The sequence below is a fragment of the Arachis stenosperma genome, chromosome 6, assembly GCF_014773155.1.
Source record: "Arachis stenosperma cultivar V10309 chromosome 6, arast.V10309.gnm1.PFL2, whole genome shotgun sequence".
NCBI classification, from domain to species: Eukaryota; Viridiplantae; Streptophyta; class Magnoliopsida; order Fabales; family Fabaceae; genus Arachis; species Arachis stenosperma.
Window position 1 is genome coordinate 139672951 of NC_080382.1, and position 72089 is coordinate 139745039.

Consider the following 72089-nt stretch of genomic DNA (forward strand, 5'->3'; position numbering starts at 1 on the left):
TAATTGGATTTAAAATAAATTAAGGTTTTTATCCAAACTTTATACTTATGGATTATTTTCCTATTCATGGTTAAAGTTCTAGAAATTTGAGAAATAATGAGGTTTGGCTATTTAAATTAGAATTTTGTCTAATTTTATATCTCAGAATTCGCTATTGATACGACATGCGGCTTTTTCCATTCATTCCTTTCTGGATCAGTCGTGGTCTTACAAACCCTACCGAGGTTATGGACGAAACAATTGCTTCATAAAAATGTGTAAAAAATGGAGTCGCACTTAAAAGCCGAGTACTCTACCATTGAGTTAACAACCCCCTCCCCCCTTCAAAAAAAAAATAGGAAAAATAGGATGCGTAAATAAAAAAAAAGATGGACCAACCTTTTCTTTGTCAAGAGTGGTATCCTTTATTCAAATTAAATTAATTCTTTTTTTATTTATTTACCCTTGAATAAAAATAAAATAAAAAAGGAACTTCATGTTTGTATCACAGAAAGTTTAACGAACTCACTATTTGCTAAAAATTGCCTCTGTAACGTGAAGAAATCGATCGATTTCTTCACGATCGGATTATATTTGTTTTCAATACTGTTGTCAATATTAGTGTTGAAAACATAGAATCGCGAAAAACAAATGAATTCAAATTCGAAAAAAAAAATGAAATATTAATATAAATCGAATTTGATTATATTTTTAGTAATTTGTTTTTATTATTATTATATAAATAAATATATTCTAGTTGATATTTGTCAATATTCTTTCTAATTTTTTAGAAAAATTATTAAATTATTAATTCAATTTTTTCTATTTCTCTTTATTGAAATACTCCAATTTAACTATTCCATATCCATTTATTTATATACTCTACATTTCTAGACTCTAATATATATCTAATAGATAAGATATATCTAATCGATTAGAATATAGAACTTTATGGATATAATAAAAAAGAAAAATAAGATAGATATATTATGTTTATGCAATAAATTAAGTATCTTTGTCTTCGGCTCAATCCTTTTTTGAAGATTGAGCCGAGTTTAATTGCAATTATCTAGAACGAACAGTAACCACCGGATTACAAAGTATCCATTGCTGGGAATTCAAATTTGATCGCCTTCCATACTTCACAAGCAGCAGCTAATTCAGGACTCCATTTGCTCGCCTCACGGATGATTTCATTACCCTCACGAGCAAGATCACGACCCTCATTCCGAGCCTGTACACATGCTTCGAGAGCTACTCGATTAGCTACGGCACCTGGTGCATTTCCCCAAGGATGCCCTAAGGTTCCACCACCGAATTGGAGTACGGAATCATCTCCAAAGATCTCGGTCAGAGCAGGCATATGCCAAACGTGAATACCCCCTGAAGCAACGGGAAGAACACCTGGTAGAGAAACCCAATCCTGAGTGAAATAAATCCCACGGCTTCGATCTTTTTCAATAAAATCATCACGTAATAAATCAACAAAACCTAAAGTAATATCTCTTTCCCCTTCAAGTTTACCTACTACGGTACCAGCGTTATTGAATTATTTTCTATTTTTAAATTATAAAATTGGTAGTTATAAAATAATAAGAATTTTATAGGATTTGATTTTAGATAATTTAATTTATATTACCATGAATTTTCAATTAGAATAATTTATTGAGAATCAATTAGTATTTTTATACAACAAATAATATTTTAAAATAATTTTAGAAATTTAATTAGATTTCAAAATTTATACTTCATGCACTAATTTTATTAAAATTACTCTACTATAATTAAATCCAAAATCTTAATTTTATACACAAACCCTAATCCTAATCACAATTAAATTACAATTTTTTCCTTACTCCTAATGAAACCCTAGCCACCATTAGCTCTCACCAACACCTACAGCAGCTGAAACCCCCTTTGTCCAACCAAATACACACACCCATTAGGAAAAGAAAAAAAAGGAAGAGAGGAGAGGTATCTGCGGAAAAAGGGGAAAGAATAGTGAGGGCGGCACCGGCGGGCATCACTACCGCCGCGCCGTCAGGTCGCACAGAGAAGAGAGAGTGGGAGACCTGAGGAAGAAAAAAAGAGGAAGACAGCGCCGGTGGACATCACTGCCATCGTCGTTGTCGCTGTGCCGTCAGGAAGGAGATCCAAGAGAGAGGAAGAGAGTGCTAGGGAGGAGCTATTGCCGCCGACCTGGAGCTCGCTGCACGCGTCGTCATCAGGCCTGCCGTTGTCGCTGAAGGGTTGTCGTCGCCGATGCCTGGTAACCATCATCGAGCTGCATGTTGTCATCGCCGTTGAGGGAGTTGCCGCCGCTTTGAGTTGCATCGTCGCAATTGTGGTCGCCAGAAACGGTGTTATGGCCGTCAGAACTGCTTGGAGATCGCTGCTGCTTCTTCTGTCTCTGTTCAGACTCCGCTGCTGCCACTGCCACCAAAAATCGCCACTGAGGCCTAAGTCAGTTTGGTAAGCTCTAATCTTGCCTCGAATCTTCTTTTCTGCTAAGTTGCTTCTACCGTGAGTTGTTACTGAGGTTGTTCGCATCATATTATATAGTCACCGCTACTGCAGAACCATCAGAGCTTCCGACCGTTATTAGAGCTGTCGTCCGGTCAATTTAGAAGCTGCTACTGTGTCGTTCTATTCTGTTTATCATGGTAAGATTTTTTGGTTTCGTTCTTGTTTATCGGAATGCTCTATTATCAATTATGTTCTAATATCGCTCAATATCCATCCCGCGTTAATTCTAAATTATATCAGATATGTGGTTGTTGCTGTGATCCCTGCGGTTTCTTGGGAATTTCTGCGGTTGCTGCCAATTAACATGAGAATAAGGATTTAATGGGTTTAGTTATGCAACTTACGACTAATCGAGGTAGGGTTTTTCTTAAAATCTATTTTACATTACAGAGTTATGATAAGTAGATATTGATGCAAAAAGTCTGTGATTATATTTGTCTTATGGATGTGATGATTTGTTGGATTGGATTATTGGGTGCTTGATTGCATGAGTGGTGTATGGTTGTTGGTAAAAACCGGTTTGATATGTTATTTACTTGATTATTATAAAAGGTGGATTTTTCTTGGTTTTAGAGTTTACTTAATAATTTAAACGAATTGATTTTGGAAATAATTTGAGATATAAAAATAAATTGATTCTGGGAGCAATTTGATTTTGAGTTGATCTGATTTTATAAAAGATTTAATATTTGAGCCGATTTGATTTTAAAAAGAGTTTTATTGTTGGAATTGGTTTGATTTGAAAATAAATTGATATTGGAACTGGTTCAACTCTGGAAAATGTTTGAGATTTGGAACTGGTTGAGAAAAGGTTTGAGAAACGTTTGGATGGGACTCGAAAAGGGTGGCAGTATCTGAGTTTTAGAGAATATGCTGTCAAAATTTTATAAAATTGGAAGTTTTATTTGAAGTAATTAAGTAAAAAGATTTGTTCTTCAACATTATATGTTTTAAGATTAATTTATTTATCAGAGATAGAATTATGTTTTGAACTGGGATTTGTTAATGGATGGAATGGAAAGAAGGATAATGAAGATTTTCTTTTAAATATGGTTTTGAAATGAATTTGGAAATGAGATTTGGATTGATGAATGATTATGATGTTGAGAATATTGAGAATATTGAGATATGAACTTTGAATTATTCACATGGTTTATGAATTTGAATTATCTGAGATATGAGGTTCCCTGGATAAAGTACCATGGCTTGCCACCACGTGTACCAGGCTAAAAACTTGATACTCTGTTGACCCTACGACGTAAGTGTGACCGGGCACTATATAAATTCCCGGGAATGTTACCCCCATTGAGCAATATTGATTATTTGAGAAAAAAACTATGCATAGACTCTTGGGAATACACATCGGGGGACAGTCTAAGGACAATTCAGACTTGTCGGGTTGGCTGGATAACTGACAGATGAGCCTCATCAGTTATAGGACAGGCATGCATCATATGCATTTGTATGCTTTACTTGGGTTTGAACTTGTTTTGGTTTGCCTAATTACTAAACTGTTCTTAACTGCTACTTGAACTATTTGCTGTAACTACTACCTAAACTTGTGCTTTCCTTGTCTGTCTTGCCTGTGTTTGTCCTGGCGTGCTACATTTGAGAATGAACTTTGGTGCTGAATTAATGATTGTGTTGTTTGATTGCGTGGTTGGTTTCTGATTGAGATTTTCTTATAAGAAAGAAAAGGTTTCGGATTTCTGAAAGATTAAATATTGTTTCTTTGAAAAGGTTTTGAATGATTACCTACTGGTTTTAAAAAGATTCATAAGGCAATGATAATCACTGAGCTTGAAAACAGTTTTCTTATTAAATATCTTCTTATGACAATTTTGAAACTGCGTGGTGAGACCGTGTGGTTAGGTTCTCACCCCCTACAGCTTTACCTTTTCAGGAACCGGATGAAGAAGCATTAAGAAGAGTTATACTGCGTTTGGTTTATATGTTGTTGTATTAATTAGATTATTTTCTTTCCTCGTCCTTGTTTTTATAAATTTTGTAAGAGAGATAGGAGTTGTATGTTTTATATATATTATATTATAAGATATTATGTAAGAAGTCTTGTATATGAATCTATGCCTGCTTGTTTTTTTTTTTAGGATAAAGTATTTATTTTCGGATATCAAAGCAATCAGCGATACGGTGTTGAGTCACAGGCTCCTATTTTAATATTAAGTATATGAAGTAGTCGTAATACTTCTTGTTATCAGAGTGGCGCAGCCGAAAGCGTGACATTCTGGTAGTGAGAGTGTTACATTTCTCTTCCTCCATTCCTCTGAGCGCCCAAATATCCCTGCTGTCCTCATTAGATTTTAAAGCCTTGCCTTTGTTTTGTTGTATCGTTCCTCCTGCTGTATTTGTTATGTTTTTAGCACCAAAACTGGCCTTCAGAATCTCCCTTATTGTTTTTGGGCCCAATTCATCCTCCGTATTGTTATGCTGCCTTCTACATCCCTCTTCTTTTCTGCCAGTGACGGATCCAGAAAATTTATGTTACGGGGGCAAAATAATATACATTACTATAAAAAGATATATTAATCCAAATTTAAAAACATAAAATTAAAGTGCATATTAATTATTCGAATACAAAAAAATAAAAGTACATATAATTAAATAAGACGAAAAATATTTTTCCATTGCTATTTCTAAAAATAAAAAAATATATATTCTAAATGAGTAAATTGATCAATTGACTTTAGAAATTTATATGCAACATAATTACATATAATCAAATAGAACGAAAGATAAACAAATAAATAATAAGGATCACTAAATTGAGAATAAAATAAAATATATAAATTTATGAAAAGAAAAAAATTAGATTAATACCTAAACTATAATTATTTGAATTAAAATTTACAATTGAAAATATCAAAAAGAAAAATAATAAAATTAAAAGATACATAGAGTCATAGAGAGTTATATGAAAAAATATTTAAAATTTATCTTTTGATAAAGAGAAGATGACCACTAAAAAAATAAAAAAAGAAGGTTGAAAATATCAAATTAAGAAGACGGTTTAAGAGAATAAAAGAGTAGTGACGGCTGAAATTTGAGAATAAAAAATACTAAATTTAATTAGGTTAATTAATAGTCAAAATAATAGAAAGATAAAATGGATTTGGGACTTTAAATAACTAGACTTAATTTATTTGTAATGAAGTCATTTAAAATTTAAAATATATATATATATAAAATTGAAATAGGAGTGGGGGGCAAGTGCCCCCCTACTCTAACACTTAGGTCCGAGCCTGTTTCCTACCCTTTTTTGTGTCTTGCTGGTCCGCTTCCATTAGGCTTGTATGGTCCAAATTGTTTGGGCTTCCTACTTTTTGGTTAATACTTTTCTGTTCTCTTTGTTGTTTCCCGGTCCAGTACCCAGCTTCTATTTCCTCTTTTATTGGGCCTGGCCCATTAGTATTCATTCCTCTTCTGGTCCTGATCTCATTTAAGTCTGTCATAATTTTCTCTAGTATCTTCTTGGCTCTTCTATTGTAATTTCCTTGATTTTCTGCCATCCTCAACTGATTAAGAGGGATTTCTTCTACCTGTTTTGCAACTCTGAGATCCATTTGCCCTAATTGCTCCTGATTTTCTGATGCTACTATCTTTCCTTTTTTCTTCCTTCCCTCTTCTAGATTTCTACCTACTCCACTGGCTGCAGATTCCTGTAGTTCCTCCACTCTCTCATAGTTGTTGTCTTGGATGTCACGTGCCTCCGTCTCTTCATCTCCTTCTTGTAATTTGCTCTGCTTCCGTCTTCTTCCCTCTCCCCTATTCAGAGATTTGGCTTGGTCTACCCTTAGCCCATGGATATATCTGGGTACGTCTGGATTCCACGCTGCCATGGCCATCTCTTTATAGCATTCTTTTTTACTGTGCCCTATTACCCCACAGTTCATGCAGTAACAATCTTGAAGGCGCTCATATTTAAAGTGAACCCAGATATTGGGGAGGTTTTCCCTTACCATATAGAAACCTGTGGATAAAGGCTTGAGAATATCCACGGCTACCCTTACCCTTAGAAAAGTTCTCATGAGTACATGGTTCTTCATCGGATCTTCCACATCAATAACAATCCCCATCATGTCTCTAATGATTCTGCCTGTTTCATTGTTCATGTTCTCCAGGGGTAGCCCATGTATCTGAACCCAAAACTCCATATATTGGTGGATGACCTCCGATATTGATTCATATTGTGACCATAGTTGGAGATTTAAGAGATGACCTTTTATACTCCATGGCCCCCTTTCAATGTCTGCAGACCTCTCCACATATCCTTGAAGCTTATCAGGACTTTTTTGATTCCCACTTTAGAAATGGAAACTCCTTCTGGGTTTCCCCGAATTCCCATAATGGCATTTTCGCTGTTTCTAAATAGGACTTCTTTGCTTGATATGATTTGTCCTACTAAATTGATGTTGTCCACTTTATGTTCCTTTTGGCGGTTTGGTTTGATAGTGATTATTTTTTCTTCTATCGGCTCCCTTCCAAAGTTTGGCATGTTTTGTGACATCTTGTGTATCTTCTTTTGGTGCAGTGCCACTGGTGGATGTATGTGGTTGTTGGTTTATTGGCTAGGGTAGTAAAATAGTTTGAAAGGAAAAGTGAAGGTGAGATCAAAGGTGTTGGGTTGTGAGATGGAGGTGACAGAAGGTTAAGATTTGTATGGTGTTTATTGTAAGTGTTTATGTTTTGGTTGAATTTGAAGCATCTCCCAAATTGGAGTAACCCTGTAGTGGTGTGCTCCTGTAGAGAGGAAAGGTGCTCCCCTGTAGAGAGGAAAGGTGCTCTCCTATAGAAAGAAGTGTCTTAAGGACAAAATAGGTATTATTTTTTTTGTCTTTGGCCCAATGCCAAACCAATCAGGAGACCAGGTCAGGTTAGAAGCCAACACGACCCTACGCTACTGGTGGAGCACCCGCGCCCCCTGTTTATCTCTCTCGCTCTTCAACACTTGGTTTCTGTCAGCTGCGCAGCCATAATCGCCGTCGATCCCAAAGGTTGCGCTGGCACCGTTTCTTGCCGCGCTGCCTCAGACCGTCAGTTGTGCCTTGGCCTAGTCCTTCTCGCTTGCTACAACAGCCAATTTCCACCGTCGACGTCTGATGCGTTTTTCCGCGGGTGAAGCCCTTTTTCGTCGCATGTCTGCCATGATTCTTTGTCGCCAACGAAGCTCCAGTAATTGGCTCCGCTGCCGCGCCGAATTTCTCCTTCCCTAGTTGATTGTCATGCCCAGGTGTGTTAGCATTATTCACGAAGATGTTTCTCCTTTCCAGCGAAGTCGCATCAGCATCGTTGACAACTGAGAAAGGGTTTAGAGTCCCGGAATTTGACATCAGGTCTCTCCGCTACATTGAATCCCCGAAATTCAGATTCCCTTGCCTCTGAATTCTTGACTGCAATGTGTTTTGAGTCCTGCCCATTGAATGGCTTCGATTGGAGCATCCGTTCTGGATTGAAGCTTCCCTCGTCAATTGTTCTACTATTTCTCGTGGGGGCTTCTGTCTCCAGTTTTCCTCCAATTGGTCTGCCAGGAAACATTTCGCCACTCTATCTGTGACTTTATTTCCCTCTATAGGGAACCATGTGAAGTCACAATTGGACAGACTCTCAGCCAGAAGAAAAATATCTCAAAGAATCGATTCCACCTCTCCTGTATAAGTTTTTTATTTTACTGCTTGCACAAGAGGTAAATTTTCCGATTCTATTAAAATTTGCTCCATATTAAGATTTGTAGCTAGAATTAGTGCCCTTCTCATTGCTTCTGCTGCCAGGCTGAAATGAACTCTAATTCTCATTAATTCTCCTGTTAACAATATTCTAGAATTATCTTGAATCACAACTGCAATTGCTCATTCTGCCATCGATCTACTATACGCAGGTATTCTTGTTGATGACGAGCTTTGTGGGAAGGAACTAAGCCCTTTATATGGGCTTAATATGAGTGTGGACTTTTCTCAATTGACCAAAAAGAGATAAACAAAAAGGCCTATCACCAAGAGTATTGTTCTATGATGCACGGACAATGACATGACACGACACGAAACACGCCGACATGCGAATTTTAAAATCTTACATGACACGGGACACATATACATATAAAATATAAAGTATTTTTTAGATAAATCGTAATTATATTTTGATATTTTATTAATATTAAAATATAAATTAAATTTTTAATTATTTTTAATGTCTTATTTTAATTATATCAAGTATTTAAAATATTTTTTGTTTTAATAAAATTATATATACTATACCTAAATTTATTTTAATAATATATGTTAAGAATAAGACTGGACACGCTGACACTTGATGGTATTTAGGTGTGTCCTGGCGTGTCCAGAGAAAATTTTTTTATTTTTTATTAAGACACAGTTGGACATAGCAGACACACGTGTCAGACGAGTGTCGATGAATGTTGTATCCAAAATGTGTCCGACACACGAACACAGCAACTCAGCGAAATGTCCGTACTTCATAGGTATTGTTGAATGTCTTGCAACAATACACATATAACAATTATTAAATATTTTCTTATATATTATATATTGTCTAATACCAAAAAAAGTTCATATATTGTAGTCTATTTTTTTTTTTGGTGTCATATATTGTAGTCTATTTCTTAATATGAAATGAGAAACAAATATTAAAAAAAAAGGAAAAAAACTACAAATTAACTCCATATGAAAGATACACGATGCCTCAAGCATCAGACGATTGCAGCTTCAAGCCTTCAACAATACAAATCGACCAATTTTGTTACAAAACTAACATGCATGTATCTAGAAAAGTTTAGGATATTTAAAATTGCATACGAAGAAAAATATATACGCAGGTGATTTACAAATTATACAAAAGTTCAAAAAGATATAATATATTTAGAGAAAATGATAAATAGGTCTTTGACCTTTTGTTCCGCAGACATTTTTGTTTTTGACCATTGAAAAATACTTTTAAGTATTTGACCTTCATAAAATTTGGACGGATCAGTCCCTGACGGAGACATTTGAACGGAGGGACTGATCTGTCCAAGTTTTGTAAAGGTCAGAAACTTAAAAGTATTTTTTAATAGGCAGGGACAAAAATATTCGCAGGACAAAAAGTCAGAAACTTATTTATCCTTTTCAATATATTTATTTAGGCTGCAATGCATATTTAGAGTCATTTCACATGATTAAAATTAGAGAGGGTTTTTTAATACTAAAGATTTAAAGTTTAAACACTTAAAATGCAAATAGAATAACATTAAGAAAAATACAATCATATCAGTATGCTTTAATTTTTTTAATTGATTGCATTAGGGTAAAGTGACCCATGCCCATCCTTGGTTATTGCATTTCTCATTTTCTCAGACTAATATATATGCACAACCATTTGGTGCCAACTACCAACAACTGGTACAACTCTACAAGTATGGTGAGTTTTAGACTTTTAGTCTCGAGTTAGGACTAACAATAGATATAGTAGGATTTAGATTCATTCTACTTTTATTTTTATTTTTTTTTTAAATTTAATTCTATTTTATTTGTAAATTAAAAATCTCTCACTCCTAATTTTATTCGCATTCTAAAATTTCATATCTAATTATATTTCAAAAAATCAATTTTTTTCTAATTAAATATAATATTTAATTATTTTATATTTCATAAATATACTAATAAAATAAAAAATATAAAATTAAGTTTATTTTAAAATTTAAAATAATAAAATTATAATATAATCTATATTAAAATTATAAAATAAAAATGATGGAAGTTTGATCTCCATAATTTTATTATACATATGTAATAATTTTTAATTACATATTATAATATATCAAAAAATGTAGATAAATAGATACGATTATAACTAAATTCGCACCCGACACTGTATGCAACTCAACGAGCATATTGGATTGTGAATCCTATACGAACAAATCGGATCGAATTGGATACCAGCTAACTGGGGCTCAGCTGAAAAGGATCCCCATGAGCCTGTTATGTCCTTTCACACTTAATTTGACATGCGTCTTGGAGGGAATTTCGATGTACTTTGTAACTTTTTTTTGGTATTTGACCTGCTAAAAGTGAACTTTTTTTGTTATAAAAGTAAAAGTGGTAATATATCTAGACATTATAATTTTTTGTGTTTTTTAAAATTATAAAAAATACAGAAATTAAAGGTTTTTTATTATTTTTTAACACAAATCGGATGGTCCGATTTGTTTACTTCTCACAAATCGGACGGTCCGATTTGTGTATTTCTATAAATTAGACCGTCTGGTTTTTTTATTTCTAGAAATTAGACAGTCCGATTTCTATACCTCTATTAAATCGGACAGTCTAATTTCTACTTCTCTAGTTAAACAATTCTATATTTAAAAATAATATTCCAACAATTCACATTTAAAAAAAAGGGCAATTTACTTAAATAAATAAAGTGGGAGAGTTATTTACGTAAATGTGCAAATCTGTTTGTTGTTACGTTTATGTGCAAAACCGGATTTATATGTAAACCGTGGCAACCCACCACGGTTTCTAAACATGCATAAACCGTGGCAGGTCCCAGCGGATTAGGAACAAAATTTTGTGAGGGTAAACCGTGGTAGGTCACCACGGTTTACTAAGGAGAGATGGCGTGCATAAACCGTGGAGAGTCACCACGGTTTATGAAGAAACTTGTTTGCACATAAAACCTTGTGGGTCACCACGGTTTATACGTGGTAAATAATGGCCAGAAAACCTTGTTAATTTTATGTCCACTAGAAAATGAATTTATTAGCACAATAAATTTATTAGCAGAATCTTAAATTATGTCTTATCAACAACAGCTTTTTATAATAGAAAGAGTACAATAAAAAAAATCAGATAATACTAAGAAAATGATTTTTATAGTGCTTAAAAAATTGATGTCTATTTACTAAAAAATAAAAAATTATAATTTAATTTAAAATGATGAAATTTAATAAATTTAAAATATTTAAAATTTGTTATGTAAAATAAATTAGAAAAAAATTAGACTCCAATAATAAACACCATGAAATTTTTGGATTTTTTACTATTATAAAATAAAAAAATATTTTTAAAAATAAATTACACTAACATTAATGTTTGGAATCTGTGTTTTTATTTTTTATTTTGAGTTTTTATGAAGTTTTCAAAATCTTAGGCGAACTTATAAAAACTACACAAAAGTTCGTTTAAGCTTAAGGTGACATCTCTCATTATATTCATCTTTATTTTTTCATTTATAAAATAAAGATTTATTACACTATAACATATTAACGAGTACAATAAAATAATTACTTGTTAATATTGGTATATTAATATTCATTAACATGCTTATTGATTAAATCTTTTATATAGATTTAATAAATTCACATATAAGTGTATATTGATACATTAGTATTTGTTAAATTTAAAATAAAAAATATTTATTATATTATAAGAATATTAATGAGTACTCTAAAAAATATTAATAAGTAATTATTTTATTATGTTCATTAATATTTTTTATAGTATAATAAATATTTAAATATAGTGTAAAATGAAAAATAGGGATAAACATAATGGAAAACTAATTGATAATACATGTAAAAATTTTATAGTATATATTAGTCAATAATACATAAAGAGAACCAAAAAAATTTATTATAAATATTCAATAGAAATAGATGATTTTTTTTTATAAAATGTACTATATATATAGTGTGTATTTATTAGGCTACCTTTGTTTTCAACAACAAAATAGGATAAGACACTGAAAATAGGACAGGACAAGACACTGATGGATAGAGACATAAAATTTTGTGTTCTTGTAATTCTGCTTGGTGATAAACTAGAACAAATTATGAAAATCTAATTTATTCTCATTTTTTTCATTAAAAAAATTTGAGATGAAAAATATAATAATAAAAAATATAATTATAAAAAATTAACAAGAATAATAAAAAAATAAATAAAAAATAAGTTGTGTCTCTTGGACATAAAATTAACAAGGTTTTTTGGCCATTATTTACCACATATAAACCGTGGTGACCCACAAGGTTTTATGTGCAAACAAGTTTCTTCATAAACCGTGGTGACTCTCCACGGTTTATGCACGCCATCTCTCCTTAGTAAACCGTGGTGACCTACCACGGTTTACATGTAAAACCATTTGTTCCAAATCCGTGGTGACCTCCCACGGTTTATGAATGTTTAGAAACCGTGGTGGGTTGCCACGGTTTACATATAAATCCAGTTTTGCACATAAACGTAACAACAAACAGATTTGCACATTTACGTAAATAACTCTCCCACTTTATTTATTTAAGTAAATTACCCTAAAAAAAACATCACTGTCATTTCAATATTAAAAATAAAAAATTCGCTAAAAGCTATCAAATAGACAAATAAGTTAAATGTTGAAATAGATAAAAAAAATTGGGAGTATAGGACAAATTGGACAAAAGTGTTGCGTTTTCTTTTGGGCCAGTCATATGTCTTGCTGTCCGAAAGGAGTCCAAAACTAAAACGAAGAAAAATGTGGCTTTAAATTCTCGCTCTGTTCCTTGATCTGTAACACCTCAAGTTCTGGTTTCTCCTTTATGCTGCTGTTGTGCTTATTGTCGGTATTCTCCTTTTTCTTTCTTCTCATTTTGCTACTCGTCTTATTCTCATTTTTTTATTTTTTTCATCTGAGATCGTTGTTCATTATCATGTTTTTGTTTTGCAAGGTGCTCGGTATAATATTAACTGTGTTTTTTTTTTTTCGTTAGACTTGGGTGCTTCATTATACAGTTGGATTCGTTGAAGTAGATCCTTACAAATCTGGATAGATTTATAGTTAGCAAGATCTAGTTTGATTGTTTTGTTGGTATTAACTTTTTTCACTTTCAAACATTGAGTTATATCAATAAAAATGTTTGATTTAATTATTTACTCATTTTTATTTGACTACAACTTGTTTGAGACTTTGCTGTCGTTAATTTTTTTTTTTAAAAAAAGAGATTTTTTTTAACTGGGTTTGACAAATTTTTTAACAGAAAAAAAAAACTAAAAAATTAATTTTTTTTTAGAAGTTATAATTTATATCTTTTTAAAAAAAATTAAATTAAAATATTTTAACATAATAAATAAACAAAAAATATTTTTATATCATTTTACTCAAATATAATTAATTAATAAATAATATTTGTATATAAAACATTCAAATATTAAATTACTTTTTTTATTCTTTTAAAATAAAATTACTTAAAAAAAGAGATTTTTTTTAAGAAGTTTATCCAAAAAACTTTTTAAAAAATGCTCATTTATTAAAAAAATTAGATTCAGAGATTAGAGATTAGAGATTAAAATTTATAATTTAAAAGTTATTATTTAGATATTAAAATTTATAATTTAAAATTTAAATTTTAAAATTACCACTCTTTATTTTTCTGGAGAGTACCTTAATATACTCATAAATAAAGTAAGATGAACTATTTATTTGTTGAAAGATTTAACATCCCAATAAGTCTTTTTTTTTAATTAAAATTAGAATTTTCACAAATGTAATTAATTTTTAGTTTTATTAGTAGAAATTATATTCCAATTACTTCGACTAAATTCCTTCATATTTATCGTTTTTATTATTTTAGTTCTTTAAATTTAAATTTATGATATTAATTTTTGAGATCCAATTTTAGACACAATATTAGTCTTTAAATTTTTTCTGAGTCAGCAAATAAAGTGTTAAGTCAACTCTAATTTATTATGCTGGAATAGAAGACTAAGAAATAAATGGTGTTGTTTTATTAAACAAGATAAAAATAAAAAGACGAAAAAGAGTATATATGTGCAAATTATTTATCTTTTTTTATTATCTAAGACGATTTTATTTTTATCTTGTTTAAATGTCAAAATAAAAAAATATCATTTTATCTTGTATTTAGTGTGATAAGTTAAAACTAGCTTAATATTTTCTTTGTCGACTCAACAGTGAAAAAGATTCAGAAACTAACATGATATTTAAAACTAGATCTCAAATATTAATATAATAAATTTTAAATTTAAAGAATTAAAATGATAAAAATTGTGAATTTTAAAGATCACTGCAAAGAATTAGTTGATTATTTTATTTAAAAAACAAAATGAAGCACGACATATTAGACGTCCTAAGAAATTTATCTTTTTTTTTTTAAGGTGGAGACTCACAAAGAGTTTAAAACATCTTTAAATAAAAATATTTAATTTTGTCTATTAAATAAATTGTTATGTATTAAATTTTTGACATGTCACATAAATTAAAAATATTATCTTTTTAATTAAAAAATGTTGCTATATTCTTAAAATGTTACTTTGACTTTAAACCAAGTTTTTAATTTGTTTAAAATTTAAATTTTTAACAAAAAATTATTAGAAGATTATTTTATTTTTTATTTTTTTATAAATTTTATAATATTATTCTTCTGCTTTCATTTTATTATTATTTTGATACGTTTCTTATTTTTCGAACTCAATATTTTTGTACGAGTTGCGTTTTTATAATTCTTTTAATATTTTTTATTTTTAAAGATTTGTATTTTAATTTATTAATTTTTATTACTAATTATTTTATTTTAGTCTAATAATTCTTATTTATTTTTGAATTCTTTAAATAAAATTTATTGTAAAATTGAGATTTTAAAAAAATATTTTATATAAATTAAAAATTCAGTATCGTTTGAATTAATATTAATTAAATTATTAATATAATTATTTTTTTCTTAGATTTTTAATTTTATTAATAATTTATACTTTTTAACTGTGGTTAAATAAATAATTTAAAAAAAAAGTTTTTGCCATCTTTATATGAGACTATGAGTAATGTCTTTTTTGAATATATAAAAAAGAAGGAGAAAGTGTTTGACATAGAATTCTAGTATTCTACACCAAAGTAATTCATCTAAGCCGTTGAAAAACTAATCTGATGGTGCCGTGGTCCCATGAGTCCATGACAATTATTATAAAGAAAAGTACGAGAAGATAATCTATGTTTTATATTATGTGTATAATGGGATTAAATTAAAATTAAAATTAAATTAGAGATAATTAATTTTGAGTAGTTTTTAATTTAAAATTTGAATCAAATCATAATTTTCGTTAGTTATGGCAATTAATTAATTTTGAGTAGTTATGGCAATTAATTAATTTTGAATAGTTTCTCATTTAAAATTTGAATCAAATCATGATTCTTATCAAATTAGGATTATCTCCCTCTCAATACGGTGTAAACTCTTCTTTCACTCTCTTCTCGAAGCAAAAGCCAGTACAGTGCTGCCACAGTTATCAGTCGCTGTTGGGCATCGCGCCGACATTTTTCCGACTGGTGCCGTCGTCCGCACAGGCCACTGTATATAGGGAGGACGCGTATATTGTGTGAGTCGAGCTTACAGCACTGCAGCAATCCGGACGTCCAAAGCCTCTTTTGCAGCCGGTTTGTGTCTTCTTTCTATCGTCGGATGTTCATTTTTTCTATAAACGTGAATGTTATTCTTAGGTGCTTAGTTGTAGATTAGTTTTGTTTGAGACACATCCAAATCCAACACTTCAAAAAAACCCCTCTTTACAGCAAACAATAACCTCTCTGTCTGTCTCTGATCCTTCTTTTGATATATATAGATCTAATTTGAGTGTTTTGTTAGTATTATTTGTTTTCTTTAAAAAATGAAGTAATGTCAATAAAAATGTCTGATATAATTATATACTAATTTTTGTTTGTCTTAATTATTTAATTGAATAATAATAGTAAATTTATTTGACACCAATGAATACATATTACCAAACACATCCGGATTTACTGAAACTCGAATAATTTGATATATAGACTAGAGCACTAGGCTGTTAATCTGCTGAAATTGTCAACTTAAGTGTGATTAAATTGCTTGAAAACTAGCCAACAATTTATAACTTAAATGACATAATCTCTTTATCCTCACTTAGAGATCTCAGGTTTCGATTCTCCATCCTAACTTTGGAAAAACAATTGCTTGAAAAGTATATTCATGGCCAATGTACTGGGTGTTACTTTATCTAAACTGCATGTAAAAAATATTGAAATATTGACAGGAATTGTGGGAGGTTCGTTAACCCGTTTGATCTTTGCTTGGTGCTGTTGCAATGATGGAGATGGAAATGGTATAAAACCCTTTTTCCCACAATTTGGTTGCTATCCTCCCTTTAGTTTTGGTCATGATGGAGTAACTTTGGTGTCAACTTTGTTGTAGGATCCAGAATGTGAAGAACTTTCAGGAGACCTATCTTGTAATCAGATTGAGAAGCAAGGAAGAGTTTTGGGTGGTGATGCCATGTCTTGCCTTAATCTTCTTGAATCCATGGCGGATGAAAATCCTAGAATGTTTGTGCGGTATTTGGCTGACAAAGAGGGTGGGTTGGTAAACTTATTCTGGTCAGATACTTGTAGTCAATTGGATTATGAGATATTCGGAGATGTACTCGCAGTTGATGCGACCTACAGAAAGAACAAACACATGGGTCCGTTGGTTGTATTTTCAGGGTTTAATCATCATAACCAGATGATAGTCTTTGCAGCTGCTCTTGTTTCTAACGAGAAGGAGGAGACATATGTATGGTTACTCCAACAACTGTTGGATGCAATGAAGGGAAAAGCACCGGGATCTGTGATCACTAATGGACATAGAGCCATGAAGAATGCCATTGAGGTTGTCTTTCCTCTTGCCTATCATCGACTCTGTGCATGGCATCTAATTGAGAATGCTACCAGCAATTTGGGTAACCCCACTTTTACATCTGAATTTAAGAAATGCATGTTATTTGATTATGAGATATCACAGTTTGAAGATCGTTGGAACAAAATGGTTACAGAACTAGGCCTTGGTGATAACCAATGGGTCTGTGATCTCTATGCATGTAAGAAAATGTGGGCAACTGCGCATATTCGCAGGAATTTCTTTGGTGGGTTCAAAGCAACATCTAGATGTGAAGACCTGCACTCTATGCTTGGAAAGTTTGTTCATTGTAGGCACAATCTAAGAGACTTTGTGGAGCTATTCTTCCAATGCCTAACCCAAATGAGGGATAGGGAAGTTCAATCTGATTTATGTTCTGTGGTTGGTGAGGTTGTGTTGCAAAGTCCACTCCTTTCTTTGGAGAACTCTGCTGCTAGTTTATTCACACGAGAGATATTTTACTTGTTTAGACCTATGCTGTCACGAGCTTGTACTTTGGAGGTGCAGGCATGTACTTACACACCCACTTCAGAGATTTATACAGTTTCCAAATCTGGAATTTCTTCGAAAGAGTGGCGAGTCTCCCACTATCCGGATGAGTCAGTGTTTAAGTGCTCTTGTTTCAGAATGGAGTTCCTGGGCGTACCATGTAACCATATTGTTGCTGTTTTGGATCATCTTGAATTTTCAGAGCTCCCCAGGAGTCTTGTGCTGGATAGATGGACAAAGGAGGCTAGAATGAAATTCATGGGGTTCATGGATGAGGGTCCTTTCAGCTGGGATTCGGTGGTTACATGTAGAAATTTGATGCTTAATGATCTATGTAGGGAGATGTGTGTCCTTGCTTCTGCTACGACCCGCGACTTTGTTGATGTAAGTGAGAAAGTATGGGCCGAAATAAATCGTTTGAAGCGAAAGAGGGAAGCTCCTGAAAATGACTATAGTGACCAAAACTATGAAGCTGCACTATCTGATGTAAGTGTCTCTTCAAGTGCTAGTTTTAATGAATATAATGTATGTTTGGTCAATTGCAGTGATTACATAACGATTAAAACAGGAATATGTCTAATTATGCTTTTTATTTTAGTTTTGGCAGGATAGTTCATTTGGAGATATCTGGGAGGAGTAGGAACATGAAGCAGACGATTATGACTTAGTAGTAGCATTATTTAGTATCGGGTTAGTACTTACATGGCAATATAGATGTAAGTAAGGAAACTCAATGTCAATGGATTCTATGCTGTTAACTAGTACTGCTTTCTAGCTACACTACCCTCCATTACATACCCTACTTCTTTCTTTTTATCATTTTTCGTTTTTAGAATACATTTATCCAACTTCATAATAATTGATTATCATTAAACTACTTGCCTTGGGAGATCGTATAAGAAACAAAGGTCAAAATAATGGGGATAAGAAGAAACAAGAAGAAACGCCTTCAACTAATAACTCAGATAATTAAGGTCATCCAAGGCCAGCAATTCTTTTTTTTTTTTCAGTATTTTTAGTTACCAGTCTAATTTTTTTAGTTTAGTAATTTAACAACATATTTTTAATTCATATTTTAAAACATTTTTTATTAACTATTAATTAAAAATAATAAATTTTGCTAGTATTCTAATATATATATATACACGCAAGAAAATAATACATTTCTTGGCCTACATATACGGTCAAATTAAACAGGGTTTTTTTAATTTTTAGCTGCACTAAAATGTTTATGTATATTTTCAATTCAACAATACATCAGTCTTCAATATTTATAGTTGAAGCCTTTTGCTTACAGTGTTATGCATGATTTGATTATTGTAATTTTGTAATGTACTCTTCAATGTATCATTTATTTCTATTTATTTACTAGTTCTTGTGTTTCTGTCATCGAATCAGTTGCAAGTACACTAAACTTTAGTGTTATATGCATCTTTGCAGTGGAAATGAGGGACTAATTTTTATGGACCAATTAAGTGGCTGAATTTTATACTAGTGGTTTGTTAATAATGTAGGTAGAAGTGAAGTAATTTTACTACTAATTGCCATAGGTATGTAACTATCAGTGGTAAGTGGTAACCACCATTTACTTCCTTAAAAGGGTTATGCTCAAATAAGCATGGCAATGAAATTGTGTGAATAAATATTTGACATAGATATCTCTTAATATACAGAATTCAGTGAAATTTTGTTACCATTCAAACATTTAATCCATTTTGGATAAACAACTTAATTAATTTTTTTTTAACAAAATAGTTTAAATAATAAATAATTATATTAGAAGTAGCTTGTAAATAAGTTATTTGTTTTTGAGTTTTTAGTTTTAAAAGTACTTATTTTATAGAAATGTAATAAAAAATAGTAGTATTATGAAAAAAGTTATTTTTTTAACTTCTCTATAACCTTTTAAATAGCTTCTTAAAAAATTATAATTTGATTTTAAAAATTGTACCAAATATTAATACTACTATTTTTCATAAATTAAAAACTCAAAAAAATTACTTTTAAAACTTTTCAAACAAACCTTAACAAGAGTAAAAATAATTCATAATCTCGCAAACATTCATCATTCATTTTCCCCTTCATTCTAAAATCACTATAGCAATCATGTCATGAGATTGTTATATATCATACCAAATGATACCCCAATTAATATCATACCCAACCGCTAGCAATGAAAATCACAATAGAAAGAACATCGATTTGATATCAAAGAAAAAGGAGAATACAACTAATTAGCACAAATTAGTAGAGAATGGAATAACATAAACACAAACGGGTGAGTATATGGCCAAAAGAAAAATCTGAATCCTTTCTTCATATTTTCATTTTGCCCTCAAACTGTAATCTAATTTGACATAGGTAGGGCAGAGGAAATTCTTGTATTTGCATTAGTGGCTCAAAGCAACACCAATTTATAAAACTTCCCAAACCTAATGAAAATGGGCAAAATTTCCAAACCAATGTCTTGTGTTAATGTTCAAAATAGTTCCTAAAATTTGACTTATAATTCAATTTGACTTTCTAATTTTCAATTAACTTAATTTGTACTCTAAAACTTTAAAGCGTCTCTCCTTTCTCTTTTAGAATAACGATTCTATTTCCTCTATTTTCAACATTTCGTCTTTTCCTCTTTCAACCCTTTACTCCTTCATTTAAGGATTTGCCATTAGTCAATAGATTACTGCATACATAAAGTGAGATTTGAAACCCCCCGACACTTGCTTAAAACTAACTAACTAACTAACTAACTCAATAAAACTAGTAAAAATTTGACTAGTCAAATTCTTTATTCAAATTTGTTTCAAACTCTTTAGGTTAATTTTAAAATTTTAATTCATATGTCTTCATTCTTCATGAATATTGTGTTGTCTTACACTAAAAAACAACTTACAATCTTGTAGTTTCTACTACCTTCTAATTGGGTGCAATATAATTTTCAATTCTAATTCAATTTTGATTTCTAATTTTTTCAATGTTTTAACATGTTATATTTGTAATCTTATACTATTTTTGAATGCTTTTTATTTAATTATCTAATAATTAGTGAATATTTCATTAGTGAATAATTATCTAATATTTGCAATACTATTTGTTTCTATTGTCATATCATGTTACAAGACTAATTATTGAAGTTAGACAATAAAAATATTAAATAATGTGAACAATTAATATATTGGATGCTCAATTTACTAGGTGTGTGGATGGTTATCCTAATATTAAAATTTAAGTGGGTAATTTGAATGTGTAGTGTATTTTTATTTTAGAGTAATGCTAAGAAGACAAAAAAAAAACAGCCAAAACTTGCCTTATTTAGCATTCATTAATTGTTAAAATAATGCAAGTTACAGTTGCTTTTGGCTAATTTTCTTCGGTTACCAAACATTTCCGTTTATTGGGCCAATTTTAAAGTCCATTATTCATATCGTTCACAAAAATTATTGTCTACCTAACAAAGTCCATTATTAAAACCAACGAGACACAGTTCACCCATTGGCCAACGACAAACTCTTAGATAGATTTCAGTACCACCGAGCTGGAGATTACTGTGGAAACCAAAAAAACTTCACCAAATGTGAAAATTAAAGGAAAGAACAAATCATTGATATGTAGTTGTTGAACCAAATAACAATAAACAGAAACCAGCTGAGAAATAAGTGTTAATGTACGTTTACTCTTTATATTCTGAATAATGTTCACTTATAAAGTTTTATTTATTCACAAATTAAGTGTTAATTTAAAAAAATTATACACCATTAATTATTTTTTCTCAAATATACTCATATTCAATAACATGATTGGAAAATGCCAAAGAGAGCTATATTAGTAGAATAATGGAAGAGATAGTAAATGAAAAAATTTAATTAATAATGATAATTTGATAAAATGCTTTTGTTTGATAATGGAAGGAATAGTTAAATTTTATTTTCACTATAATAATTATTTTGTAAATCATCATATAGTTTATCATATTTTTAATTAATTTTTAATATTATTGAATTATTTTTATAATAATAATAATAAATATCTAATTATGAATTTTTATCTAATAATATTTTTTAATTTAGTAAATCAAAGACTATTCTACCACAAATTTAAAATTCCAATATTTATTTAAATAGACGAATGAATTGATCACTCGACTAAATCAATTATAACTTTAAATTAAAAAATTTCATTAAAAGTTAGTAAAATTATAAAAATTAATTAATAAGATAGTTAAATCTAACAATTATCTATAAAAGTATCTACTCATATTATTTTAGGTTAAATATGAAGAATTTTTTAGAATGTGTAATAAGATGGTCTATAGGGCAGGCAATAGATAGGGTAAGGTTTGGTCGTTTGGACTCTATTCTAACCCTACTCACGGGTTGAAAATTTTTTTAAGATTTTACTCTATTCTATTTGTAGATTGAGAATTTTTCAATTATAATCCTACCTGCACCCTAAAATTTTAAACCCTACTCTATTTGATCCTACCTACAGAAAAATAAAAAATTCAAACAAATATAAAATTCAACTATTCTAAATTTCATACATATGAATAAAATAGAAAATAAAAACTTAAGTTCAAATTAAAATTAAAATTAATAAAATCTAAAAAAAATTAACCTAAAATTACAAATAATATAATTATCAATTAATTTAGTAGTTATTTTAAATTTTTGTAAGAAAAAAAATTATAAATTCAACACTTACTTTCTTTACTACATACATAACTTATATATATATATATATATATATATATAGGAGTGCGGATAGAATAAAGTAAAGTATATCCTAAATTCGTATCCTACTATTTTACCCGCAGGTAAACTCATACCGCATCCTATTCTACCCGCAAGCCGCAACGAATAGAATATATAATCCTATCCAAACGGATTAGTTCGAGTTGAATACTCGCGAATAGAGTATAGATTATCAAGCCTGATTTTTAGCTGTTTCTGTTTCCATATCGTATTTCCATCGGAAAATTTCATAATTTCTTCCCCGATAAGGTTCAATCAGTTTCAATCATGCACAATAAATTGAGGAAAAGAAAAAAAAAAAAAGAAAAGAAAAAAAGCAATATAAGTGGCTGTGTAAGAGCAAGACATTATATCTTATCTCATCACTGCCAAGTAATTTTCAGCACATGAAACACATTTTTTAGATTTAATTTCAGATATTAATCATATTATCCTCATTATATTGAATAATTAAGATCATGCACCGACCGTCAGTTTGATGACACCCATTATTATATTTCTAACGCGTCTTTTCTCGACCAAAAGTTTTTATTAAATTTACTTAAATTTGTATATAAATATTTTTCATTTATTTTATTTTTTTAAAAAATAATAAGGATCAAATCCAAACATTTTTATTATAAAAAATTTGATATTATATTATAAAATTATTTTTTTAAATTTAAACTGATAAAAAGTACATAAATTATTATATTTCTAATAATAATTAGATAACAAAAAATGAAAATTTTATCTCAAAAAATATCTCATGTATATAGAGAGAGAATGAAACTTAATGCTTTTTCTTTTATTTTTTATACATAATCGTTAACTATTTTTAGGTTTTAATTATGAATATAACCCATTTAAAATTCTTATTCTTCAAATAATAAAATTAGTATATATATAGAGAGAGAAAATGAATGAAACTTAATGCTTTTTGTTATATTTTTTATATAATCGTTAACTATTTTGAGCTTTTTATTATTAATAAAATCCTTTTTAATATTATATCTTGGATTAATATTTAAATTTATCTCTGAAAAATTATTTATTTTTTATATTAATCTTCAAAAAATTATATTAGTTATAAATTTATATTAGTCTCTCAAAGATAGAAGATGAATTAAATGGTCCTTTTACTAGCTAATCAAATGATAACGTGTCATTTTAAGTGTCACGTGCAGATTAATTAATATATCATATGTTATAATATAATTTGTTAACGTGTTATATGTTAGTGCATATGTCAGATGTCATCTGATCATAATTTTATCTACAATTAAATTAATCCCTGAATATATGTACATATATGGATTATTTTTATTCTAAAAATTTTAAAAATTAATTTTTTATAATATTAAATTTTTAATATTTTTTAATCATATTAAATTTAGTTTTAACTTTTACATCTTAATAAACAAAATTTTTTACATAAAATAGTAAACATAATCAAATTATTAAGAAGTTAATTTTTCATTTATATTTTTAGATTTTACATTTTAAAATTTTAGTTTTTTGTAGTGAATTTTTTTTATTTAAATAATTTTATCAACCTGCTATTAATTATATACTAATTGTTTTTGAATTTTTAAAAATTTAATATTTTAAATTTCACCCAAATTTTAGTATAATTATTATTATTTGTCTATTTTTATCGTTCTATATTTGTTTTGGTTCAAAATTCTTTTTAACAAAAATTAACTTTTAAAAAGAAAAAATTCTCACAATCGAAAAAAACAAAACAGAGAAATCGCACTAACTAAGTAATAATAATATTAAAAAATACATGAAGATATTAAGGTTTAACAAGTAATCACATATATTAATTTTTCAATCATTAAATTCTACCACATAAATTAAAAAATAACAAAATTTAAAATTTAAAAAAATATATATAAAAAATTAAAATTTTAAAATAACTAATATATTTATTTGTTGATATCAAAAAATTAAATCTGTTAGTATATGATTAATAATAGTTTGATAAAAAGATTTCAATAAAAAGTTTTATTACAAAAAATATTAAAATTTGAAAATATAAAATTTAAAAATACAAAAATGTTTATATTAATTTAATTATTTTTATTATTCTATAGGAAAAGAATTTTGTTTGTTATGGTGTAAAAATGAGATTAAAATTAGTAAGATTAAGAAATATTAAAAATGTAATATTATGAGAAAAAATAAGAGAAATTTATATAAGGATTAATTTGATTGATTTTTAAAATTTTAAGGGACAAAAATAATTTATATATGTATTTTTTGGGATTAATTTGACTCTAAATAAAACATAGTATATTGCATAATATGTGAAAATCATCTTGTGACATGTGATATTAATATGTTATATCATCATATCATGTGACACTTCATCAGTAATAAAAATATTAATTTAATTTACATTCTATTTTTTAAGAATTAATATGACTAATTTAATCTTTTAAAAAATAAATAATCTTTGCGGCAAATTTGAGTATTCACCCACTATATTTTTAACAATTTTCCTGGTTCTTTATTTGGACTAAGGGTGAACATAGATTGGATTGGATCGGATATGACTAAAATTTCGATTTGATCCGTATTAAAATCATCGGATTTAATATCCGCGTTTTTAAGCTTGGATCCGATCCGATTTCGAATAATAAAAATAAAATAATACAATATATATATAATAATTATTAGTTAAAATAAAATATAAAAAAATATTTATTTATTTATTTATTTTTGGAGATCCGCGAATACCTACATAAAATTTGAAATTCTATCCTATTAGTATACTGTGCAGATCAAATCGGATTTGATCTAATAATCTTATAGATCGGATCGATATCCATAATTTTCGAATCGGATTCGAATAAATGTACCACATATACAGATTGAATCCGATCCACAAATACCACTAATTTGGACATTACGTCAGTTAAGTCTTATATATAAGATATTGTAACAAAGATTTCATAGCACCGCGCTTTACACGCATAAACACATTTGCAAATTGTAATAATGTCACTTGCAGCTTCTGCTTCAGCTCTCAAAATCCACTATGAAGCACGTGACGATGATTTCAAGAGACCTTTTGTGAAATATAGTCCCAACATTTGGGGCAATATCTTCCTTCAATTTGATTCCGATCCCCTGGTATGTTCTTTGTCTAATTACATATATGCATTTTCTTTTTTTTTTTTTAAGGATTTAAATGCTCTAATTAAAAGGTGTTTGGTTTGAGAAAACATTTCTTTTTTACTTTTAGTATTTTCAGTTTTTATGAAACAAAAAAAAAAGTGAAAATAATATAACTTTATATTTTGTTTGTTTTCATTTTTTATTTTTCTTCTTTGGTAAATCTTAAAATAGAAAGCTTTATTTTTTATAAAAAAAAAAACCACAAACCATATAAAGTATCACTAATTCAATAGATTTATTAGTTTTCGACGACCGACTCTGATTTTTACTCAAATAGACATGTTTAGTATGATTTTTTTTTTCCCCTTAAATTGATTGATGAACATTGGATTCTCTGCCATCACTATTTGTAGGAAGTTTATGATAATACGAGGCAACAAGATCAAGTATATAAGGAAAAAGTGAGGATGTACCTATCTTCAAGTAATAACATCCTAGAAAAATTAAGTATTATCGACTCAATGCAGCAATTGGATATTTCTTATCATTTTGAGGATGAAATTGGTGAAGCATTAGAACAAATCTACAATGATCTTGCCAAAAATAGGTTTAACCTAAAAGAAGAAAACCTTCATTTTCATTCGTTACTTTTTCGTTTACTCAGACAAAAAGGATTTCATATTTTATCAGGTACGTAAATATTTTATTTTAAAATATGCATGTCAAAAATAAAATATATAAACAAAATTTATTTTTGTTATTGGTCTATCTAAACAATCTCTGACACATCAGCAAATACTATTTATAGGATCATTTAGATCAATTATTTGAATAATTAAACTTTTTTGTCGAGTAAAAATGCATTGTCTTTTAGACAAATACTCAGGCTACGTTTGTTTACAAACACAAGACTCTGAGACAGAGACACAAAAACATAAAATCATATTTGAAAGCTAAGAGATAGAGACATTGTGTCTAAAGACACTGAATTAGTGTATTTTATATTCATCTTGACAGAAAAGACATAAAAACACTAACAAAAGACATAACTTATTTTTTATTTTTCTTTTATTATTCTTATTAATTTTTTATAATTATATTATTTATTATTATATTTTTTTTCCAATTTTTTAAATAAAAAAAGAGAATAAATTGAACATTCATAATTTATTCTAGTTTATTACTAAACAAAATACAAAAACATTGATTTTTACTGTCTTTTATGTCTTGTTTTTAGAACTAAACGTAACCTTGAAGACTGAAAAAAATATTTACTCTTAAATAATAAATATAGTATATTCTCATGATGATAGTTAATATGAGTGAACAACAGATATATTTAACAAATTCAAGAACAACAAAGGCAAGTTCAATAATGAAATGATTGGCCAAGATGTTCAAGGAATGTGGAGTTTATATGAAGCTGCACAATTAAATATTCAGGGAGAAGATATATTAGAAGAAGCAATTGATTTCACATATGCTAATCTTAAGTCCAGGATCATGATGAATAATCATCAATTGAGCCCAACTCTTGCTACACACATTGATCAATGCTTAAGGCAACCTCTTCACAGGGCAATTCCAAGAGTAAAGTCAAGGTCTTACATATCTCTCTATGAAAAAGATCCTTCTCATAACAAAGATCTTTTAGCCTTTGCAAAATTAGATTTTAATATGCTACAGAAAATGCACCAAAACGAAGTTGGCAGTAACACCAAGTAAGTATACTACAACTCTAGAGCGTTAAATATATATATTGGTAATTTTTTATTATTAGTTGCTAACAAAAATAACACACATGGTTATTAAGAAAGTTTAGAGTATTTTCAAAAGCCAATAATTATATAAAAAAATTCAATATATTTTATGTAAATATTTTTTGACAATTAATGAAAGTAAAAGATATTGTATCAAAATAATTATTTTTAGTGACAGTAAAATTTAGTCACTTTTGTTGCAATGTGAATAATGTGTGCAGGTGGTGGAGAGAATTAGAGATGGCTAGAAAAGTTCCCTACACTAGAGATCGTGTGGTGGAGGCATACTTCTGGTCACTAATAATTCCTGAGCCCAAATATAGCATTCATAGAAGAATATTGGGCAAATTGATCACATGCATTGCTACTCTAGATGACACTTATGATAACTATGGCACAATTCAAGAACTTGAGCTCTTCACTCAGGCAATGCACAGGTTCATCATTTAGGTTATTAATAATAATTTATGCCATTGGAAAAATAACTAAAAAAATGTTTGTCATCATGATGAATGATTCTATTATTTATTATTTTAGATGGGATATGGGTCATATCGAATCTCTTCCAGAGTGCATGAAAGTGGCATTTAGTGTGGCTCTAAAACTATGTGATGAGATAGAGTTGGAGACTGCAAAGAATGGAAAATCCACCCTGGTGCTTCAATATGTCAAACAAGCTGTAGGTTTCTAATCCGTCCATAATATATATCAAAATTTTAGTTAATCTATATGCATATAATTATATAGGTAAAATATATTTTTTGCTTTTAATATTTTTTTATAATTAATTAAAATAATTTTAATTTTATCTTTTTTTCATATTTTCTAATAATAAAAAAAAGTTATTCAAATAAACTTTAAAAATAACCACTCAAATTGGTTTATAACAAATTTTAAATCGAATATTTTGATTCTTAAATAATTGTTTAGAATTATCATTGCTTTTTAATAAATCTTTATCAAAAAAGTATTTTGATTTTCTTTGTAGCATCCACTTTTAGTTATTTTTTCTGGTAGAAAATAATTATTTTATTTTTAACATTTTATATATTTGATGATAAAAAAATTATTTAGTTTAAAAATAGGTAATATTAGCTTTTTTCTATTAATAAACACATTAAATAAATTAAAGGAATCGATAGAATAAGTAGAAGAGTAATTAGTATATATAAAAATAAGATAATTGATAAGGATTTTTTTGTCCACCCACTTAAATTTATTTAAAATCAAGATGTATATGTTTCAAATTATTTAGTCTATGCGCATATTGATTATCAAAAATATTATTCGTACACTGAAATCGGACACATTATGTATTTATACATAAATATATGTGTAATTTAATTTATTTTTAATATATATTTTGTAATTTAATATGTATTCTATACTGATAATTAATTTTAATAACTGATTTTAATATACACTTAACATAGTTAATCAATTATAACTAAACAATCTTTTAAAAATTTGATTATTCTACATTTCTACTTGTAGTTTTTCAATTTTGTACAAGGTTATTTAGTTGAAGCAAAATGGTGTGATGAGAAGTATGTTCCAACATATGAGGAGTACAAGATTAATGGAATTGCAACTTCAACATGCGCACTTCAAATGACAATATTAATTGGTTTGGGAGAATTTGCAACAAAAGATATCTTTGATTGGATTTTGAATAATCCAAAAGTCATGAAAGCTGTATCACTTATTGCCAGACTCATGGATGACTTAGGCACACATAAGGTATAAATTAAAGTGTCCTTTTTTTTTTAATTCCTTTTGTTTTTTTTTATAAGGTCGATTTTATCCTTTTCTAAGATAATTTCATTTTAGAAAAACTAATTAATTTATAACATTATCGAATGGCCAAGTTGATCATCCTCATAGAGAATAACTCAATATTTCTAATGACACTTGTAATTAAAATATTCTAATCCCTTTAGAATTTTTAATATATGCATTGTTTATGTTAGCTAGTAAATTGAAGTGGTATATAGAACTATGCATATTTTTATCAATTTTTATTTTTTAAGTAATTTTATGTATTAATTTTACTTGTGATAAATTAAATTAGAATTAACTTATTATTGAGTTATTAATTGAAATTTACACTACAACATTTCTTAGCTATTGCAACATATATTACAAATAACACTTGAAAAGTGTTGTCTAAACCAATTAAACACAACACTTAATATTTGTTACATAAAAATAAAGCTGTTGCAACTCTTTTTTAACAACACATCATAACTATTCCTTTTGATAAATTAAAAGTACAAGTAAGAAGTGTTGCTTTTGTAAATTAAATAAGCAACATTTATGATATTTATATATTACACTTTATAAGTGTTATTCTTAAATTTTTAATAAACTTCTTATTATAAATGTTGTCAAAAATAAATTAAAATTTTCTCCTTAAAATTTTGACCTACCTTCTAAATATTTTAACAAAAAATATTTTTTTCTTCTTTTGACTTAATACAAAATACATCTTTATAATTTATATATTATTTACTGATTTACTGATTCAAATCCTTATAGTTCAAAATAAAATTGGAAGTCCTATTTTCAATTAGAAACCCTAACTCCAACAATTAGAAACGAAGAAAGAAGAAAGGGGGGAATCCGAGGGAGAAGGGAGATCGGGAAGGGAGGAGGGACCGTGCTGCGTCCTGCCGCCGCCATCACCGGAGAGAGAGAGAGATCTGGGGAAAGCAGAGGAGAGCGGAGAAGAAGATCGCACCGGCGTGCTGTGCCTCACTGCCGCCGCCGCGTCGTTGTCGGACCGTGGAGAGAGAGAGAGCGCGTTCGCGGAGGGAGCCATGGGAGAGAGTAACGAGCGCAAGCCAGGACTGGGAGGGAGAAGGCACCGTCGTGCATCCTCGTTGCCGTCGCTGGAGATCTGGTCGTCGCCGCCGATCGTCCTTGAGCCGCGTCGGAAACAGAACTGCGAACGGAAGGGAGCGCGAACCATAGCCACGGACGGAGAAGAAAGAGCGCGCGCGGAGGAGGTGAAGCCGTCGTTGTCACCGTCGCGTGTGGAGTTGCCGCCGCGCCTGGTCTCCGTTGCTGCTGAACTTCAACCGCCGCCGTTCCTGCCGCCGTCAAGCCTCGGTTAGCACCGCCGAAGCTCCTGCCACCACTGTCGTTGAGGAAGCTCACCGGAGTTGTTGTAGGCTGCCGCCGCTCTATCTGGTTCTGTTTTGAGTTGCACAGCCATGTTCGTGGCCGCCGGGGATAGTGTTGTGGCTGCCAGGAGTACCAAGGACATTTGGTTAGTGATCTGCAGCGAACCACTTTAAAAATTTGTGCTGATTGTTCTGAGGTCAATTGTTATGCTATTGAGACTTACCCCCGCTTAAGGAAAACTTGGTTTCGCCTTCCCATTCTTGAAACTCATTTCAGTTTACTCCATAGAACCTTTTCATCTGCTGCTTCGTGAGTTTCTTACTGTAACAATATTATCTCTTAATATCAACTGGTAACATACACATTGATTTTCGAGTTGAAATCACAGGTTGTTTTATCCTGCATTGAAGGCAGTCCAGCTGCTCGTGGTGGTATTCATCAAGGGGATGAGTTGGTTGAGATAAATGGTATCAAACAAATATCTGATTTGCATTCTTTTCTTTTTGATGAAGCTATTCATTTAAAGATACCAGAATTAGCAAGCTTATTGCTTAGATGTTCCCTTATATAGAATCCTGGGGTTGTTTCTTTATGCTGCTAAACATTTTCTTTCTGATACGACATTTCATCAAATTTGGGCTTGTCTAAGTCTATTTTGGGGATTAAACTATGGGTCTGAAGAGAAACAACTGATTTTCTTTTAATAAATGTTGATTATGCAGGGGAGAGGCTTGATGGCCTTGATAGTGAAGCTGTAGCACAGAGGCTTCGAGGGAATGCTGGAACCACCGTTACAGTAAAGGTTCGTTAACTATCAACATTCTATTTATTTTCTAAATATAATCATTCTTTTTTCCTGCTAATAATCCTTGCCAAATGCTTTGAAGCACCCTAGAACCCCTCCAACTAATCCAATTAGTGACCGATTTAGCTACCGATGACAAAGCCAATCTAGTTGGTCGCTAAAATCGGTCACTATTTTCCAATTCGGGATTGATGGCTGTAAGGTTTCGTAATTTCTCCTTTCATTCTAGTCTTGATCGCACTGTTTGAAATGTTCTTTCCTTCTTAATATTGCAATCTTCATCAGCTTAATTAGATTTTACTCTACTGTTTTGATCTGTTGCTTGCTACGTTGCTGGATTGAGATTCAACAAGTAATTTAAGTATAGCTTTCAACAAGTAATTAGACTTTTTATATGTAGTTGAAGCTTCTGGTGTAGAATCATATCACAAACACTGATTGTGATATAAACACAAGCATGCACACTGCATCATGTGCTGAACTAGGAAGATGATTGCAACAGGGATTGGTTATGAATTTATCAGACAATTAGACATGATCACATCACATGAATATTATTTCCAAGAATCTAGCATTTGAATGCCATATATCTGGTTCCCTTTAACATTTCAGTTGAATTATAAGTTCACCTCCACAAGTTCCATTTCATATTCACTGTATAATCTAATATACAAACACCAAACGTGTAATGTACTAATAAGAGCTTCGGAAGAGACTCTAATGCTTGCTGAACCTATGGCTGGTAGTTGTGCCTGCTCATACAAATTTGGTCTTTATGTGATGTGCTGCTGCTTGTTTCAAATAATATTATGTAGATAAATGTTATTTAAAAGTAGTTTGCCTCCTTGGCTTGCACAGCACAACTGATCCTACTACTGGATTCATATCCAAAGAGTTGCCAAGTGAATAGTGGCTATTTTATGTGCTGCTCCAAGGAAGCCTTTCAATATTATTATATTTACAACAGTTTATTCTTTTAGTTTTCTAATCAGTGAAACAAGTTTTTAACGTTATCATTTCAATTTAAGAACATCCCCCGCCCCCTTTCCCAAAATTTCAAGAAATTTATAAGTATACATTTTTTTTATATTGTTGTATGATGCAACCAGTGAAAAATGAGTCAAGTTTGTTAATATTGCAATTTAAATTTTGAAGCTTATGATGAGAATTTTGTATCAACTTTATTGAGGTGAAGTTTGGCATGTTTTTTGTTTCTTCAGAGTACTGACCAGAAAGCTTTGAAGAAGATATTGGTAGCTGCACATGACAGGTCTCAAAAGAAGGTGAGATTTCCATTATTTCTTTAAAAAACAAATCAAATATGAATGTTGAGAGAGATTATGTCGGAGAGCAAAGTTAACTTGTGATGCCAGTATAATGAGTTATTCTTTCTTTTCCAATTTTCTGTGTTATTGAACTTAATCAAACCTGTCTCTTTTCAAATTTTACTGACTGCTTGTGTGTACACTTCTTTGATAGGTTGATAAAGCTATAGAGGACATACAAAAAGATGAAGGCAGGGATACAAAGTGAAGGAAGGCAAGCATGTGTTTCCACACATGTCAGAATTGTGGATTTGATTAAGCAGACATTGAAGCTGTTAACTCCCTTTGTTCTTCATGTTTATTGCATGCAGCTGTGTGAATCAGACATTGAAGCAGTAGAGGAAATTAACTTTTCAGTTTCTGAAGTGAAGAGCAACTACAAGGTAAGATTTTCCCTTTCTCTTGTTTATTTGATGACCTAGTAATGGCTTTAGTGTCTAATGGTGAAAAACTGAAAGTCTATCATGTTTATATTGTTATGGTCTTAATTCTTATCCTCTTAACTATTTCTATATTTCTCTATTTTTTTTGGCTCTTCCTAAAATTGCTACATTTGATTTTGATGGGTGTCTTGCAAAAACTGCTGTGAATAAGTATGCTTGAATCTGAAGTCTAAGATTTGCTATTATATTTATTGATGCTGTTGGATTTATTATCTTTTATAAATTACAACCTTTAAGGTTTGTTTAAGGTCTTCTCTAATCAATATATCCAACGGGATTGGCTTTAGAATTAGTGTGGTGATGAAGATATGAGTAGTCCGCAAAAAGTTCCTATAAGTTTAATAAATCTGCTTCTTGTTGTTACATTAGAGAAGGTTTAAAAAAAACACTGCACGAGTCCATGGTAATTTCTGTTCTTGTAGCTTCCCTTATCCAATACAGATTATAGTATCTTATTAATTGAAGTTTTGAAGCTGCATGATATAGTGAACTCAATCATTCATGTTTGCTTTCCACTGGATAATGACATTTTTATCTGGGAGTTAAGGCTACGCGATGGGATGCCTTGGCCCTTGGGTTATTTCTCTTAACTGGAAAAAGATTCACAATATTAAGTTTTCAACTTATGTCTTAAATTATGTACTATTATAAATTCTCAGTGTTGATTACACTTGTTGTGGGTAGGAACCCTTTGTCAACATCCCAGAGGGTACTATTTGAGAAGCTTTGAAAGTAGTCCTAGGTATTACACACTCTTTAACTTCTTTACTACAATGTTAACCCTTAGCACAACCTGTTGAGTGATATATTAATCTAACGTTATTTGCTTGCATCAGATGTTAGAAACCACCCCTTGCTAATTCATTCATTGTAAACGAGGGAAAGTAATTTGATAATTATGGTCTCAAATGAGGTCAACAGGACTTCTCCGGAGATATTTTTAAGTTCACAACTATTTGAAACCTGTACTATTTGTTGTAATTTGTGTTTGAATGGCATGTTTTAATTTGTTTTGCTAATTTTAAACATGTTTTAATTTGCTTCTCCTCTCATATAAAGATCTTAAAGTATGAGCTAGTAATTTGCTTTTATATCTATATATCATAAAGAAATTTTTATTATAATTTTTCAGTTTTAATACTATACTTTTTTGTTGTGTATTATTTGCAGATTTAGCATATGAGACAAGTCAAGCATGGATATTAAATATGCAAGTAAATTGATATTTTTTTGATAAATATTACTTACTATTTTGTTATGACAATTATTGTTAGACAAGAATTTTATTATTTTGTTGAGAATTATTGATGAACATGTATTTCAAATACTAATTAAACCTTTTAATATCTATTTTAATTAGAATTTTATTATTAGTTATTTTGTCTCTTTTATAAATTTTATTATTAGTTATTTTGTCTCTTATTTATTAAATAATTTATTTTTGTGTATTTTTATTAAAAAGTAACTTTTATTTTTACCAAAGAGGCAATCCTTCTATTAGTTGTATATTTTGAATATTAGACAACACTTGTATGGTTGCATATCCAAAAGAAAAAACAACACTTGTATAGGTTGCATATTCAAAAGAAAAGGCAACACTTGTATAGGTTGCATATCCAAAAGAAAAGGCAATGCTTTAAAGGGTTGCATATTCATAACTAATAGGCAACACTTTAAAGTATTGCGAATTCAAACTTATAAGCAACACGTAAAAGGGTTGTATTTTATTGCAAATAAGCAATACTTTTTAGAGTGGCCAAAATATAAGAGAAAAGACAACACTGAAAAAGTGTTGTCTCAAACACACCTTTGAAGTGTTGTTGTTTTTCAACCAAAGGCAACACTTACCAAGCGTTGCTCTCAAAAGCAACGCTTTTGAAACAAAAAAGTGTTGCATTGATCTAAGGCAACGGCTGCATATGCAACGCCGCTCAAAAACGTTGCCTTAGGTCCAAAAGTGTTGCCATAGATCAAAAGCAACTTTTTATCAGCTTTTAGGCAACACTTTTTAAATGTTGCCTCAACCTTAAAATGTTGTAGTGTTAGCTAGGGATTAATAAAAATGTTGTATAAGTATATTAATTTACCGGTCTTGACACTTTAGACATAATATAAGCTACAAAGTTTAGGATTTGTTTGATTATTTGTGTTTTAATTTTTTTTAATTTTCATAATTTTATAAAAAAAATTAAAAAATACCAAAAGAGGAACCAACAATATTCTTTTCTTAAATCAAACATGTCCTTATATATTTAGTTTTTGTACTCCTTTCTCTAAATATTTTGAATTGAAGTCTATGCCATGCATGAGGTAGCTTCCATATTTTGCATAAATTAAATATAATAATGTCTGTAATCACATAACTTATTATCTAATTAATGTGATTTTATTTATCTACAGGTTGAACAAGAAAGAGAACATGTTGCTTCTGCAGTGGAATGTTGCATGAAACAATATGATGTTTCAGAAGAAGATGCATATAAACTCATTCAAAATGAAATTAAGGGTTATTGGAAGGATATAAATGAAGCTTGCCTAATCAATTTAGATCACATTCCAAAGCACGTGCTTGATTTAATTCTTGGCTTGGCACGTGCGGTTGAGTTCACATACTCAAATTTAGACGATGCCATGGGAAACTTTGAGGATAAATTTTCAAACGGACAACTTTCCAAAGATTATGTTGTTGCACTACTTTTGGATCCTATTGTCTCTTAATAATTTTATCCAGAAATTCAAAGTGAAAGTTGTGTCATATTTTCCATGCTCGGTTACATTTTACTTCCTAATAATCATTGTATCATGAAACTCAGCTTATTATGTAATATCTTAATTTGATGTTTAAATTTTAATCATTATTGTATCATTTTCTGGCTTGCGCTTCCCCCACTTCCCTTTCCGTGTAAAGAGAGGCTATTATCAAGAAAATAATTATTAGGTTAAATTAAGTATTATGGTAATCTTAATAATTTTATTAAATTTATAATTAAATTTTTATATTAGTATTAAATTTGTAATCACATTTTTATAATTCTAAAAAGTGTAACTTAACAAAATATGGTAAGGCATATTTATTAGTAGTGCGAGATAAATAATTAAAAATACTTTTGTAATGTTTATTGTTAAAAAAGATTTAATACAAATTTTAAATTGGTATAGGAACCAATATGTTGAGGCATATTCGTTTTTAATGTTTGTTAGTTCAATTATGTTAGGTATATACCAAATTAAAATTAGTTTGCTAGAGATATAATTATTTATATTGTTTTTTTTATCAGTTTAAACTTTTGATATAAGTGATTTTATGACATGGTATAAGAATTCTATATCCAAAAAATCAAGAATTCGGTTTTTAGTGAATTTCAAAAATAAAAAAAAATAACATACGACAAATAAAAAAAGAATAGAAGCTTATGCAAAAATCAAATTATTTCCCAAAAATAAGTTATGATATCTATTTATTTCTAAAAAAAACGATATTTTTTGCTTTTATTTTCTTTCTTAATTACAAAAACAGAAACAAATTATTCAAAAAATAGAATAAGTATTTTAAAAAAAAAATCATTTTTGCTCAAAAAGCTTAAACAAACCAACCCTATATTCCAGTTAGTTTAGGTTATCGAGTGATGTGGTCAACCATTTTAAACCATGCAATAATTCGATCACAATCACACATGGAAAAAATGTTCGGAAAAAAAAAATGAAAACTTAAGTCTTTTATAGGTGAACGTTAGCAATAAATAAGGATTGAGAAAGAGCATCATCCACATATCATATGCACTAAGAATAATTAGATTAGAAGGGCCAAAGATGGAGCTTGCTTTCAAATCAGTCAAATATTTGGGGTTCACATTTGTTAATTAAGAACATCAACACATGATGAGAAAATTGTGGTAACTTAATGTGGAATGCTACTTGATCAGAAGATATCAAATACAAAACGTGGTTTAGATAACTTAGTTTGACTTTTGAAAGTCTCCCTTTTCTTTTGTGTAGTTTTCTTTTTCTATGATCTATTTTCTTCCACATATTTTAAGTTAATTATAATTTATTTATTTCTTGCCCAATATATATATGTAGAGAAGAAGCTTGTCATTTTGATTGTTGATAATAATTTTTGGGTTTTTTTCTTTTTGAGAGGGAGAACTCACTTTCTTATTCTTCTCTCTCTTGTGGTCAATTATTTTTATTTTTGGGGGGCATTGCTGGGTTTTGGTTCTAAGCAAGGGCTTGCCAAGCCCCTTCTGCATTGTCCGTGTAAGCTTCTTTTTTCTTTGCATTTTATTTTATTCTTCTTAAAAATATCATTTTATTAAATTAAATAAAGTAATTTTAGATTATTACTTTTAAATAAAAAACGTTTTTTTCTTGTTTTGAAAAATGTTATCCATACATGTTATATATGAGGCATTGTGTAAAGTCGCCATCACTCTTTCTTTTTATCAATACAGAATCTGCCATTATTGATACCATTCAATTAAGATTTACATTAACATTTAGTGGTAAGAAAAATTTAATGGAAAATGTTTTATTTCCACGTTCAAGTTACTCAATAATGTTTTTTCTCTACTGAAATTGGAAATTAGAACTTTAATTAATAAGAAATTAGAAGTGATTTAGTGGTAAGAAATTTTTGTAGTACACATATAAGATTCTAAATTCAGTTAAATTTCTTGCCACTAATAAATACCAACAGCAAGAAAAGAAACCAAAAGTAAAAAAAAAAAAGTCAAAATTTATTTTATTTAGTATTTATTAATTATAAATTTAAGCTTTTTTTCTATTTTTCTAATATTATTAGAAAAAAAATACTTATAGTCTTATAGATAAAGTACAATTTTATTTTTAAAATTGATATAAGAATTGTGCTTTTCTAACCACCAAACTCAAATAATTGTACTAAAATACTAAAATATTTTATTTTATGTTTTATGTTACAAGCTTGTGGTTAATAGTTACTTAGCTTGCATTATTTCCACGTGCTATGAATGGTTTTCATGTTATCTACAATTGAGGCTGTTATCTCTCTCGTGGTCCATTGAAATCTTCTATTCTATTTATAGGAATTTGATTTCAATAAAGAGAATAAATTAATTAATACAAACATGCTATTAAGTATTAAACAGTAAACACTGCTCTTTATGGGATTTTGCAGCATGAATAAAGTTTGTTGGCCTTACTTTGATCCTGAGTTTGATAGTCTCACTGAAAGAATATATGGCCCACCGTAAGTAATTCTTAAAAAATTTCAAGAGCTCTTCAAATTATAATTCAATTCTTAATTTATTTAATGCTAACTGAGATAGCACCTCTTAATTAATTTGTATTTTTTTCACAGTTGCCGAGTCAGCATTGACAATGAGAGCATGGATGGATGCACAGTAGTGAAGGTATGTTTCTTATTACAACAATTAATGGAAAAAAAAGTTTTATAATTAATTATGAATGGTGATCATAACACTCTTATTTTTGCCATGGTAATGAATTATAATAGGATAATGCTAGGGAGCCAATGACTTAAGTGTACAATGTGTACAATGGGCTAAATTTTTGGTCCATGAATAAAATGAACATCACCATACTAGCTAGAATAACCATCCGATACCAAGGATAACCATCCGGATACCAAGGATAATAAACATCTCAATAAAAAATTAAACTGATTTTGGGGTTCACCAAGGATCGAACTCTTGACCTTTCGAATCTAGAACTCTAATATCATATCTGAAACCACTCATCCCAAAAGCGTAACCTGACAGGATAATGTAACACTAATGGTCATATCTCTAATACTTCTTAAACCTCCATTGTACACATTGTACGCTTAGGCCATTGGCTCCCTAGACTTTTTCATTATAATAATCTGTGTAACTATAATTGCGACTAAAATATTTTCATTGTGGTTGGTGTTTACCACTATATATACATTGTTGTTGAGTAATATTAAGAGTAACATGTTCACAATGTGTTAATTTTCAAATGATCTTCTATTATAATATGTTTTAGGAAAAGTATAAATAAATAATAAAAATATTAAACAATGTGAACAATGGATATATAAGATGTTTAATTTACCAGGTGTGCAGATGGTTATTCTAATATTAAGATTTAGGTGAGTAATTTAAAAGTATAGTGTGTTTTTATTTTATTGAGCTAATTTTAGAATCCATTATTCACATTATTTACAAAAATTATTGTCTACTTAGCAAAGTCCTATTTTTTTACCTTAGATAACATTTAAAAAATATTGTAGGAAGAGTAAAAAAGAGTTGTCTTTAATCTATAGCAACACTTTTAGACTTGAAGCAACATTTTAAAAGAATCTTAAAAATGTCTCATTGCGTTTGGTCAAAATAATGCTTTTAAAAATAGCTCTTCAAAAGCATTGTCTATTCTAAAACAAAAACAATACTTTTAGTCAAATTCTAATACAATATTTATTAAGCGTTCTCTTTTTTATTAATTTTACCGTTAATGAAAAATGTTGCCTATTCTATTAGTATCAAGACTAAATTATTATTTATAATGATGAAAAGTAGTTCATTATTGAGTAATTTTGTCGAAAGTTTTGGGTACTTTTGTTGAATTAAGCAAAAATTTAATATTTATATAATTTATAGTTACAATTGCCAATAATCAAATTTCTTTATGGTTAGAAACACTAAATGATAGAGCATAATGCATAGGGTAGTGCTAGGGAGCCAATAGTTTAAGTGTACAATGTGTACAATGGGTTATTGAGTTATAAAATAAACATCACCTATACTATCCAGAATAACCATCCGAATAATAAGGATGAGTTCACCAAGGATCGAACTCTTAACCTTTCGGATCTAGAACTCTAATACCATGTCATGAACCCACTCATCCCAAAAACGTAATCTGACAGGACAATGTAACACTAATACTCATATATCTAATACTTCCTAAACCTCTATTGTACACATTGTACGCTTAGGCCATTGGCTCCCTATACTTTCTATCATAAATATGTGACCATTTAATTTCAGGTAGATAGTGTTAACAAACAAGGTCTTCTTTTAGAAGTGGTGCAAGTTTTGACGGACATGAACCTTCAAATCTACAAAAGCTTTATTTCATCTGATGCTGGCTGGTTCATGGATGGTACGCATTGAAACTTGTAAAATTTTTATTTACATGCATGTTTAAAATGATAAATTTTATTTATAGAATTTCCTCTAATTTTGTTCATCCTAAAAAATTTCAGTGTTTCATGTTAGAGATGAACATGGCAACAAACTAACCGACCAGAAAGTCATCAACTATATCCAGCGGGTACTGCAATTTCCCACAACATTAAGAGGGATTTAATGGTTATATTTTCTCAAAATTATTTATATGAATGCAGGCAATAGGAAGATCAAGAGGGTTTTCATCTCAATTATCCTCACAAAGCAACAGCATCATCTATAATCCGTACATGACCACAACAAATTCCTACTCCTACAACAACAATAATGTCTTCCCATATGATGACCACCCAAATGAGCAGCATACCGCCATCGAATTGACCGGAGCCGACCGCCCCGGCCTGCTCTCGGAGATCTCGGCTGCCCTAACGGACCTCCATTGCAACGTAGTTGAGGCTCATGCATGGAGCCACAATGCCAGGCTGGCATGTGTGGCCTACATTTCAGATCAATCCACGGACACGGCCATCGATGACCCTAGTCGTCTGGCAACAATCCAGGGTCATCTCACCACGGTGCTTAGGGCAACTACGGACCCTAATGAAAAGGGTCTGGATAGTAGCCCTAACCACCCTGATGTGAAGACCTCGGAGTTTCTTGGTGGCGAAGGCACCATGACGACCGTGGAGAGGAGGTTGCACCAGATGATGCTTAGTGTTAGGGACTTTGAGAGTCCTTCAACAAAAGAGAGAAGGAAGAGAATGGTGAAGATTGAAAGCTGTGATGAAAAGGGTTATTCAATTGTGAGCATAGATTGTAAGGACCGTCCAAGACTCATGTTTGATACCGTTTGCACCTTAACGGATATGCAGTACGTCATTTTCCATGCTTCCATTAGCTCCCATGAAGCCTATGCATTTCAGGTATTTATATATGAATATTCTCCTCAGTGATCTTAATGATGAATTAATTCACTAGTTTAATTATTTTGGAATTTGTTTATATATAGGAGTATTTCATCAGGCATATAGACGGATATGCTTTGAACACAGCAAGCGAGAAGGAAAGAGTAATTAACTGCTTAGAAGCAGCCATAGAACGCCGGGTTTGTGAGGTAATTAATAAACTCCACCATTACAACTAACCACCAATTACTCATAATTAATTAGGTACTTAAGTAATAAACAATGATTATTGAAATGCAGGGAGTTAGGCTAGAATTGTGTGCAGACAACAGAATAGGGTTGCTTTCTGACATAACAAGAGTTCTGAGGGAGAATGGTGTTGTTGTGGTGAGAGCCGATGTAGAAACTCATGGAGACAAAGCTGTGAATGCATTCTATGTGAGAGACATATCAGGGAAAGAGGTTGATATTGATTACTTCAGTAAGTCTCTGAAGAGAGAAATGGGTCCAATATTCACCCTCCATGTCAAGAATGAGACTCCTATCACCATGAGAAGAGCAAGCTCAAACTCATCATCATCAAGTTCAAGCTCATCAGGCTCTGATGATGAATGGTCTAGTCTCTCTTTTGGAGGCAAATTAAGGTACCGTATAGGACAACTTTCTCATCGCTTGATTCATGTATGAGACAAGTATGTAGTAGAAGCTAAGTTCTATCTAGTTCAGTTCATCTCATCATGTAATGTATGCGTGGAAATGCTAGTGAAATAAGGGGGAGACAAAAAGAAAGGAATGAAATTACAATATTTCTTTCAATTGTTTGTATATATACTAGATGGCCCCTATTTTCAAATCCACTGGATTTCCTATTGAGAGATAAAAATGAAGATGGAGACCATAGGAAAATGAATGGTACAAGTTCACCCACTACTTATGTAAGAAGTAATAGTATGCCAATCATGCTTACAATTCAAAACCGTAGAAAATTTTCTGATTTAATCTCTTTTGTTAACACCTATTCCTATTTCAAGGCCTGGAAAATAACATACAGCTATGCCTATGCTTATATGATATATCGTATATAAAAATTGGAGAAAATAACAGACTGCTAAATAAAGCCTATGGCTATAAGATATAAAGTCTACTTAATTAAGTTCTATATTCAATCTCCTTAGCCATATAGAGTGCAAGATCATGTGAAAGGCATCATATCTCTTAGCTGGTTGATTAAGTGTGAAATGTCTCCTCACTGCCCTTACTCCTTCCTTAAGCTTCCAATACCTCTCCTCTGGAATTGCACTAAGAACATCTTTCAACCTTGGAATATCCGAAACATCCATCTGAACTGAAAATGCCTCCCATCGAAGCACATCACTGAAGGGCAAAACATAACCCTCTGATATGATCACAGGAACACACTCTGCATAAATTGACTCAACTATTCTTGGGCTAGCAACTTCATGCCCACTTGGGCAAAGGCAGAACTTTGAGTTGAGCAAGAAGGAGTAGTAGTCCATGCCCTTAGGGAGGTACTCATATACACGAATAAGATCATCATCATTGTTGTTGTTCAGGTTTTTCCAGTGGTGGAGGAGTATAGGCCTAATTGGGCCGTGTTCTCCACCAGCAAAGAAAGCAAGGTAGCTTCTTGGGGTGTTGTCTTTTGGAGGTGAGAGGAGTTTTGGGGAAACTTCACCTCCATAGAGGTGAATTTCTGGTAAGGATACATCTTTTCTTGGTTTGAAGCCCTCTGAAGTGTTGGCATTGCATAAGACTCGGATTGAGTTGTGGTAGAGAGAAGGGTTTCCCTTTGATGCATGAGGAGCCTGCACAAAATCACAACATTAGAACCTAGTTGTAAGATTAAAACTACTCTACTTGGAAAAAATGGAACAAAAGAAATTAGCAGTTTAGTTTAGTATTGTTATGTTATTTCTCTTTTTTTTATGTCATTTTTGAAAAGATAAAGAAAATTAAATGAAATTCATTCTGCAAAACAATCTATACTAGATAGTTATGTTGAAAAAAGAGTGCAAGAAATTAAAGAGGGATAGTATTGATTGTTACAAACCCAATCATGACAAGCAAGCATGAAGTGGTCTGCACCAAGAGTTCTATTCCAAAAGGGGTACTTTGTAGAGACCACTCTGACATAATCAGAGACAAACTGCTTTAAAGGAGTGAGATTGTAAGACAATGGAGTGTAGAGGTACTTCACCATCCAAGTCACACTGAATGGGAAGAAGTAAACATGAGCCAAATTGGGGTCATGTGTCCTAAACTTCCCTCCACGTACACCATGCTCTAGCTCTTGGATGAACCTTCCCTCAATTGAGTATATGTCCTTGCACGGGCCATCATGAGTTATTGGAAGTTCACCATCTTGGTATACGTATATCTTGAACATTTTCTCCATCTCCAAGTAGCTCCTGTAATATGTTAGATATAAGAATTAATTTTTATTTACACTTAGTCTATATTTTATTTACACAAATAACAAAAGTGTTTGGCTTAACCGAACTTATGTTAAAAAAAACATTAGTATATATATTGTACTTTCAAGTATCAATGTGTGTAATCATATATAACGAGTTAAAATACTAATGTGTTTTCTTTTTCAAAAGAGATTTAAAATAATGCGTTGAATTTTGGTCTTTAGTGTTAGTATTTTTTTATTTTGGTCTTTAGTGTTAGTATTTTTTTTTATTTATAATTATCTGGGTATAGTATATAACAAGCAACAAGAATAACTATGATTATGTTAAATATCAATGATAACATGAACTGAGATATACTGAAATGATGAAACACGCTTGGTCCCAATGTGACTACGATTAATAATAATTCAGATGTTAATGTTTTCCACTGTTGCAAAAGGTTTCCTTTCTTTGCCATGGACGCTTGGCTTAAACGTTAATTTTAATAATACATAAAGTATGCACTACTAGTAGTACTTGATTTCTTCATAATGATAATGTTGATACAAAACGTAGGAGAAATACTACCAAGAGGACAAAGTAAATAATGCTAGTTATTTAATAATTAATATCCACATTTTTTATAAAGCTAAGGTACACGACAGAAAGATGGATGAGCAAGAAAAAATGAGTAATGGTATGCATCCAAATTTTTTTATAAACTAAATCTAGCTAAATTAAACAATAAAATTTAAAATAATACTATTTATAATTAATTTTTGTTGATATTAGATCAACTTAATTAAATTTAATTAGTAAAAATATTTAAATATATAATATTATTCTTAATACCCAACTATAAATAAACCCTCTGGATGCAACAGAAAACCAAAATCATCCATAGTTTCTTAATATATGACGATAAATAATCTTAAATTTTATTTTATGTAAAAGGAATTATAAACACAAATGAGCTATTACCAAAAACACCATAAATTTTTAACTAAAATATAATCCAAAAATTTCATCTTAAATCATACTTTAAATAAAAAAATACTCATGTAATAACATTTTTACATAAAAATAACATTATAAAACTATTAAATAACCCAATTAAATATATTCGATAAAACATATCAATTTAACTAATAATTTATAATATCATCTTTATATAAAAATATCATAATTAAGAGTATCCACCTAAATTAAATATCATCATCATCATCATTCAATGTACTTGATGCTTTGCTCCCAAAGGGTACATCAAATATCATCCGTTAAAGTTATTGATTAATTACCAAAATTAATGAATAGAGATAAGTTGAGCTATCATTTAGGAAAAGTTTATGGCATGTGTTTATTAGTTTGCGACGAGGACGGCTGATAAGGCTCTAACATAACAAATGCTTATATTGTGCAAGGTTTAGGGTTATGTATGTTTCAGTTTAAATAGAGTTCACAAAAAAACAAAAACAAAACAAAGATAATATGCATTATATAATTTTTGTTTTTTCGTGATAAGTTATGTATGGATTAATAGAATACGAACTTCACTATATTATTTATTCATAACTAACAAAAGTAATTTAACCTAATTAGATTAAAAAACAGTTTACATAACTAATATTTTTTCGCTAATATATAATCAACAGCTTTTTTTCGCTTTTTCTCTTTTGTTAACTATCAAAGCATACATCGATCTTAACTATAACTACATGGTTTTATTGTTTTCTTATATGTTAATTATTAATACTCTTACATTAATAATTCAATATATTCGGCTTAGTTTAGTAAAATTTTTATTTTTTAAAAGTTGTAAAATTTATATTTGATCAATTAAATTAAAAATAATTTTTAATAAGTACAAATAATAATAATTATATTTAATAAAATTATTTTTAAAATTTAAAAATATTATAATAAATATAAATATAAGAGTTAAATTTAGAATTAATTAATGTACAAAATTATATTAGACTTATTAATTTTAATAAGTATAAATTAATTTAAAACAAAATTTATTTAAATGCTTTTAAAAATATTTTTATTAACTTTTAAAAACTGCAAATACAAATATATAGACATATGGATTTTTTAATTTATCAAACACAACAAAATTAAAAAATACAAACACTTCTTAAAAAAAATTATCAAACCAAAACTACATGGGTAAGACGCTAAGCACTTTATGACCCCTTTCAGCAAAAGAAAAGAATCATTAAAACAAACAATGGGGGTTTACCAGCTACCACACAAGTCCACCACTATGGAATTCTCTCAATAGTAATAATGAGAAAGCTACGTACATATGAAATATAGAAAACTAAAGGGGTTTTCCGCAGAAGAGGTATCATAATCATAAGAATGAGTATGGACTATGGAGTTCTGAATAGAATCAATGAATGCTATAGTCTAGCAGCACTTCACATTATTCCATTTCGTATATCCGAAGAAAAGATTATTTCGAGTTTAAGGAGGCGAATATCTCGCGTACGGTGACTTATACGCAAAGCAGTGAATAAATTTGATAGATAGATGCTTCTTTAAAAATAATGAGATTTTTTTTTTTTTAACTTATACATATATATCCATTTATTATTTTTGGTGTTTAAAGTGTTTTAAAAATTATAGGATAATGACAAGATTGTGATAACCCGCATTTTTTATGTGTATAGATCCGTGTCTTTAAAATTAAATATATACACAAAAAATTATTTATATTATTATTTTTTTATAGCATTAGTTGTTAAATACAAGCATATAGACTAAAAAAAACTAAAAATATAGTGAATTTATTCTTTAAAAAAGATATATGAATTTAAATAAAACTAAAATTAAAGTAAGGCTTCTAAACAAATTTATTTCTCTTTTGTCAGAACCTAAGAATTCATTACCAGTAACAATGCAACTGATTCCATCCAACTGTTACTTCTTCTATTTATTTATTTATTTCATTAAAATTATTTAAATTAAGAATAACCACATGGAAAGAACGAAAAAAGTATCAAACAAGAAAATTTTCACTAATATGCTAAAATGATTATCAATTATCATTACATATACCGTTTTAAAATATTTAAATAATTTTTCAAGCTTTGTTTAATATAAAAATGTTATAAATAATCTCACAAAAGTATACTAGTAGAGATGGCTAATTATCAGAAAATTTTGCATGCATGGTGTATTGCTTATTATCCAATTTCGTTGTACATTAAACTATTAATCCCTTGTCCTTTTGTGTTATTACTTACAGTATTAAGGTCAATTTAGTATTTACTGCAATTTTACATTTACAATATTTATTTTTAAATTCATTTTCTGAAATAACGCACATACAGTTATGAATAATAAGAATGCAGAACACATGCGATCAATCTAGTATTATTCAGGGAGAGAGAGAGTCATTACCGGTAAAATAGGCGGGAGTTACGATACACATCTCCGGCGGGAATGTAGTGGTCGCCGCCGTCGTCAAATCCGCCATCTCCGTTACCTACGGTGGTTGCAAAAGTGCAATTGCTTCTGTCAATATCTTCGTCCGATGCTGCTGCCGCCGCCTTTCTTATCGAAGCTCGAGCTCCCGCCAGCTCTTCTTCAACTTTTCTCACTCTCCTCTGTTCCATTAATCCAACACAAAAAATGATTCAACTAAAACGACGAAAATTTCAGAGTAATGCCAGTAAACGACGTCGCGTATAGAATTAAATTGAGAGAGAGAGAGAGAGATTGGAGCTCACCGTGGCAGTTCGTTCTGCGGTATTTTTCTGATGAATAACGCCGGTGGCTCCGACGGCGAAGTGCGGATGATTCTCGCCGAAAAATTTGGTTCGGAGACGATCCGTTGGAACGGAAAATCCGGTGGTGGAGGCGGCGGAGAAGGTGGTGACGAATTGGAAGAAGTGACCGTGAAGAATTAGAAGAATGAGGAAGAAGAAGGCGAGAAGAGAGAGGGGTGCAGCGAAGAAAAAACTGCATCGAATGTTCATTTTTGTTTACGTGCGTGGCAGGAAGAGTGCGGTTTGGGTGTTTACTGTTTCTTTTCTTTTTCTCTATAATTCTAATTTGACGAAGAAAGATTGCGACGGAGAACGGCTAAGAAAGTGAAGTGATGCAGAATGCAGCTAGGGACGGAGGTCCTATTCCTTTAGCTTCATGTTGCACATGCCCCCCCCCCCCCCCCCCCCTTTATATATCCACCACCTACACTTATATAGTTATATAAAGAAAAAATATTATATATAAAATTTTAAATATTAAATTAAATACAATCATTTTTTATTATTGTCTTCCTAACATTGTTAAAGAAAATCATTTTATATATATATATATATATATATATATATATATATATATATATATATCCTTTAGCAAAGGAATTAACTAAAAGCAATTAATCAAATTATTATTAGATAATTAGTTTAATCCCCACTAGGGCACCAAGTATATATTGGCAATAGAATACTTGATGGTTTCTTGTATTCCAGAAATATACATCTATGGAGATTGGAGACGTAACATCTGGTAAGTAACTGAACAAAAATATTATACGGCATCAAAATTTATTATTTTTTAGTTATTAATTAATCATTAATATTAAAAATATGAGACCAAATATATCATTAAATTATTAAACTAAAAAAATTAAATTAATAATTAAATAATAATAAAAAAATATTAAAATTTGCTCACTTCCTAATATTTTTTAATCGTAAATTTAGACGCTATACACCTGATGCTAATACCTTTTTTTTTTCCTTTTTATTTCGTAAAATAGAACAGCCACGTTTTCTACATACCACCAAATCGAGTTTTAGCTTTTAACATGTAAGGAGATTCTTTTTACTTAGTACAAAAGCTTTAAATCGCAAAGATTCATTTCCTTCTATTCTAGTCATATACGTGTAAATCGCAATATAAAATCAGTAGCATTTTGCATTTAAATTGGTTCTAATCAGATACGTATAAATCGCAATATAAAATCAGTAACATTTTGCATTTAAATTGACTAATTGCACTGATTTATTTTGATAATGGTTCTTAGAACCGGACCAAATCAGTCAATTTAATATAATTCAGTTAATTGATAATCGGTTATTAAATCGATTCAGTTCAAGAAATTTATTTGGCAAAATACCGATAAAAAATTAACAAAAATTCTATTAATCGATTAAATTGATATATTTTTTAGTAATTAATCGGTTTAAAATAATAAATCACATAAAATTTATTTTCTTTGATTATATATCTTTTAATTGAACTTTTGAAACTTCAACTTTATCATTTAATGATTGATTTCGTTTTCAAAATCTTAATTTGATTCTAGTTTTCCTTCTAAATTTTCTCAAAGTTAATGCAATTTATTCAATTTTTAAAAGGTATTAAATCGGGTATTTTTATTATGATTTATTTTATATTTAGTAAAAATTAAATATTTGCTGTGATTTATTTATTAAAAAATAGGGCATTTTGTAAATAATGTGATAAGAAAAGCACATTATTAACTGTTTTTTAAATTTAAATAAGTTGAAAAAAACCTAACTTTCAATATAAGAGTTATTGTAGTATTAATAATTTAGCGCATAGTTCTCAGAATTAAACCGGTAATCAATCCGGTCATATGAGTGGATTATTAGGTCATTGGTTTAACTGGTAGGTCACTGATTCATCCGATTAATCCGGTTATAATTAAAAATATATAAAATTATATAAACAAAATTAAAATAATATTTTAAAACTTAAAATACAAGTCTTTACAAATATTAATAATCTAATATCAATTCTTAAACATAATAAACTAATCTCTAATACAAAATACTGTCTCAATTTAAATTAACAAAGATGATTAAAAGATAACACATTTTTAAAATATAAGTCTTTGTTGATGATGCTTGTTCTTGAGATTGTGGTATTTCTGATAGTGTTTGAGATGAAGACATTTTTAAAATTCTAGCAAAAGAAGCAAAAAATTTTCAGTAATAAAAGATCTAGCCAAGTGATTTTTTAATTAACACAACAACAACCACCAAAATTCACTAATGATAATCAACAATAAATTTAACTATTCAACTCTGTTATCTAGCAACAAAATTCAATCCAATAATGTTATCCAACAACAAAAAAAATTACTCACGTTCAGCAACAATTGTAAACAATCAAATATAGCAGCAACAACCACTAGATTCAACAGCAATTCTAATTAAAATTTGCTCAAATTCAACAACAATTTTAATTTATTCAAGTATTCAACTCTGTTATCAAGCAACAAAATTCAATCCAATGATGTTTTTCAGCAACAAAAAAATTTGCTCAGGTCTAGTAACAATTGTAAAAAATCAAATACATCAGCAATAACTACTAGATTCAACAGCAATTCTAATTAAAATTTGCTCAGGTTCAACAAAAATTTCAATTTATTCAAGTATTCAAGTCTGTTATCCATCAACAAAATTCAATCAAATGATGTTATCCAGCAACTTGCTTAGGTTCAACATCAACTCTAAAAAACCAAATACAACAGCGGCAACTATCAGATTCAACTACAATTCTAACTAAAATTTGCTCAAATTCACCAACAACTCTGAAAAATCAATATTCAACAAACAAAAAGAACAGCAACAACTCTAAAATTTCACTAGGTTCACCGAAATTAACATTATACCAGAGAAAGAACATCAACAACAACTCTAAAAACTAAATAAAACAGCAACACCCACATTCATGATTCAACAACCACTAGATTCACCAAAATCAACATTGAACTAGAGAAAGAATAGGGTCGAAAACTAGAGCTCACTTGGTTGAGTAGACGACCACTACCACCACCACCCGAGGGAGCAGATACTGTTTCACTAGTTTCGATGAAGCAAACGCAGGGTCATGGTGAAAGACCGAGAGAGCGACGAGGTGAGAGACCTAGAAACTGAGAATGACAAACTGACGACTGACGGGTGAGGGGCTGCCGACGCCGAGCTTGAGAGAGTGACGAACTGACGACTGATGAGTGAGGGGAGAGACGAGAGAGTGACGAAGTGAGGGTGAGGGGCTGTCGAGTGCTGACGCGAGTTCGAGAGAGTAGAGAGACGAAGCTAGCTGGGGTTAGGGGGTGATTCCACGGGACTCAGTCTCACATTAGTGGCTTAGGGTTCATTGCTTCATTCAAAGAAGGGGGTGGGGTGGCCTGAAACGACGCCATTTCAGCAAAAAATAAAAATAAAAAAATTAATAAACACAATCCGAACTGGGTTGGATTATCCACTCGGGTCACCGGGTTCGCATAAAATCCGTCAGATCAAATCGAATTTCACCAGATTTATTGCATGGATGGTTTAACGAGTAATTCGGTTCGGCTAGATGATTGAATGACCGAGTTTTTAGTCGAACCGGTCGAATCGAGCCGAATTTAATAACATTGATTCGGCGTATATAAATCTCTATCCTTATTTCATTTTTTTTCTCAAATACAAATAAAATACAAATGTCAACTTGTGCGCCACATATTTGAACATGTAACACACTTTGCGAACAATAGGGAGAAAAGATCAAGGTTTTCAATCTCAAAATTTTAATGTAGTAAGTTAATGGGTCTTTCATCTTATAAACTCACTCTTCCTTACTTTCTTCAATGTGAAACTAATTTCATATACTCCTCACACTTGCAACATTAACAATACTTGTTCCTTCTGAACACGTGCGCGCGTGCGTGGTGGGTTGGTTGGAAAAAAGAAGCATGCGCATTGCAAGATTTTAGTCAAAGGGTATTGCTACAATGTGTTTGTGGAGACAAGTTTGGTGAATTTCTATGTGGTGTGGATGGTATTGAGAGAGCGCATTACGTATTTGATGAAATGAATCAGAGAAGTGTTGTTAGCTGAAATTCGATACTTGCTGGGTATGTTAGGTGCGGTGATTTGGATGGGTCAGAAGGGTTTTTGATGAGATGCTTTTTTGGAATATTGTGTCTTGGACCACCATGGTTGCCAAATGTACTCGTGGTGGCAAGTGCAAGTAGGCTTGGGATTTAGAGGGATGAAATTTTTAATGTATTATTACCTTATAGTCAAGATATCCTAAACTCTCAAACAACTTCACTAGGAAATTTAAAAATTTTTCAATCTTTGAAATAACAATGATTGTTGCTACCAATAACTTTTTTTTCCTGAAAATTTTAAACTCTTTTTAACATGGTGTAAACCCCGGTTAAATTAGTAGATAATTAGTCAATAAATTAGTTTTTAATAAAGATTATTAGAAATATGAATATTATATTAAATTAAGATAGAGCTCATCGAAACGAGAATTTTGACACTAATTACGAAGAAAACAGTCCAAAATTAGATCGAAGGGACCGAACCGGTTGAACCGGACCCAAACCGGGTTGTCGATCCAACCGGACCAGCCCTTTTAAGTGAACCCAAGCCCTTCGTCCCCTTCATTCCAGCAGAAACGAAGCTTTCAGCTTCCATGGGAGGGAAGAACGAAAACTTCACCGTAAACCCTTACGTTACTTTTCAAATCCCATAACTTCTTCTCCGTCCGAGTTCCGATTGTCGCACCGTTTACGGCCACACGTCCACCGCGTTGAGCTCTACATTGCTATTGGAATAATTTCACTGGATCCAATTAGCTTGAGTAAAACGTTTACTCTTGCTTATGTGAAGCTTGGGTAAGGTGAGGATACGATAATTCTATTTTATTTTCATTGAATTTGAGCTTTGAGTATTAAATTGGATATATATGTATTATGAATGTGTATTAGGTTGTGAATAAATAATTGGGACTTGAAATTGTGAATACTGGAACTTGGAGGAAGCGGATTAGTTGAGTTTTGAGGGGCTGCCTTGGTTTTGAATAAATAGCTTTAGTCGTTACGTGGAAATCGGCCAAGGTATGGTTTAGGTTTCTTGCATTTAATATATAATGTTCTGTAAAAACTTAGGCTAGATGACCATAGGATAAGTTGGAATGCAGGTGTATGTTTAATGTTTAGTAATTTATCGATAAATATATTTGGTTGAAGTTTATTGGATAATTAGTTATTAATTTTGGATGGTGAATGTTGTTATGTTAATTTGGAGAGAATTATGGTTGAATGTTATTGTTGATGAAGATGGTTGGTTTGGTGCTTGTTGATTAACTAATGATTTGGTAAATTATTAATTTGAGGTATAACTATTGTGGAGGTTATTGTGATAATGAGGTATTTAGTGTTAGAAGCCTAGGATTAGTGAACTATGATCCTTAGTTTAATTTTGGTTGTTGGATTTGAATATTGTATGAGTATAATTGTTGATCTAAGGTAGATTTATTGTGGTGACTGTTATGATGATGAGGTAGGGTATGTTGAATTGAAAAGAAAGCAGGTTTGGACCCAAAAAAGGTGGCAAAGTCCAAGTTTTAGAGGAGATGCTGCCGAAATTTTATAAAAATTAGAGATTTTGTTTATATGATTATTTTAAAAGATTTAGATTCAAAGGTTATATGGTTTGATTTAGAGTTATTAAGAAAATGGGCATGTTTTAAGTTTGATTCATTTAGAAAAGAATGAACTATGTTTTGAATTGGAACTATTGATGGACGGGATAGGAGGTATGATAATGAAGGATAAGGATTGAACATGATTGACGTATAATGATGAATGAGATGCGATTGAAAATGATGTGGATGTTGATGAATTATAATTGAATTATTTATATGGCTTATGAATTTGAATGATCTGATATACAAGATTCCCTGGATTAAGTGTCGTGGCTTGCCACCACGTGTACCAGGTTGAAAACTCGATACTCTATTGACCATACGATGTAAGTGTGACCGGGCACTATATAAATTCCCGAGAATGTTATCCCCATTGAGCAATATTGATTATTTGAGAAAAAGCTATGCATAGACTCTTGGGAATGCACGTCGGGGGACAGTCTAAGGACAATTCAGACTTGTCGGGTTGGCTGGATAACCGACAGATGAACCTCATCAGCCATGCTAAATGTGTATTTGTTACCTGTAATAACTGTAACCTTCTTGTGTTTGTCTTATCTGTCTATTTGTCTGAGTGTCGGCATTCTAGGATTGCCTCTGACATTCCCAGGACCTTATATATTATGTGTGTGGCACCTTTACCATACTGAGAACCTCCGGTTCTCATTCCATACTATGTTGTTGTTTTTCAGATGCAGGTCGAGAGGCATCTCGTTAGGCGTTTGGACCCTTGAAGCGGAGTGGTTACAGGGTTATTTTGTTATGCTATGATGTGTATATATGTACTTGGTTTTCTCTTCGCATAACTTGTTCTTTTGATCCTCCTAGAAGTTTATGGAGAGGCAGGATTGTGTATATGTACTTTTCGGTTTTGGGATATGTATGTATATATGTGTAAATATTCTCCGGCCAGTTTTGATTTCGCAGGCTGAGTTATGAGCTTGTTATTTTGTTCCTTTGGCACTCTATTCCTACTTCTGTTATCTTATGTTTAATAATTATGATTTTCTTAACACGTAAGTTAACTCGTATCTTGAGCATTGCGCTTTTACTTCGCGATTTTTGTTTTCTCTTTTCTTTAAGACTCCTAGCATATTATAATTCTTCTACTATTATATGTACTCATTTTATTTTAGATGTCGTAATACCACACCATCTTTGTTTTACGGCTTAAGCGTAAAACTTAGTATGGTAAGGTATTATTATACATGCCATTATAAATTTATAATGAATATTTGGACAACGTTACAATCAAGTTAGCCAATTTCATTTGATTTGTGAGAGACAAATAAACAATATGATGAAATTGTCCTCCATTTATAAAAGTTAGAAATTTTTATATTTAAATTTTATCAGAAATATATTTATCAAAAACTTAAAAAGTAAAAGACCTATTTATTTTTTTTAATTTAAAATTATTATCTTTAACCCATGTCTTAATGTCACACTCTATGCAGCATCATAAATATAAAAAGATGTCTGAGAATACCTACCTTGCCAAAATATACATTAACTGCACAGAAAATGATTTTAATTGTCGATTCGTCGTCATATATTTTCAGTACACTTTTAAACTTTAAATCTTATCTAAACTCAAACTCTAAATGTGGTGGATATATTACAATTCAAATTTTATATCGAAAAATGTTAAGAGACTATTAAAATTTATTATTTTTGATCATCACTTACCTAACTTTGTCCATTATACTATTATCCCAATCTTTGGATATTAATTTTCTATTATTTTTAAAAATAAAATTATCAATTTTCACCTCACTTACTCAAAAGAATAATACCAGATAATAACATTATTCGATACCACATACACACATACACAATGAGTAATAGCTCAAATGACATAGTCTTCCCATACTCAATTAAGAATTTGTCGGTTCGAATCTTCTATCTTTGGTAAAAAATAAATAAATAAATAAATTAAATAGAAACAGAATTTTACCACCAAATTACTTTTATCTATCATTAATCATTTTTAGTATGTATATTAGAATTTTAATTCTTTTGTATATATTTTTGTGATCCCAACATTTTTTAGATGTATTATTGTTATTCATTTACATGACAGGTCCAATGAAATAACCAGTTTACAATAAAAGTGGAAGGTGTGACGAAGCCATGCGCGATGAGATGATAGATTTGTGCGGGAACATAAACATTATATGTATTTTTTATTAAAAAAAAAAGACTGATAAAAAATAAAGAAAATAAAAATGATTTTTAATAGATAAGAAAATATAAAAAACAATATAAATATCAAAACTATAATAGTCTCACAGGCTCACGAAAGTGTCACGTGTTCAGAGTCTCAAAATGCATGTTCTTTTAAAAAGAGAAAGGACAACATTACAACACTAACCTCCTTTTCTGCCAAAACCATGGAATGTCAATTTCTTTTCCAACAAGCATATTCATAGTAGTTCTTTAATATTTTTGTTATTTTTTATTTTGAGTAAAGTATATTTTTTTTATTAAAATTTGATAAAAATTTTAAAATATTTTTAAATTTTATTTTGTTTCAATTTTATCGCCAAAGTTTTCGATTTGCATTAAATATATTTTTTACGGCTAAATTTTCAAAAAATTTAAGACCAATCTAACAATAATGCATGAATATTATGCTTGATTTACTTGTGTTGAAGGTTGTTCTTATGAAATTATTGCTGAATTGGTCTTAAATTTTTTGAAAAATTAGCCGTCAGAAATATATTTTATGTAAATAAAAAAATTTTAGGACAAAATTAAAACAAAATAAAATTTAGAGATATTTTTAAAATTTTTATCAAATTTTAGAGACAAAAAATATACTTTACTCTTTTATTTTTCTTTTGTTGTCTCCACCTTAAATGAAACAAAATTAAAGTAAAACATGCGGAAAATTCGGTAGTTTTAATAGATATACATAAACAACACTAACTTTATGGTTTGAGCTACATTTTTTCTGTGCAACTTCTTTATTTTATTTAAGACGAATGGAAATTTTAGCACAAAAAAATTAAATTTAATTAAAATGTTTAATTAAGTTTATGTATTTATCTATCTTGTGTCTTAAGAATATATGTTAAAATTATAAATTAAAATTTTTTACTAAAAATATAAAAAATTTAAATTTTTAATATATTTATTTTATATTTATTAAAAAATTTTATTTTTATTAATATTAATATTATTATGTCCTCTAGGTTTATTAATCTGATTTTACAAGCTTCGTAGGGGTTTAAATGAACAAACAACTGAGGGGGACAAAAAAGAGAAGAGTAATGTGTAATTAATTAAGTTTAATTAGCTAGAGCTCCAAACAAATTTTCTATACCAAAAAGAAAAAAAAAAGAATTGCAAGCAATTTCGCACAAGGACGTAGGTAAACAAAAAAGGAAAAATATTTTAAAAGAGTAATAGAGTTAACTACTATTAGAAAAGACTTTTTGTATTAAATTATTAAGAATAATTATTTATATAGTATTTAAAAAGAATGACTAACTAAAAGTCAAGGCAACACATATTATCTTTATTTTACTTTTTCTTTCAATAATTCTCTTTTTCGTCTCTTTTTATTTTGTTACTTTTATTTGTCCTCTTCTTTTTTTTATTATCTACATCGTACTGATCTATGTCTAAGTATTCTCTTCTACTCTATATACGTGGTCGTTGTCTTCTTCTGAAAAAAAAAAAGAACAAGAAAAAAGTCAAAAGAAAACCTTGAAAAAATATATACAGTTGATAAATTATCTTTATGTGACATTAATGAGTTATATAATATTTAGGGAAGTATAGTATAATATAATAAGAATCTAGGGCTGTCTTTATTCTTGAACATGAATGAACGTTGACTTGTAATTCTTTTACTTGCAATGCTAAAATTAAAGTAATATTAGAAATATATATAAAAATAATTTTCAATGAAAATTTTCTTTTATTAGTTTCTTAACATAGCGTAAGACCCATACTTGTAATAGTTATCACCTAGATTTGAAACTAGGTAGGTTGTGCAAATTATAAAAAGAATTGGCTACTCCTGTAATAGAGGGTGAGAATAAATATTACTAAGGTCAACTCCCAAGTTATGGGTGGCGTTGTGGGTACGATGTATTGAGCTTCAAGAAATTAATGCGCACACTCTAGAGTCTAGCTAGCTACTTCATAAATAGAGGTAGAAAAAGAATCACACTAAAAAGTTTTTTTTTTTATAATTAATATGCGTATTAAGGAGTGTATTTATGTTTTTTTATTTATTGTTATTACACATCTAAGATACAAAGAGTAAAAAACAATTATATATAAAATTTGAATATTACGTACCCATGATGTGTTATAAATTAAAAAATATAAATATAAATATTGTGTACCTATATGATTTGTAAACGCAATGTGCATATTTAGAACGTTGTGTACTCGAAACAAAGCTAAAAAAATTCAGTTCAATGTATTCGAAATATGTTATAGTCTGATTTGATTTTTTTTTTAACCATTTAAAATTTTTAAATGTATTTAAGATATGTACAAAATTCATTTAGAATTTGATACGTGGATATAATACTTTAGATAGTATTATATTGATTTGATTTTTATCTTTCTATTTTATCTAATGTTATTCGAATAATTTAAAATTACAAATTTTTAATTTAAATTTTGGATAAATATAATTTAAATTAATAATTTAATTCAATCAAATATAAATAAATATACTCGTATTTAAAAAATTTTAAAATTACTTGTATTATTGTATTCATATAATTAATTAAGAGTAATGTTGAATTAATTTTTTAAAATTTTTACTATGTATTTTAACTTAAATGTACTTGGCCACACAATTATTTACTACGCATTTAATTTGTTAATATTTATACATATTATTTTACATATATTTTTAACAAAACTATTAATTATCAGAACATTCAAACATATCATAATAAAATAATTAAATTTCCTATTTTTTAAATAATTAAATAATTTTAATTTTTTATGGTAATATAATAAAACATACTTTATAAATACCAAATAATAAGTATCCGAATATAATAGTTGATTAGTGGTATTTATATAAGTATATAACATAAAATAAGTCTATATTTAAATTTTAATTAGAATAAAGTATTAAATTAGTCCTATACGTTTGGGTCTAATTCTATTTTGATATCTAAAACTTAAAATGTCCTATTTAAATTAAAAAAATATTTAATTTCAATTTAGTCTTACTATAAAATCAATATTAAATAATTAATGAAACTCAATTTTTAGATATGGAAAACTTATATAACCAAACTCTTCAATTGTTAAGGAGAGTTTCACACGGTAGAGGTGATGATAGCTTTGTTTCCTGCGAAAAGCGAGTTTTCAACTATTTTCTCCATGTGTTTGAACCAAATTCAGTAACTCGTGATGATGTATTTGCGGCTGATCTTGTGCCTCTCAAGTTTATACCTCTTATTTAAAAAAGGACAGTAGAATTTGGTAAAACGGTAACGTTAATTATTTAAAATTGACTTCACGACAAGATTACATTAAAGTTAAATAAAATTCTTTTAAATTTAAATAGACACTTTAAATTTTAAAAACTAAAATAGAATTAATCACAAACATAGAAGACCAATTTAATACTTTATTTTTTAAACTATTTATAAACAAGTCGCATATAGCACCGTATAGGGGTGTAGCTTCAAGGGTTGAGGGCATAGGAGTTACATTGTAATTTTGCACAAAAACTGCATAAGCCCAAGTGAACCCGATGGAGTCAACGATCATGCTCCATTGCTGTAGGAAACACTTCCAGTACGGCATCATCATGGTTCAAAATATTGTACTGCCCATATTATATTGTAGAGCGAGAAAATTTGGTCACGTTTGAAACTAGCACTTCCCCTTTGTGTATGTTATGAACTTATGATAACGAATTCCTTAACTCTCTTGGTTCAATCTTCACTAGATTGTTACTTATTAGTTGTCCATGTACCCAAGTAATAAAAATGTTTAATTATTCTGTTAATCTCTATAATTTCGTAAAATTTTTAATTAAATTTGTATATATATTTTTTTAATTTAGTCTTTTTACTAAATTTTATTTTTAATTGGGTCTTTATATTTTTTTTTTCTTTTATTTTGATCGCTGCACCAATTTTTTTTTTAATTGGGTCTCTATATAATTAAACTAATTACTGTTAAGAGAGACATAATTAAAAAAAATTGGTGAGAGATCCAATTAAAAAATATATATATAAGGACCTAATTGAAAATTTTGCGAAACTATAAGGACCAACAGAGTAATTAAATTTAATATAAATAAATAAATAAATAACCAACAACAATAGAATAAAAGATTTTTAGGATTTTATCGTGTTTGGTAATTACTAATTAGTAATTACAGCATTGCAAGTCAGGGAATCACGTTTTTTTTTTTTTTTTTTGTTCATAAGGAATCACTTTTGAGTGGAGCACTGGAGCGGGACAACAGAGTTTCTTTTTTTGGGTCCTTAAGAGGAATAAAACGCCGAGTCCATGATGGGCTTCATTATGGGCCATATATGTTACTTGTGGAAAAAGGCCATCGGCCTACAGATTGACCTGTATTTGGTTTAGTCAGGTTCGGTTTGACAGAAAATAAGTCCTGATCTAGACTATTTTAAAAATTTAAATTTTTTAATAAGTAACATTTAGGTTTATAAAATAGTCTATTTGACCTGTTAAGCCAATCTGGACCTATTAAAATATATAAATACATAATTTTATTATATTAAAAAATATAAGAATGAGAGCCTAAACTTATATCATTTATTTTATTTAAAGATTTTATTTACTAGGTTATTTATTTTTTTAATTAAATATATATTTTTTAAAATATATTTAACATATTTGATTTACTTGATTATTTATCTATTTTACTATTTATTTTATTTTATTCTTTTAAATTATCATATCTTTTAACAAATTTTAGGTCAGGTTAGACTTATCAGTAAGTGAGACCTATACTTAATAAATAACGTATAACATGTTACAGATCAGACTCAAGCCAATAAATCTTATTGCAAACCAAATATAATATAGCATAACATTCTAGTATTCCACTACTTACCACAGGACCATTCCAATCAAACTTACAAAGACATATAACGTACCCAAATCACGGCCTCCCGCTCATACATAATCAAACACGGTCTCCGGCACAAAATATAATCAACCACGACCTTCGGCCTAAAACACAATCAATCAACACTTAACCACCATAATCTGAACCAACTAGTCACAAAACACAAGTAATGAAGTTCAAACACAATCAAGAGCAATTACAGGAAGCATGACAATTAGCAGTTAAACATAAATATTTATATAGGCAAATCAAGTACAATATGCTCACCCAAATAATGTCACATAAATGCATATGATGCATGCCTGTCCTACTGGTTATGAGCTAACGTGTCGGTTAAACTGCTAGAACCCGACACATCCGTAACTAATCTGAATATCGTCTCTCAATACGAAGAGAATTTTCAACCTTTGAAAAGAGAATCTTCAACCTTCCAATCAGAGAGAGACTATGATGTAACGATAGGGAATCCTCAACCTAACTCGTTCATACCACAATCAAAAATTGAATCGAATGGAATACTCAACATTCTCCATTTAATTTTTCGATATAACAAAAGAGGAAATCCTCAACCCCGCTTGCCCACCGCAACAAGAGAGGGAATCCTCAACCTCAACTTGTCTATCGCAGCAGGAGAGAAAATCCTCAATCTCAACTTACCTATTTGTGAGCGGGAAAAAGCCATCGTCCTTACCACATCAATCAAAATCTCATTTCTATCAAACATAATCAAACATAACCAAGATCATAATCAGGACCACAATTCTTTATAATCATATTTCAATCAAACATAATCTTAATCATAACAAAAAATCGAATTAATAATACATAATTTAACCGAAGATAATCATCAACCTTCTATCCAACTATCCGATGCGACAAGAGAAGGAACCCTCAACCTCAAGCTTGTCCACCGCAACAAGAGAGAGAATCCTTAACCTCAACTTGTTTGTCGTGACAAGAGAGAAAATTCTCAACCTCAACTTGTCTACCCATTCCGGGATATAGTACTCGTCACACTCTTGTAGATAGTGTCCGTCACACTTTTCAATCATAATCCTTATTAATAAAAAAACACACAAGCGGGATAAGACCACGTTCTTGCCATTTTAGTAATCACAATCCCTTAAAATCTTAACTTAACATAACCATAAAAATCACATTTTATTTAAAATAAGCTCCCCAAATTAATTTTAACTTCACTTTGAGTTTCAAAACTCTTCTCAAAAAATTCAAAACCATTCTTACTTTCCAATCGTAATCTCAATTAAAACATAATCATTTATTCTTCAATAATACTTTAAATTTTTTCAAAACACCTCAAAGCATACTCCTTTTTTTAGTAAAGTTAAAATAAAATAAAATAGTTCTTTGATCAAATTAACTAAAAAAAACTTCCAATTTCTTATAAAATTTCGACAATATCTTCTCTATGGATTTTGCCACCCTTCTCGAGTCCCAACCAAACAATTTCTCAAACTCTTCTTAACCATTTTCAAAATCAAACCAATTTCAATATCTCAAATCATTTCTGATAAATCTAACGAATTCCAATATCAAATCATTTCCAAATCTCAAATCATTTCCAATAAATCAAACAAATATAATTCAACAAAGTCAATCAACAAATCAGAATACCCAACCTTCTCAAAAAGTCAAATAAATCAACCAGACAAACAATTACAATCATCTAGAGAAACTCAGTTCAATCCATAAGACTCACGTAATTATAAAAATATATTTTTCATAGCAATATTGACTTGTAACAAATCTTAATAATAAAACAGTTTTTTTTTTTAAAAAATCTACCTCGAATAGTCAAAACCTGAAAGATATAAAACGCGTCAAAACTCTCTTTCTACCGGCCCGCAACAACAGCAGCCATAACCACAATTCCAAAATGCTTCCGCAATAACAGCAACTCTAAACGCGTCATGCAAGAACCAAATTAATAAAACTCAACCCTATTGAAATAACGCCGCAAAAACCTCAGCAACATATAACGAAACAGCGACTAAAAAGATTTTTAGAGCAGAGACACTTACTGTACCAAAAAAGGAACCAAGAACAGAGCAGCGGCAGCTCCAATGACGATCCTAGCAGTGATGACAGCGACGGAAACCATGTCAACAGCATCAACACAGTGACCACCCACCACTACTGTCACGTTCTCTCTCTCTCTCTCTCTCTCTCTCTCTCTCTCCTCGACGGCGACGTGATGACCTCCACCACGACAGTGGCTCTCTCTCTCTCTCTCTCCTCGACGGCGACGTGATGACCTCCACCACGGCAGTGGCTCCCTTCTCCTTGTGTGGCTTCAATGATGGCGACCATGGTGAGACGCGGCAAGACGAGGCTGAACGGCGGCTCCTCCTTCTCTCTTGGTCACTGGCTCGCGTCCCTTTCTCTTTCCTCTGGATGCAACACGACGGCGCGACGGCAGTGATGCCCACCGACATTGTTCTCTCCTTCTTCACCCTCTCCTCCTCCTCTTTTTCTTTCTTTTCCGATTCTCTCTTCCGCTTTCTCTTTTCTTTTTCTCGCATAGGATGTGTGTGTGTGTAAGAAAGGGTGGCAGCAGGAACAAGGAGGTGAGGTGAGTATGAGTGTAAGTTGTATTAGGGTTAGGGTTTGTGTATAAAATTGGAGATTTTGGGTTTAGGACTTAGGGTATGTATTTTTAATAAAATTAGGAGTAAAGTAATAATTGAAAACTAAATTTAGTCCAATAAAATTATCTTTAAGAATATCATTTAATTATCAACTTATAAATTATTTTCAATGAATACCATAATTCAAAAAGTAAAGATAATCAAATTAGTTTTTCTTTAAAATCATAAATAAATATTATGATCTAATTTCTAAAAAATCGGGTCTTACACAACCATATTTTATCATCATAGTTATTTTGTCTGCTGTCATCATCACCAATACTAATATTATTAACATTAATGTTCTCTTATTTTATTTCTTGTCCGATATTATTTTTTTCCTTTAAAAGGTATTCGTATTGCAATTACTTTTTTTTCTTGTGACATCATTTCTAACAATGATCTTTCTCCATTTAATTGTTAAGAATCTTTTAAAAATAAATTTATTAATAGTTTAAACAAATTTGTAGGAGTTTAAAACCTCTACAAATTACAAATAAAATTTTCACAAAATTATTTTTTGTTACTATTTAATAAATTTTTAATAAAATAGTCATATTGTACTAAGATAAAAAGGTTGAGGACTAAAGTATTCCTTTTTTTTTTTGACAAAAATTGTCTTGTTTTTGAAAAAAATTAGATAAAAATTGAGTTAGATGTTTAGTCTGATAGTATTGGAGGATGTAATTTTTAATTGTTGGTTAAATTGATAATTTGCAAATTAGAAAACAATTTACGTTTGAATTTATATATACTTTGTGAATTTATATGGTAATTTTGTATGCGTGTTTTTTCAAAATTTAATTAAAGTTGAATATGTTTGTTTAATTACTTGTATCATAGTAAAGATTAAAGAGTAAATTTAATCTATTACCTAGTATGATCTAGTACTAGTAGAGAATTATTTTATATCTATTGGTCAAATATATTAACCTACTCTTCTTTAACCTGTTTGAGTGGAATAAAGATCAAAGAAAATTATAAAATAAAGACAATATATATTTTCTATTTTGTGTACTTGTTGATTTTTATAGTGTAATTTATATATAAAATCAATTACATAATTTGATACGACAATATAAAATCTGGATATTCATGTGCAATTGATAATTGAAAGATCATTTGAGACTATTTAAATTGGTAGTAGTATTAAAATATTTTTCTAACACTAGTATTTTAAATTTAATAGACTTGCAAAATAACTAAAATTTGCGTTTATAATTGGTTTTGCCCTTTATTTTTTTTAAGAGGTTAACTTAGTCGAAGTCAATTTTTGCTTTTTTTTTAAGAAAAGGTAAACAATAGTTAAAGAAAATTTTAGTTGAAAAATACAATCCTTTTAATTATTTTATATAATTTAATAAATAAGTATATTTATTATTTAAATATAATGTTATGTTAATAAAAGATAAATTTATTTATTATAAAATTTTAATTTATTTGATAAATATTTTAAATATTAGAATTCAATTCAATTCTATAATTTTATTAATTTATTCAAAATACTGAAATTTAATTTAATTCCGACTAAAATTCAATTTCTAATAAAATTCAATTCAATTCTATATTATTAAAAATTTTCAAACAGATGGCCATAATTTGATATTGTTAAAACAAAACGATTGTTTAGTTCAAAAAGACTTAAAGTAATAATATCTAATAATTTTAATATCAAATGCAATTTAAATCAATCTTAATTTAAAAAGATTAATTTTTTTTTATAAACACTTATTCAAATAGTTTCAAATTGGTTGAGGGTTGAATGTAAACATTATCCGTCAAACCAATATACATCTTCATGTATTTACTAGTTTGAAGACTTGATGACTTTTCTTAAGTTTTAATTTGGTTTTCGATCGAAAAAGTGTTTAAGCATGATTCAAACATCCTTTGTGTTGTGTACACTTTTTAGCTATTTCAATTTTTTTTTCCTTATGTAATTTTTTTTTTTTGGGAACGCTAAAGTGATAATTTCATAAAACTATAATACTATATTATATCTTTTAAATTAACGAGAAAAGGACAAATCGATCCTAAGGATTTAAAAATACATTTAAGTCACTAATTTTTTCAAAATTTAGACATATCGATTTCTGAGTTTAATTTGTTCAATTTTAAAAATTCTCTTATGTGTGCTTCCGTATCAATCGGGTCAGTACAACGAGAATTACGTTTTGATTTTTTCGTTGAGTCTGACAGACCCAACTAAATATAAGAGATTAATATGTCTGAATTTTAAAAAGGTCAGAGACTTAAATGTATTTTTAAATTTTCGAGAACTTAAATATTTGCGAATTAAAAGGTTAATAATCTATTTATCCTTTTCTATAAATTAATATTACTTGTATTTTCTCTTATATATATTCACTTTGCATTTCCAGAAAAGAATAAAAATTAATATTTTCCATCCTTGCTGAAGAAAGAGTCAAAATAAAATGTTTACAAATGAATGGATGCATGTCTTGTCATAGTGTCGTAGATCATAACTCAATTATATTACCTTTGAGTGACGATAACTTATATTAATGGCATCTCACCTGCCATTGCAACTAATTTTCTCTATTAATATATCGTCGTTTTTGTAGGTTACTATTTTTTATTTTTTAGTTCATTTGTCACTACCTCCATGACCCAATAACCAACACAATTATTCCAGAAAGTTTCTTTCTATCTATCTATGCTACACTTAATTAACTTCACTTTAGAATGGGACAAAAACTTTCCAGATAATCAAATAAGCTTACAAGATAATAATCAAAATGTTTGAGATCCTATTAACAACAATTGTTAATGTTATTATTATAATAATATAGTGTTAATTTTTTTTAAATGGATCATAAAATTATATTAAACCTTTTAAAGTTGTAGTTTTCTATAACACTCTTTTTATATTAAATATCCAAATAAGAGCAATTATTTTTATCCTAAACAATATAACCTTGATTTCTTTAGTTTCTATTTATGCAAATTAGGTTTTAATTTCTGTTAATAGATCGTGTGGATGTATATACTTGGTGCCGTAAAGGCCTAAACAATTGTAACCTAGATTTAAAACATGAGAATTGAAAAGAGGAATTCCATTATTACAACATGACAGGAAATAAGTAAAGAAAAGGAAATGCAATAACTAACGAGCTTTTCATAATGAATTAGTTTCCTGCATGAATGAATTTAGCTTTTATTTTTTAAATTTTATAAAAAGAAATTCACAAAGGTTTATTTGGTGATGAATATTTTTTTATTACATTTATTTTGTATTTAAGTCGACACTACATGATTCATTATTTTTTTTTTACTAAAGACACTGACATCCTAATTAAAAAAAATTATTATTCTGTCTAGTTTTTCTTTTCATTTTACAAAATTATAAAAAAAATTATGAAAAAGAAAATACAAATGAATCAAGTGATATACATTTTTTAAGTATCTGATAATGTCTTCTAATTTAATAATAGATCAAACCTAATTAGTCATTAGGGCGAGTAATACTAACTATATGAGCAGGTATTTTATCTGACCCAACATATTGATTAACTATTAACAATTCCATTTGTTACAGGTAAGATTAGAAGTAAAATGGGTTGACTTGCAGGTTAAGTAGGGTTCGAATTTAGGGTTAATTTTATTGGACTACTTGCATCTTTGATTTATTAGTGTATCTTGTTAAATATTATTATATATATGAAATGATGATGGTGTTGTTTGTAATTTTAACATGTGTTTATTTTTTTAGTTTTAAAGTTGACTTAATTTTGTAGTTTAATATTATTAATATGTTTATAAAATATAGAATAATTAAATATTGTGTTGATCGAAAATAATTAATTTTTTATAAGTAGAGTTAGACAAAAAATTTTACGTATAAATAAAATATGGATCGAGCCAAAAAATTTTAAACTCATAAATAAGATAAAGTTAAATTTTAAAAAAAATTTAAAATTCGTCAATAAAATTTAAATTCTACATTATTCTACTTATTACCAGTTTTATTCATTATTTAATAATTTATTATTAATCAATAATTATAATATATATAAAATAAAATTTAAATTTTAATATTTATTTAAGCGAATAAATTAATTAATTTAATAAACTCAAATTGAATTATAAAAAAATGTTATTTTGTAGTGGATTATCTTCGGTGAAAAAAAAATTGGATAGTATCCAATGGAAGATCTCACCATTTATTGCATTCTCTTCCTCATTTATTTTTGGTCTCACTTGTAAAATTAAAGGTGGAAAATTATATTTAAGATGATCGATTTTCGATATTTGTGTGTTTACCTTATATTAATCTCACCAGTACAACTTAAATTTTTTTAACAAAAAGGGAAAAAAATGATTTGTATAGTTGCCTATCATTAAATTAAACGATAAGTATCATGATTGGTGTGGTAAAATTTTTCCTTAAAAAAAAAAAATTGACAGAAAAATGCTTAACACACCAAATGAACGAATGATCATATCATGGTCCAAAAAGTAAAGAAAGATGTTGACATGGTTGGAGACAATTAACTAATTACAGAAAAAAAAAAAGAAAAAAAAAGCTTTATTATTAACATCTTCTCTCACTGTTTCTCTTTCCACCCATTTTCTCAGGCCTTTGCCGTTCTTGTAAGAATCCATCTCCTCCCTAAAAAAAACTACTATCTTCCTTGCAAAACCTCTCACAACAATTTAGTAGCTCTGTTTTCTCAAATTTCTACGCAACATTAAGGCTCCTTTTTTCATTCCCAAGGTCAAAATTTTTTATTTAATTATTTTGGTGGGATTCAACAATTTTGGTGTATTATTATTGAAGGGTGATTTTTTCCTTCTGGGATCTGGAACAAGCATAAAGAAAAAAGTGTGGATCTTTTTGCAATTTTCCTTTTTTTTGTTTCTCCTTGGTAAATGGGTTGGAGATACAAAGCTGGGTTGTTTCTTATAGCAACGGTTGTTATTATATGGGTCACCTCCGCTGAAGTTACCCAGGTATGATTTTACATATTTACCCCTTTTTCTAGCTTGTTGAGCCATGTCAAGTTTTTGGTTTTTGGCTTGAGTTTGTTGTGAAATGCATTTGGCTAATGTGCATAGGTTGGGAATTGGTTTTCTTAGCAAAAGTATTTGAAATAGGATTGAATTGATTTTGTTGGGGGGTTTATATTCTAGAATGTAAGAACTTAGGATGCTGATTATGGTTTTGGATTGAACAGACTTGATTTTGAAGCTTCCTAAATCTTAGGAATCAACTTTTGTATTGGTGTAATGTTTGAAAATGCAGCATATAAATCATAACATGATTGACTAGATTGATTAGTATGCATAGCTATTCTAAGAACATGATGTTGTGTTGGCTTTCACCGATCGAAAACTTCAGATCTGTGGTATAATATGTTGCTGAACTGCTGAAGGGATCCACTATTATGTGTTATCTGTGTCATTTAGGAGATTTACATTTGCCAATATCTGGAATCTGAATACTTATCTAAGCACGGTTGAACGATGTTTGAAACTCAAACTTCTTAATGGAGAGAGTAATGTGGAGTATGGCTGCTTTATGTATATGAATGCTTCTCTGAATTGAACCTTTCTTATCAGGATATTTTTACAGACTATAAGCAGCCATTTGCAGTGACGTATCTCGGAGCTTCTCTTATGGTAGTGTACCTCCCGGTCGCATTCATTAAGGACTGGTTATGTAACTTATTTAAACGCCGTTCCTCAAAAGGTGGAAAAAATGAAGCAACCATGGATATGGATTCGGATTCGGGCAACAGCTCTCCTGTCAAAGGCAATGGAGTGCAGAAAAACTTCGAACTGGAACTGGGGACTGTTGGTCGAAAAGATAGTGACTTAGACCTTTCAGCTCTCTCAGAAACAAAGCCATTGGTGGCAAGATATAATGATCCTAATGTGCTAAAGGTTGATAGACCTCTCACTGCAAAGGAAGTTGCTATATATGGATTTTACATTGCTCCTATCTGGTTTATAACAGAGGTAAGTAATGTAACATTGAGCTGAAACCATATAAAAAGTCATATAAGTTAAGCTCATGGATACATGCCTTCTATCAGTATCACAAGTGTTCTAGTTACTGGCTTCTTGCACAATTGAATGTTTCGAGCTGCTATTTAATAATTAATTTTTATCATAGTGGTTGAAGTTTCATTTCATAAACAAGTATCTGATTTGTAGGTTAAAAACAAACCGCCACTCTTGTTCCATCTTAAGTCTGAATAAATCATTCATTATAGTTTCAACTATGCTATATACCAGCTACTAGATATTTAAACAAATCTGTTTCTTGAATTTTGCATGTCTAGGTTTGGTGTATAGGAAGTGTTGTGTTGCTATCTTGTTTTATTAATTTCTTTTTCTTTGCTTTCAGTATCTATCAAATGCTGCCCTTGCACGTACAAGTGTTGCTAGTACAACGGTATTATCATCTACCTCAGGACTCTTCACTCTTTTTATCGGTGTGCTTTTGGGCCAAGACACTTTAAATGTAGCAAAAGTAGTTGCTGTCTTAGTCAGTATGGCCGGGGTTGCTATGACAACTATGGGGAAAACATGGGCTGCAGATGATACCGAATTAGGTTCTTCGTAAGTCGTTACTTTCTCTTTTGATCATGAAATCACCTTCACCATATCCAATTTTAATTGACTAAATAGATGTCAACTAAAATTAATGTAAAACATGCTAGGATCATCATATTCCCTTCCATCTAGTGTTGTTTGTTCTCCAAGACAAACAAGCCAAAAATGTGTAAAGGAAGAAAGCCAAAAATGTCATTTGAAAATGTGTAATTAATTTATCTCTGGATTGCATAAAGTTGTGACTTAGTTTACTTTGATTACCTAATCTGTGCTTTATGGCCATTCTGCTGGCAGTGTAAATTTGGATCAAAAAATTTGAAGAATTTAAAGAAACACTTATTGACTTGATTAATGTTTTTAATTTTTTGTTCAAGATTAGAGTGTTAAGAGATGATAGCATCAACCCTTTTTCTTCCATTGTTAATTTTATCAGTGACATGATCTTTATGGGTAATTTTGGTGTTTTACTCTTTCATATATCTATCTCTCTTAATGTGTATAAAGGCTAAATGAGGATGCTTTATAAGATTGAGCTAAACTACTAAAGTCATGGTTCTGATCATGAAGAAACCCAGTTGTTGTTTTTCATGTATTATCATTTGCTTGCTATTTGTAATACTATATTTTTTGGGCGTTGACAGTTGATATTTGTGTTCAGCAATGGAAAGCGCTCTCTTGTGGGAGATCTTTTTGGCCTTCTTTCAGCTATGTCATATGGTCTATTCACAGGTTAGGAAATGTCTTAGCTTTTGTGTTTCTCTGATTCTCTGACAGATAATTTGGACAGTAATGACATTTCATTTTCTGTTAATGCTGCAGTTCTTCTTAAGAAGGTTTCCGGCGAAGAAGGGGAAAGGGTTGATGTGCAAAAGCTGTTTGGATACATTGGATTGTTTACACTTGTAGCACTATGGTGGCTTAGTAAGTTCTTCCTCATTCACAAAATCCTGAAAATAGGGAACACTACATTAAACAGCAAACCAAACATGCCCTTATTTTTCATGTGTATATTTATAACTTGTTTCTCAGTTCTCAAATATAGCCAACCTTTTTTCTAACTTCTTGTCCATTTTTTTTTTCATAGTTTGGCCTTTGTCAGCCTTAGGAATTGAACCTAAGTTCTCAATTCCTCACTCTGCAAAAGTGGATGAAGTTGTTCTTGCTAACGGATTCGTCGGAAGTGTTCTCTCGGACTATTTCTGGTACTTGCCAAAAGAAAATAAAAATTTCATATTTATGCAACACAAAGTTTCTTAATTCTCATGTGGAACTTTTTTGATATCTACCTAGGGCACTTTGTGTTGTATGGACTACCCCCCTCGTGGCGACTTTGGGCATGTCACTCACCATTCCTCTTGCCATGTTGGCCGACATGGTGATCCATGGTCGGCATTATTCAGCATTGTACATCCTTGGCTCAATTCAGGTATTTTCATCACTAAAGATGCCAACTTTAACTTGATTGTTTTCTTGCCTTGTTTTAGATAATTCATGTGTATCTCTTATCTGTTGTTTTAGTTATTTGGGCAAATAAAGTTAAAAAATCTTACCATATGCCCTTTAATAACTATTTATACTGCATAAATGTTTCATTGTTTACATCTAAATCTAGATCTATTTTAATAATTTGACTATGAGAGTTCTCAATCATAGTGTTCCAAATCTTGAAGTATTCAAACATTTTGTGTTCATATAATAACATAATTGTTTTGGCATTGAGTTGCAGGTATTTGTAGGGTTTGTGCTTGCTAATCTTTCAGATTGGATGACCAAGAGGTTGGGACTATAGCATATATTTATTATTATTTTTTGTTCTTTTGCCAACACTGATTCATTCTTCCACTCCTCTAATGGAGCCTTATACAATGAGTGGAATACATGTTATATATATATATATATATAAAAGAAAGAAAAAAAAAGAGAAAATTCTTTTTGTCATTTTCAAAGGAAGGCAAAATGAAAGAGGGTGTGCTTTCCCTTTCCATGCTGTTTCTTTGTTTTCTTGTTATGTGCATATGCTGCTTCTAGTTTTATTAGTGAGATTCCTTTGTTTTGTTGTAATCATTTATTTTATTTTTATTTTTCATTTATGGTTTGCAATTACAATGTAATTTCTTTCTATATAGGTTGCCAGTTCTCATACGAAATTTAATAAATTCGTGGCTTTATTACCATCCCAAAAAGAAAAATGTGGCATTACAGGAGCGGTTCTGAAATAATGGAACCTATATATAGTTTTTGTTAGATTTGTCTAGGTGGATTCTGAGGTGCAGCATGGTAAAAAGAATGTACGGTGCAAGTTGAAATCTTGGCCGTTGATTTTTGATGGTGCAAGTAAGAGGTGTCTACTGCAAGAGATCCCTTTAAAGCACGTGGGACAAGCAACAACTAACCCAGTTGAAAAGAATTCAAACCGACATTCAAACCAAGTCGCCCAATCCCAAATAGAACTAACTTTTTTTTTTCTCTCATGGATTTAGGATTTAGGAAATGATAAAAAAAAGTTTGATTTTAGATAAATATATTAATTGTACAAAGTTACTTTAATTGATTTTTCTATACATAGTTTTCTTTTCATTATACTTTTTTATTTGTTTAGGGTGAAAATTTAGGTGTAGTCAACTTTACGTAAAATTGACCGTTGAGAATCGTTAAATGATTTAATTTATTTGATTAAATTTTTAATTATCAATTTTACGTGAAATTATCTTCATAATGCTGTCTAACTTTTTAGGATTGATATTTATTTAGGAGTAAATAAAATTTAATGATGAATGTGTATATGAACTAAAGATAGTACTAATAT

The 72089-nt window shown here is 29.8% G+C and overlaps 6 protein-coding genes across 13 annotated transcripts; 4 read left to right on the forward strand and 2 right to left on the reverse strand.

Annotated features, from left to right (window-relative positions):
• Nucleotides 1-807: 807 nt before the first annotated feature.
• Nucleotides 808-1509, reverse strand: LOC130932410 (ribulose bisphosphate carboxylase large chain-like). Its single transcript, XM_057861733.1, has one exon. The coding sequence runs from the start codon at nucleotides 1340-1342 to the stop codon at nucleotides 1073-1075; it is 270 nt and encodes an 89-aa protein (XP_057717716.1). The 5' UTR covers nucleotides 1343-1509; the 3' UTR covers nucleotides 808-1072.
• An 11465-nt stretch (nucleotides 1510-12974) lies between these two features.
• LOC130932403 (protein FAR1-RELATED SEQUENCE 5-like) lies at nucleotides 12975-18575 on the forward strand. Of its 5 annotated transcripts, none has more exons than XM_057861722.1 (5): nucleotides 12975-13104; nucleotides 15704-15933; nucleotides 16566-16634; nucleotides 16724-18181; nucleotides 18294-18575. In XM_057861722.1, the coding sequence occupies exons 3-5, from the start codon at nucleotides 16617-16619 to the stop codon at nucleotides 18333-18335; spliced, it is 1518 nt and encodes a 505-aa protein (XP_057717705.1). In that variant the 5' UTR covers nucleotides 12975-13104; nucleotides 15704-15933; nucleotides 16566-16616; the 3' UTR covers nucleotides 18336-18575. The 5 variants fall into 5 exon arrangements, with proteins under 5 accessions (XP_057717705.1, XP_057717708.1, XP_057717704.1 ...); XM_057861725.1 differs by having other exon boundaries at nucleotides 12999-13108; nucleotides 15757-15933; XM_057861721.1 differs by having other exon boundaries at nucleotides 13001-13108.
• A 6856-nt stretch (nucleotides 18576-25431) lies between these two features.
• On the forward strand, nucleotides 25432-35728 carry LOC130934810 ((-)-germacrene D synthase-like). The gene is made up of 7 exons (XM_057864341.1): nucleotides 25432-25566; nucleotides 25965-26241; nucleotides 26885-27272; nucleotides 27533-27748; nucleotides 27849-27990; nucleotides 28806-29051; nucleotides 35411-35728. Exons 1-7 carry the CDS (start codon nucleotides 25432-25434, stop codon nucleotides 35726-35728), a joined length of 1722 nt encoding a protein of 573 aa, XP_057720324.1.
• A 2438-nt stretch (nucleotides 35729-38166) lies between these two features.
• LOC130934811 (ACT domain-containing protein ACR2) lies at nucleotides 38167-41753 on the forward strand. Its single transcript, XM_057864343.1, has 7 exons — nucleotides 38167-38237; nucleotides 38349-38400; nucleotides 40021-40135; nucleotides 40239-40306; nucleotides 40380-41084; nucleotides 41171-41275; nucleotides 41367-41753. Exons 1-7 carry the CDS (start codon nucleotides 38167-38169, stop codon nucleotides 41751-41753), a joined length of 1503 nt encoding a protein of 500 aa, XP_057720326.1.
• Nucleotides 41754-42050: 297 nt separating this feature from the next.
• On the reverse strand, nucleotides 42051-47469 carry LOC130934812 (probable glycosyltransferase At5g25310). The gene is made up of 4 exons (XM_057864344.1): nucleotides 47221-47469; nucleotides 46892-47097; nucleotides 43138-43495; nucleotides 42051-42892 (listed from the first exon to the last, which is right to left on the reverse strand). Exons 1-4 carry the CDS (start codon nucleotides 47467-47469, stop codon nucleotides 42212-42214), a joined length of 1494 nt encoding a protein of 497 aa, XP_057720327.1. The 3' UTR covers nucleotides 42051-42211.
• A 19800-nt stretch (nucleotides 47470-67269) lies between these two features.
• LOC130932979 (thiamine-repressible mitochondrial transport protein THI74) lies at nucleotides 67270-71910 on the forward strand. 4 transcript variants are annotated; one of them, XM_057862459.1, is made up of 9 exons: nucleotides 67270-67675; nucleotides 68298-68683; nucleotides 69075-69289; nucleotides 69942-70012; nucleotides 70103-70204; nucleotides 70368-70485; nucleotides 70574-70709; nucleotides 71010-71059; nucleotides 71410-71910. In XM_057862459.1, the coding sequence occupies exons 2-9, from the start codon at nucleotides 68342-68344 to the stop codon at nucleotides 71495-71497; spliced, it is 1122 nt and encodes a 373-aa protein (XP_057718442.1). In that variant the 5' UTR covers nucleotides 67270-67675; nucleotides 68298-68341; the 3' UTR covers nucleotides 71498-71910. The 4 variants fall into 4 exon arrangements, with proteins under 4 accessions (XP_057718442.1, XP_057718443.1, XP_057718440.1 ...); XM_057862460.1 differs by having other exon boundaries at nucleotides 68319-68683; XM_057862457.1 differs by having other exon boundaries at nucleotides 68285-68683; nucleotides 71410-71909.
• The last annotated feature ends 179 nt before the right edge of the window (nucleotides 71911-72089 follow it).

Bases quoted from the DNA above. Each gene is read 5' to 3' on its own strand.
- LOC130934810 (XM_057864341.1), top strand. From the start codon at position 25,432: ATGTCACTTGCAGCTTCTGCTTCAGCTCTCAAAATCCACTATGAAGCA. The intron at 25,567-25,964 runs GTATGTTCTTTG...CACTATTTGTAG, and splicing joins AATTTGATTCCGATCCCCTG to GAAGTTTATGATAATACGAG. The intron at 27,273-27,532 runs GTAAGTATACTA...TAATGTGTGCAG, and splicing joins GAAGTTGGCAGTAACACCAA to GTGGTGGAGAGAATTAGAGA.
- LOC130932979 (XM_057862457.1), top strand. From the start codon at position 67,595: ATGGGTTGGAGATACAAAGCTGGGTTGTTTCTTATAGCAACGGTTGTT. The intron at 68,684-69,074 runs GTAAGTAATGTA...CTTTGCTTTCAG, and splicing joins CTATCTGGTTTATAACAGAG to TATCTATCAAATGCTGCCCT. The intron at 70,205-70,367 runs GTAAGTTCTTCC...TTTTTTTCATAG, and splicing joins TGTAGCACTATGGTGGCTTA to TTTGGCCTTTGTCAGCCTTA.
- LOC130934812 (XM_057864344.1), bottom strand. From the start codon at position 47,469: ATGAACATTCGATGCAGTTTTTTCTTCGCTGCACCCCTCTCTCTTCTC. The intron at 43,496-46,891 runs GTAATGACTCTC...AACATATTACAG, and splicing joins AACTCCCGCCTATTTTACCG to GAGCTACTTGGAGATGGAGA. The intron at 42,893-43,137 runs GTTTGTAACAAT...GATTTTGTGCAG, and splicing joins TGCTTGCTTGTCATGATTGG to GCTCCTCATGCATCAAAGGG.
- LOC130932403 (XM_057861722.1), top strand. The intron at 18,182-18,293 runs GTAAGTGTCTCT...TTTTTATTTTAG, and splicing joins ATGAAGCTGCACTATCTGAT to TTTTGGCAGGATAGTTCATT.
- LOC130932410 (XM_057861733.1), bottom strand. From the start codon at position 1,342: ATGCCTGCTCTGACCGAGATCTTTGGAGATGATTCCGTACTCCAATTC.
- LOC130934811 (XM_057864343.1), top strand. From the start codon at position 38,167: ATGAATAAAGTTTGTTGGCCTTACTTTGATCCTGAGTTTGATAGTCTC. The intron at 38,238-38,348 runs GTAAGTAATTCT...TTTTTTTCACAG, and splicing joins GAAAGAATATATGGCCCACC to TTGCCGAGTCAGCATTGACA. The intron at 41,085-41,170 runs GTATTTATATAT...GTTTATATATAG, and splicing joins ATGAAGCCTATGCATTTCAG to GAGTATTTCATCAGGCATAT.